At 52.5% G+C, this 69792-nt stretch overlaps 1 protein-coding gene and 1 non-coding gene across 2 annotated transcripts; one reads left to right on the top strand and one right to left on the bottom strand.

Moving 5' to 3' along the window:
- Positions 1-4535: 4535 nt before the first annotated feature.
- LOC132532932 (small nucleolar RNA U13) lies at positions 4536-4639 on the bottom strand. The gene has a single exon (XR_009544844.1). It is a non-coding gene; the product is annotated as a small nucleolar RNA U13 (small nucleolar RNA).
- A 28266-nt stretch (positions 4640-32905) lies between these two features.
- TFRC (transferrin receptor) lies at positions 32906-57636 on the top strand. The gene is made up of 19 exons (XM_060172200.1): positions 32906-32967; positions 37698-37756; positions 38791-39001; positions 39865-40072; positions 41912-42055; positions 42199-42301; positions 44179-44292; positions 44974-45072; positions 45442-45581; positions 46320-46477; positions 47591-47710; positions 48189-48271; positions 48415-48478; positions 49347-49414; positions 51218-51276; positions 52259-52340; positions 54089-54310; positions 54498-54638; positions 55275-57636. Exons 2-19 carry the CDS (start codon positions 37721-37723, stop codon positions 55515-55517), a joined length of 2295 nt encoding a protein of 764 aa, XP_060028183.1. The 5' UTR covers positions 32906-32967; positions 37698-37720; the 3' UTR covers positions 55518-57636.
- Positions 57637-69792: the final 12156 nt, after the last annotated feature.

Raw genomic sequence — 69792 nt, 5'->3', positions numbered from 1 at the left:
TCCCACCTCCAGGGCCGCAGCCTCTGGCTCTCCTCTCAAGGCCTGTGCTTACGCAAAGGTCTTGGCCAGACATTCTGGTTCCGCAGGTACGGCCTGCGAGTTAAAAATCACTGTAAAAGCACGGGGCTCTGCCTAAACACACAGCCCTGGAGGTGGGGCTGGTGCCCGGGCAGCAGCCTTGAGCCAGGGGAAGCAGCAGGCGGGGCTGAGGCCCAGGCTCGCTCCCCAGAACTCAGCCCTGTGGCTCACTGGCCTCTTGGCTGCTCTCTCTAGAGCTTCCTCTGCCTCCTTCTGTGGGAAAGTGTCCTGTCCTGTGTCCACCGGGAGAGCTGACTGTGTGAGTGTGTGTGTGAGTGTGTGTGAGTGTGACAGTGAGTGTGAGTGAGTGAGTGTCTGTGTGTGTGTGTGTGAGTGTGTGTGTGTGTGAGTGTGTGTGAGTGTGTGTGAGTGTGTGTGAGTGTGAGTGTGAGTGTGTGTGTGAGTGTGTGAGTGTGTGAGTGTGTGTGAGTGTGTGAGTGTGAGTGTGAGTGTGTGAGTGTGTGTGAGTGTGTGTGTGTGTGAGAGTGTGTGTGTGAGTGTGTGTGAGTGTGACAGTGAGTGTGAGTGAGTGAGTGTGTGTGTGTGAGTGAGTGTGTGTGAGTGTGAGTGAGTGAGTGTGTGAGTGTGTGAGTGTGTGAGTGTGTGTGTGTGAGTGTGTGTGAGTGTGTGTGAGTATGTGTGTGTGAGTGTGACAGTGAGTGTGAGTGAGTGTGAGTGAGTGTGTGTGTGAGTGTGACAGTGAGTGTGAGTGTGTGTGAGTGTGTGTGTGTGAGTGTGACAGTGAGTGTGAGTGTGTGTGAGTGTGTGTGTGTGTGTGTGAGTGTGTGTGTGAGTGTGTGTGTGAGTGTGAGTGTGTGTGAGTGTGTGTGTGAGTGTGTGTGAGTGAGTGTGTGTGTGAGAGTGAGTGTGTGAGTGTGTGTGTGTGAGTGAGTGTGAGTGTGTGAGTGTGAGTGTGTGAGTGAGTGTGTGTGAGAGTGAGTGTGTGTGTGTGTGAGAGTGAGTGTGTGAGTGTGTGTGAGAGTGAGTGTGTGTGTGTGTGAGAGTGAGTGTGTGAGTGTGTGTGTGAGTGAGTGTGTGAGTTAGTGTGTGTGTGTGAGAGTGAGTGTGTGAGTGTGTGTGAGTGTGTGAGTGTGTGTGTGAGTGTGTGAGTGTGTGTGTGTGAGAGTGTGTGAGTGAGTGTGTGAGTGTGTGTGAATGTGTGTGTGAGTGTGTGTGAGTGTGTGTGTGAGTGTGAGTGTGTGTGAGTGTGTGTGTGTGTGAGTGAGTGTGTGAGTGTGTGTGTGTGAGAGTGTGTGTGAGTGTGTGTGAGTGAGTGTGTGTGAGTGTGTGTGTGTGAGAGTGTGTGTGTGTGAGTGTGTGTGAGTGTGTGTGTCTGTGAGTGTGTGTGAGTGTGTGTGTGTGAGTGAGTGTGTGTGAGTGTGTGAGTGTGACAGTGAGTGTGAGTGTGTGAGTGTGAGTGTGTGTGTGTGAGTGAGTGTGTGTGAGTGTGTGTGTGTGTGTGTGTGAGTGTGACAGTGAGTGTGAGTGTGTGTGTGTGAGTGTGTGAGTGTGAGTGTGTGTGAGTGAGTGTGTGTGAGTGTGTGTGTGTATGAGTGTGACAGTGAGTGTGAGTGTGTGTGTGTGAGTGTGTGTGTGAGTGTGAGTGTGTGTGTGAGTGTGAGTGTGAGTGTGTGAGTGAGTGTGTGTGAGTGTGTGTGAGTGTGTGTGTGAGTGAGTGTGTGTGAGTGTGTGTGTGAGTGTGTGTGAGTGTGTGTGTGTGAGTGTGTGAGTGTGTGTGTGTGAGTGTGAGTGAGTGTGTTGTGTGCCTTGAGCAGCTTCTTCTGTAGTTTCTACCTGTAACCTTGCCCTCTCTTCTCTCCCTCCCTCCCATACCCACAGACAGGACAGGGCTCCCTTTCTCCTCCCCGTAAACTCTGCCTGAAGCAGAGAAGATTCATAAGCTCTCTCTCTGCTCCCCCATCTCTCTTCCTGTTTCTCATCGTTAATTAATCACCAATCAGTGAAAAAAAAAGACTTCAGGGGAGTGGTGGAGTCGCTGTGCAGGGTCTGAGCCCCAGCAATAACAATAACAATAGCATTTTACAATGTGTGCAAATGTCAGATCTCTATGCTGAACACCTGAAGATAATATAATGTAAGTTGAGCATAGCTTTCTATTGGTGCTTTGGTGTTTAAAAGCAGTAAGAAAGGGGCCAGGCAGTGGCCCACCTGGTTGAGCGCACATCACAGAGCTTGAGCACCCAGGTTCAAGCCCCTGGTCCCCACCCGCAGGGGGAAAGCTTCACGAGTGGTGAAGCAGGGCTGCAGGTGTCTGTCTCTCTCTCTTCCCCTTCCCTCTCTATTTCAGACAGTCTCTATCCAATAAATAAATTCAATTATTTAAAAGCAGCAAGAAAACAAAAACAAAAGACAAAACCCTAACGCTTCCAGTCGGAATGGCTGTCTCTTAAGGTGTTAAAGCATCTCTTGGGATCATGATCCGATGTTTGACAGACCCTTCGTGCTGTGATATCGTTTTTCCACCTTCTGCCGAAATTGAAACGAGTATCTGCAGTGTTTAAAGATTCTTTGTTTTGGGGCCGGGGGCCAGTGCACCTGGCTAAGCGCACACACTGCAGTGCACACAGAGCAAAGCGGCGCACTATTCCGGTGAGCTATTTCTCTGGCCCTTGCCAAGTAGTCTGGTCATGAGGACTAGGGCCTGGTGAGATGGGCGACTGGTGTGCGCTGAGCCCGAGAGGAAGAACTGGACTTAAAACTCAGAGATACTGAGGAGCCGGGCGTGGCGCCCCTGGTTGAGCGCATATGTTACAGCGCACAAGGACCCGGGTTCAAGCCCCCGGCCCCCACCTGCAGGGGGAGAGCTTCACGAGTGGTGAAGCAGGGCTGCAGGTGTCTCTCTGTCTCTGTCCCTCTCTATCTCCCCCTCAATTTCTCTGTCTCCATCCAATAGTAAAAATAGATAAAACCGTTTTAAAAAGGAAACATAGGCACTTTTAAATATGTATGTTGTGTGTATGTGTACATACATGAAATCACAAGGGGACACTTCAAAAGCGGTGAAGCAGGTCTGCAGGTGCCTCTCTTCCTCTCTATCTCCCCCTCCTCTCTCTGTTTCTCTCTATAATAATAATAATAATAATAATAATAATAATAATAGAATGCTGACATCAGAGGTGATTCCCCTCTAGCAACCCCCTCAGTATCTTCATACTTTCTAAAATAATAATGATGATAATGATTTCTTTGAAAGAAAACCAGGGTGTGGGTACAAACTAGCAGAGGGTGGAGACTGGACCGTCTCCTCAAGTCTCACCCGGGTGCCGCCCCGGCTCCACAGCTCCTGGGAAACTGCCCTCAGCTACTGGGTGCTGGTGCCCGGTCCCCAGAGGAGCCCAGCCGCGAGGTCCGCCGCCCAGCTCTCGCCCCTTTATCTCTGCGGATGTTCGGGGCTCAGCGAGGCAGGCATCCTTATCTCCGTCCTCAAGACCAAGTTCTGACTCCCAGATTGGATAAGTGGTCCCTGGTGGTGGCTGCAGAGGAGCACGGCACACCTGGCCCACCCTGGCCTGCCCAGGGGCCTCTCTGCTGCTGTGTGTGGCGGGCCATGTGCCCAGAGCCCCAGCTTCTGGGTCACTCTGAAGACACAGGGGACAGTGGTCAGGGAGGACACCACCCCTCGGATCTCCTCGGCCTCCACAAGGGTTTGAGCCACATGGGGAATCACCCTTTCCACTCACACACTCACCTTTTTTATTTTATTAATGATTTAAGATTGATTTACAAGATTACAAAATAACAGAGGACTAATCCCACTCCGTACCCACCACCAGAGTTCTGAATCCCTGTTCCCTCCGCTGGCAGGTCCAGCAGTTCTCCCAAGGCTGCAGATATGGCTGAACTATTCTTTCTACAATTGTTTGTCTTTATTTCTATAAATTTGCCCATTTTTTCCCCATGGTCCCATCTTCTCTTCCTTTCCAAGTCACACCTACACCTATTACTACATCCAAATCCCCCCCCCCCTTTTTCCTCTTGTCTCCCCGGGTCCTGGGGGAGTTGGGGCTCAGAGCCCTCTGGTCGTCTTCCCCTGACATTTCTCCCCCCCTGGGAGTGTGGACCAAAATTCTTTTTTTTTAAATTGTTGTTATTCGTGTTGTTGTTGTGGGGTAGGGCAGAGAGAAATGGAGAGAGGAGGGGAAGACAGAGAGGGGGAGAGAAAGACAGACACCTGCAGACCTGCTTCACCACCTGGGAAGCGACTCCCCTGCAGGTGGGGAGCCGGGGGCTCGAACCGGGATCCTTACAATGCCAGTCCTTGCGCTTTGCACCACGTGCGCTTAACCTACTGCGCTACTGCCCGACTCCCCCAAATTCTTTATTAGTTGCAGAAGGTGGAGTTCTGGCTTCTATGATCGCTTCTCCACTGGACAGGGATATAGGCAGGTGGATCCATATCTCCAACCTATTTCTTTTTTTTTTTTTCCAGTAGTTCATGTCAGACGGGTAATGTGCCAACGTCGTAACAAGGTTTATGGGTGGCACACCTCACGCAGTCGCATGACAACCCAATCATCACACTTATGAACTACAAAAGGATCCCTATTTCTTTTTCAATATTTAATTTAATTTAATTATTTATTTATTTTACCAGAGCACTGCTCAGCTGTGGCTTATGGTGGTGTGAGGGGGATTGAGCCTGGGACTTCAGAGACTTAGCCATGATAGTCTCTTTGCATAACCATTATGCTATCTACCCCTGCCCTCCCCCCAGCCTATTTCTTTCCCTAGTGTAGGAGGGCTCTGGAGAGCTGATAGTCAACATTACTGAGGTCGCCTGCTCAAGGAAGTCAGGATGGTGTCATGGTAGCATCTGCAACTTGGTGGCTGAATGGTAGTAAGATATAAAACAAGACAAAATGATTAATGAATAGGAACCAAAAAGTAGGAATAGAGCAGATGGGAATAGGAATCTTAGGGCGGGAAGAAGCTGGAAAGTCTATTTTAGGCATATTCCTTAGGACCTAGTTTTTGCTTAAGTTTGATAGCTAACATGCAAGTGGACTGAAAGTATTGTCTGGGAGTGCTGGGTGGTGACATACCTGGTTGAGTGCACATGTCACAATGCATAAGGACCTGGGTTCGAGCCCCTGGTCCCCACCTGCAGGGGGAAGGCTTCGTCTACAAGTGTCTCCTGCCTCTCTCCCTATCCTCCCCTTCCTCTCAATATCTGGCTGTCTCTATCCAATAAATAAATAAAGATAATAAAAAATTTTGAAAGTATTGTCTGGGAAGATGGTGTCAGAGTTGAGAACAGGGCTGGAAAGCTGCACCAGGGCAGAGAGCAGCTCCCAAACATGAGGAAAGTGCAGAAATACCACTGACTGTTAACCCCATGGATCTGACCCAGGGCCCGTGTCTGTTCACAGTCAGCACAGGAGCCTGTGTGCCCTCCGATCCCTGTCAGTCTGAGCTCACAGCCCACAGTCCCGGCTGGAACCTTCCAGGCTGCTCTCAAGTCAGGACCCGTCTTCTCCGAGGGGTAGAGCAGGCTGACCGGCCTCATTTACTCAATTCTCACTCTCATCTTCAGGGCTCTCATTCCATTGGTGTCTTTGGAGCACTGTGACTAGTCTGTGCTCCCTCTGGGATAGAAATGTGTCTCCAGATGCAATTCCTGTCCAACAGAGGGGTCTGCAGCTGTCCACACTTGTGGCATCCCCAGAGACGATGTCCTGGGCCAGGCCACTTCTGCCTGTGGCTTCCTGTGGTCATTCTCTCACCACTCTGCTGCTAGCTGAGACCTGTCTGGAATTCATGTGATATATATTCATTCCATGAGGGGGAGGGTTTCCTGTTTACTTCTGTATTTCCAGAGTTCACCTGGGCTGTCTATGGGCTTTGTGGATGTTGACACAGATCAAGAACTTGGGGCGAGACTGGCATAGAGGAGCGCCCTGTACAGTCACCTGGGAAAGCTGCTTCTCTGGAAGATGCCATGAACCCACAGCAGACTCCTCAGGAGTGGAGGAGGCAGCATAATGGGGCCGGGTGATGGTGCACCCTGTTCAGCACACACATTATCAAGCACAAGGACCTGGGTTCGGGCCCCCAGTCCCCACCTGCAGGGGGGAAGCTTCACAAGCGATGAAGCAGGGCTGCAGGTGTCTCTCTGCCTCTCTCCCTCTCTGTCTCCCCTTCCCTCTTGATTTCTGGCTGTCTCTATCCAACAGACAACTAAAGATAATAATTTTAAAAATTTAAATCTTTATTTATTTATTGGATAAATAAATCCAATAAATAAATCTAGAAGAAAGGGGGAGAGAGAGAGACACCTGCAGCCCTGCTTCACCACTTGCGAATCTCTCCCCCTGCAGGTGGGGACCGGGGGCTCGAACCTGGATCCTTGTGCACTGTAACATGTGCGCTCAACCAGGTGCGCCACCACCCAGCTTCCTTAATTTTTTTCTATAATAGGGATGAAAAGGGAACAAGGGTTAAGCTGCCTCTGGAGAGGGGCTGAGGCCAGGAAAAGTGTGTGAGACCCAGGAAGCCGTCCACCCTCTCCCTTGGAGGAAGCAGAACCCACCCAGCATGGAGGCATCAGCAGGCGCACTGGGTCCAGCTCAGAGCGTGCTCCTCCAGTGCTCACAAGGTTCAGCCGGCCAGGCGCAGGGATAACGGCATCAAAAACGCAAAATGGATTTCGGGCCATCTGGAGGGTGGGACCAAAGGGCAGAACTCATCCACCCCAGACCTCCAAGCAAGTGCCAACCCTGCTGCACACAGGAATGTGTGACACCCACAAGGACGGGAAAGGGGGGCACAGCCTGTTCCCTGGGGACCCTTCCTGCCTGTCCCCAGTCTGGTCTTTTTCTCACGTCCAACGTCACTTTCCGCGGCTCAAGATACAAGCACAGTGTTGTCTTGGTGTTAGCCTGAGTGCATGTACTTGAAACAGACACCGATGTGAATAGTTTTTTAAATTTATTTTCTTTTTTTTTTTGCCTCCGGGGTTATAACTGGGGCTCGGTGCCTGCAGGTGTCTCTCTCCCTCTCTGTCTCTCCCGCCCCTCTCAATTTCTCTGTCTCTATCCCATAATAAAGAAAGATAGGGAGTCGGGAGGTAGCACAGTGGGTTAAGTGCAGCTGGTGCAAGGGCCTGCTTAAGGATCCCGGTTTGAGCCCCCGGCTCCCCACCTGCAGGGGAGTCGCTTCACAGGAGGTGAAGCAGGTCTGCAGGTGTCTGTCTTTCTCTCCCCCTCTCTGTCTTCCCCTCCTCTCTCCATTTCTCTCTGTCCTATCCAACAACAACAACATCAGTAACAACAACAATAATAACTACAAAAACAATTTTTAAAAAACAAGGGCAACAAAAGGGAAAATAAATAGATAAATATAAAAAATAAAGAAAAAAATTAAGAAAGATCTTTTTTAAAAAAATGAAAGAAATATTTGAAAGAGAGAGGGAGAGAGAGAGAGAGAGAGACAGAGAGACACCTGCAGACCCGCTTTGCTGCTTTTGAAGCTTCCCTCTTGGGGCGTGACTCAGTGAGGCACAGGCAGGCCTGCTGGGCCAGAGGGAGGGTCCTCTGCGGCCTGAGGCTGTGGGCCGTCCTGCACTTGCTTCGGTCCCTTGGAAACCAGGAGCCTGTAGAGGGAAGAGAGGATAAACTCCACCAGCTGCTCAGTACGGAGGAGACTTCCCAGTCACTAGAGAGGAGGTGACTCCTGAGGTCTCTCTTTCTCTCTCTCTCTCTCTCTTTCTCCCTTCCTCTCTCTCTCCCTCTTTCTCTCTCTCTCTCTCTCCATGAGGGCACCATCACTCTGGCCTCGGGTGCTGGGCCCTCTGCAGCTAGGAGCACCCGCAGCCCAGCCTCTCCCTCTGCACGGTCCTCAGGGTGGGGCTAGGCTGGGAAGGAGGCCCTAGAATGAGCTGGAGCCTCGGGGATCCTGCTGCTCAGCCTCCAGCCAAACAGAGAAAGGCCTGAGGAGCAGAAACCCTAACCTCAGGTCTGGATCCACCTGCCAACCAACACCCAGGTGCAGCGGAGACGGGATGACAGAAGCCAGAACGCCCACCTTCTGCTCCCCAGAAAGAACTGTGGTCCATGCAGCTTTCTAGCCCTATTCTCAGCTCTGACACCATCTTCCCAGAATAGTTCTAGTCCACCTGCATGTTAGCTGTCAGGCTCCGGCAAGAATTATTAAAGCCATGGCCCCCTAGGAACATACCTAAAATAGACTCCTAGCATCTTTCTACATGAAGACCCCTAATCTCATCTTCTCTATCTCTACCTTTGGGTTCCTAGTCATTAAAATTTTTAAAAAACATTTATTTATTTATTTCCTTTTTGTTGCCCTTGTTGTTTTTATTGTTGTTGTAGTTATTATTGTTGATGTCATCATTGTTGTTGGATAGGACAGAGAGAAATGGAGAGAGGAGGGGAAGACAGAGAGGTGGAGAGAAAGACAGACACCTGCAGACCTGCTTTACCGCCTGTGAAGTGACTCCCCTGCAGGTGGGGAGCCGGGGGCTTGAACCGGGATCCTTATGCCGGTCCTTGTGCTTTGCACCACCTGTGCTTAACCCACTGTGCTACCGCCTGACTCCCTTATTAAACAATTTGTCCTGCTTTATATCTCACCACCTCTCAGCCACCAAATTGTAGGTGCTGCCATGATGCCACCCTGACCTCCCTGGGCAGACGCCGTCACCATGTGTCCTGGAGCCTCCCCTCCCCAGAGCCCTGCCCCACTAGGGACAGACAGACACAGGCTGGGGGTGTGGGTCCACCTGCCGACACCCATGTCCAGCGGAGAAGCAGTGACAGAAGCCAGAACTCCCACCTTCTGCTCTCCATGAAGAATGTGGGTCCAGACTCCCAGAGGGATAAAGAACAGGGAAGCTTCCAATGGAGGGGAGGGGACAGGGAGCTCTGGTGGTGGGAGCTGTGTGGAATTGTAGCCCTGTGATCTTATAGTCTTGTTCATCATTATGAAATCACAATCAAAAAGAAAAGAAAGAAGGAGCCCCAGCCTTCTCAGGACCTCGGGCAGGTGGGGGCCTTCTTTCTAGCTGTGCTGGGACAAGCAGCTGGAGGGGATGTGGCCAGGACCCCCACCGCTTGCCCATTCTGTCCCCCCACCACTCTGAGGGACAGTACCAACCTTTTTGAAGATTTTATTTATTTATTTATTTATTATTGGATAGAGACAGAGAGAAATTAAGAAGAGAGGGAGAAAGAGAGAGACACCTGCAGCCCTGCTTCATCACTTGTGAAGCTTTCCCTCTCCAAGGGCTTGAACCTGGGTCCCTGTGCACTGTAATGTGCCACTGCCTGGCCCCCGTTTCTCTCCCTCTCTATCTCCCGTATCCCTCTCAATTTCTGACTATGTCTGTGTAATAAACAGATAAGTAACATCAATAAAATAAGTAAGCTAAAATAAAAAGAAAGGGAGGTCCAGAGAAAAGGGCCCTTTGATCACCTGGGAGCAGCAAGGCTTCAAAGTGCGTCAAGCCCAGCCACACGCCGTGCTCCCAAGGCCCTGTCACCGGCAGCTCCTTGCTTTTTACATTTTTTTATTCTGGACAGAGGCCTGGTCACCCGTCTACTTGTAGCCAGAAGGCACCCACATAATCCCAAGATTCAATCCAAACAGCCACACTTCCAGATATTCATTCCTTTATTTATTATTTACACCACACCTACTTCGAAAAAATATTTGGGGTGGCTCACAATGAAAATCACTCAGCGACAGAACTCCTCAGATGTGAAGCTCCTCAGGCAGTCGGAGCCTTTCAAGACCTTCAGACTGCCGGGAGTGGTTTGTTTTTTTAAGGACAAAAGAGGTTTTGACCTCGGGGACTTGAGAGGGTCAGGGACTGAGCAGCTATTTAAAGATACCCAATCAGGCTGAGCAGTCAGAACTGGGGCATCTGATAAAGAGAGGACAGGCGGGCATTTCTCTCTGAGAGCTGACAGCCCAGATGACCAGGGATGGCCAGAACAAGCTCTGCCTTGAGAGAACAGGGAAGCGAGGGGGCTGTAGACAGCACTGCAGTTGCCAAGAATCCAGACATGGGCTGGGGAGATGGCTCTGTGGTTCTGCAAAATACTTACATACTTGAGGCTCTGAGGTCCCAGGTTCAGTCCCCAGCACCACCATCAGCCAAAGATCAGCAGGGCTCTGGTCTCTCTCCTTCTTTCTCTCTCTCAACTAAATAAGTCAAACTAATTAAAAACGTTTTTAAATAAAGAGGGGGGCTGTGTGGTGGTGCACCTGGTTTAGCGCACATGTCACAGGGCACAAGGACCCGGGTTTGAGCCCCCGGTCCCCACCTGCAGGGGGAAAGTTTCCTGAGTGGTGAAACAGGGCTGCAGGTGTCTCTGTGTCTCTCCCTCTCTATCTCCCACTCCCATCTTGCGCTCTGGCTGTCTCTATCCAGTAAATAAATAAAGATTTTTTTTTTTTTAGAGTATTAATAGGCCTATCCCCAGAATGAGGAAGTGGGAGAGAAAATCCCTTAAGCCTGTATGGATTACTTGTGGTGCCATTTTTAAATTCCTAAGAAACTGAAGTTGGCTGGTGAAAATACGAACAAGCTTTGAGGTTGATGTGAGATAAGATTCTCCTGCGGTGGTCTGGGAGGTGGCACAGTAGTAAAGCTTTGGACTCTCAAGCATGAGGTCCTGAGTTGGATCCCCGGCAGCACATGTGCCAGAGTGATGTCTGGCTCTTTCTCTCTCCTCCTATCTTTCTCATAAATAAATAAAATCTTTAAAAAAATAGAGAAGATTCTCGTGGGCAGCGCTGGTGGGGGCGGGACTGCAGGGCGTTTGGAAGCAGAGTGGGGAGCTTGTCACCATCTGAGAGGCCAGTGCTGCACCACACGCATGAGCTGACCCGCCCCACTCGCCCTCGGACAACACGCCTCAGACACGGTCTCTGGAGAGTGAGCACATGGCCCAGGGCGCCGGTGCAGAACGACCCAGCCTGCCTGGTTCCAGTCCCGATACCGTCACTTAGCAGGTGCAGACCTGTTTGTCCTCTGCCTTCCTGTCTGTCAACAGGGGCTCCATATGTCACTACCAGCTCCTAGACCTGCTACCAAGGCTGAAGGAGCTGACAAAATAGCTCACCGAAGCAGCACTCTGCTTTGCCGTGTGCATGGCCCAGGGCCAAGCCTGGCCCCCACAGCACTGAAGGAAGCTTTGGCACTGTGGTCTCTCTCTCTCTCTCCTCTCTCTTTCTCTCTCTCTCTTGCTCTCTTTCTTTCTCCTCTCTCTCTCTCTCTCCTCTGCCTCTATCTAAAAAAACAAGTGATGCTCTGGTCTCTCTCCTTTATCATAAACTAATCTTTAAAAAAATGACATATTGCACCAAAGTAAAGGACTCTGGGGTATGGCGGGCGGTGGAGGGAGGTTCAGGTCCTGGAACATGATGGCAGAGGGGGACCTAGGCGGGGAGTGAGAGTGTTAGGTGGAAAACTGAGAATTGTTACACACATACCGACTATTGTGTTTTATTGTCGACTGTAAACCGTTAATCCCCCAATAAAGTGGAAAAATAAAAACCGTTATGAAGATGAAGTGACTTAGTGTCAGGCCTGAGAGAGAGGTCACTGCAAACCCTGTGTGTGGGGGGGACAGCATAGCTGGGTCTGTCACCAGGCCTTCTGTCTCCGGCATGGGCCTGAGGACGCTGGGCTGGGCCTTCGCTCTTCAGCCTGACTCCGAGTCAGCAGTCTGCTCTCTCGGGAGGTGGTTAGGAGGGCCGGGTCAGGCACTCTCAACCTGCTGAGGCAGAATCTTGTTCTGTTTTCTTTTATGAGAACACTACTCAACTGTGGCTGGTGGTGTTGTGGGCGACAGAGTCCGAAAGTGTGGAACCTCAGGTATGAAAGTCTGATGCAGAAAGTCCTGTGAGACGTTTACCCAGAGTTCTTGGTCTTTGAAAACAAGTAGGATATGTGCTTGGCCAGCCCATGTCTGACTGTTAGCAAAGAAACCACAGTCGGAGAGCATCCTGTTGGGCTGACCGTGCAGAAGAATGAAACTGAGCCACTACATCGCACAACACAAAAGTCAACTCCAAGTGGATCAAGGGCTTGGATCTTAGACCAGAAATGGTCGAATACTTAGAGGGAAAATATTGGCAGAACTCTTGTCCATCTAAATTTTAAAGGCATCTTCAGTGAAACAAGTCCAATTACAAGGAAGACTAAATCATAACAACAAATATAAAACACCAAGGGCAACAAAAGGGAATAAATAAACAAACAAACAAATAAATAAAAAACAAGGAAGACTAAATAAAAAATAAACCAATGGGACTACATCAATTCATTGGGAAATTGTGAGGATGTGGTAGGGCTTGACCTGAGGAGTGTGTCTGTCCTGTCAGTCTCTCTCTCTACAGAAAGGCTGAGCAAGGATGGACAGGAGTAACCCCAAAAGTTTGCCTCGTCTTATCAGACTCCCTGCCTCACAAAGCACCCTGCACTCCTGATACTATGGCCTGCTCCCTTATAATCTGCATAATCATTGTTTTGCCTGAAAGATCCCCACCCACTCCATTCCTTTGATCTATCTTCTTTCTACCCTCAAGACCCTCCCTGCCTACAGGGTCTTATTATTATTAATCCTACCAGTTAAAACCCTCGCAACAGTTGCTAAGGGAGTTCCTACCTTTCCCAGCCCCTTTTGCCTTTCTCTGCCCCTTTCCAAACCATGTCAAGCCATTTCCATTTCCGACTTGCCACTTCCCGGGTCCAACCTTTAAAAGCTTGGGCTCCCTGATCGATAAAGAATCGAATTGCCTCGCCGCCACGAGCTCTGTTCCTGGGTCATCTCCCTCGTGTCGCTGAGTGAGTAGCAGCAGCCCAGGCTGGTTCTGGTCGCGTTGTCTCCAACCCAGAGAGTACGTGCCCGGGAAGAAGCACCCCAATGCTAGCCCGACAATCAGCTGAAGAGCTTCTGCACAGCAAAAGAAACCATCACCCAAACAGAGAGACTTCTCACAGAATGGGAGAAGATATTCACAGGCCATACATCAGACAAGAGGCTGATAACCAAAATATATAAAGAGCTCACCAAACTCAGCAACAAGAAAACAAATGACCCCATGAAAAAAATGAAAAGAATATTCACCATTGAAAAGATCCAAAAGGCCAATAAACATAAATGCTCCAAGTCTCTGATTGTCAGAGAAATGCAAATAAAGGCAACAATAAGATACACTTCACTCCTGTGAGAATGTCACACATCAGAAAAGGCAACAGTAGCAAATTCTGGAGACGGTGTGGGGAAAAGGACCCTCCTGCACTGCTGGTGGGAATGTCAATGGGTCCAGCCCCTGTGGAGAGCAGTCTAGAGACTCTCAGAAGGCTAGAAGTGGGAGTCAGGCAGTAGTGCAGCGGGTTAAGTGCAGGTGGCACAAAGCGTAAGGACCAGCGTAAGGATCCCGGTTCGAGCCCCCGGCTCTCCACCTGCAAGTGAGTCGCTTCACAGGCGGTGAAGCAGGTCTTCAGGTGTCTGTCTTTCTCTCCCCCTCTCTGTCTTCCCCTCCTCTCTCCCTTCTCTCTGTCATATTCAACAACAATGACATCAATAACAACAATAATAACTACAACAATAAAACAACAAGAGCAACAAAAGGGAATTAAAAAGAAAAAGGCTAGAAGTGGACCTGCCCTATGACCCTGCAATTCCTCTCCTGGGGTTGATCCTAAGGAACCCAACACACCGATCCAAAAAGATCTGTGTGCACCTGTGTTCACAGCAGCACAATTTGTAATAGCCAAAATCTGGAAGCAACCCAGGTGTCCAACAACAGATGAGCGGCTAAGCAAGTTGTGGTCTATATACACAGTGGAATACTACTCAGCTGTAAAAATGGTAAATTCATCTTCTTCACCTCATCTTGGTTGGAACTTAAAGGAATCACGTGAAGTGAGTGAGATCGGTCAGGAACAGAAGGATGAAGATGGGATGATCTCACTCATAGACAGAAGTTGAGAAATAAGAACAGAAGGGAAAACACAGAGCAGAACTTGGACTGGGGTTGGTGTGTTGCACCACAGTAATAGACTGGGGTGGCGCGGAGGGTACAAGTCCTGGAACAGGATGGTGGAGGAGGGCCTGGGGGAGGTTAGATTGTTATGTGGAAAACAGAAATGTGACACATGGACCAACTACTGTATTTTATGGTCGATTATAAAATATTAATCCCCCCCAAAAAGAAGAGAGAGAGAGAGAGAGCTCTGAACACCTTCCTTCCAAAACCTATTTCCCCGGGGTTGGGCAGGGGGCACTGCCTGCCATATGCTCCTGCCAGGCCTGGAAGTGCGGGTCCAGACGCCAGCTCTCAGGCCCTCAGGGCTGCTTCTGACCTTGCCAGCCACAGCCCAGACTCACCCCAGCTCCAAATCCACAGGTGGACTTCTGTTTACTGCAAATGCCTTCGTAGAATAGTGCACATTGACATCATGGGTTTCCCTAATTAGAACACAAACACAGTTTATATACTCTTTGTTGTTGATGCATTAGAAATATATCTGGGGGGAGTGGGGCGGTAGTGCAGCAGGTTAAGCATACATGGCGTAAAGCGCAAGGACCGGCATAAATATCCTGGTTTAAGACACCAGCTCCACACCTGCAGGGGAGTCGCTTCACAGGCGGTGAAGCAGGTCTGCAGGTGTCTGTCTTTCTCTCCCCCTCTCTGTCTTCCCCTCCTCTCTCCATTTCTCTCTTTCTTATGCAACAATGATAACATCAATAACAACAACAATAATAACTACAACAATAAAACAACAAGGGCAACAAAAAGGAATAAATAAATAAATAAATATTTTTTTAAAAAGAAATATATCTGGGACAGGGGTAGATACAATAATGGTTATGCAAATAGACTCTCATGCCTGAGGCTCCAAAGTCCTAGGTTCAGTTCCCTGCACCACCAGAAACCAGAGCTGAACAGTGCTCTGGTTAAAAGAAAGAAAGAAAGAAAAAGAAAAGAAATACATTTGTAGTGTGCTTCTTCCTTTATAATACGATTTCGGGATTGAATGGCATTGAGGTCATCAGTATTTTCCTATTTTATGGTTTGTACTTTCGTGTCTAAAAATTACTAATCCAAAGTCATAAACATGTCTGTTCATTTTTGTTAGTTTGTTCATATTTACCTGAGCTCAGTCCAGCCTGGTGTGGGGCCTCAAACTGGGCCTCCAGAGCCTAAGGCATAAGGGTTTGTTTGCTTGCTTGCTTGGCCAGAGCACTGCTCAGTCTGGCGTCTGGTGGTTATGCAGAGACTCAGGCCTGCTCAGTCTGAAGTCTGGTGGTTATGCAGAGACTCAGGCCTGCTCAGTCTGGCGTCTGGTGGTTATGCAGAGACTCAGGCCTGCTCAGTCTGGCGTCTGGTGGTTATGCAGAGACTCAGGCCTGCTCAGTCTGGCGTCTGGTGGTGTGCAGAGACTCAGGCCTGCTCAGTCTGACGTCTGGTGGTTATGCAGAGACTCAGGCCTGCTCAGTCTGACGTTGGTGGTTATGCAGAGACTCAGGCCTGCTCAGTCTGACGTTGGTGGTTATGCAGAGACTCAGGCCTGCTCAGTCTGGCGTCTGGTGGTTATGCAGAGACTCAGGCCTGCTCAGTCTGGCGTCTGGTGGTTATGCAGAGACTCAGGCCTGCTCAGTCTGACGTCTGGTGGTTATGCAGAGACTCAGGCCTGCTCAGTCTGGCGTCTGGTGGTTATGCAGAGACTCAGGCCTGCTCAGTCTGGCGTCTGGTGGTGTGCAGAGACTCAGGCCTGCTCAGTCTGAAGTCTGGTGGTTATGCAGAGACTCAGGCCTGCTCAGTCTGGCGTCTGGTGGTTATGCAGAGACTCAGGCCTGCTCAGTCTGAAGTCTGGTGGTTATGCAGAGACTCAGGCCTGCTCAGTCTGACGTCTGGTGGTTATGCAGAGACTCAGGCCTGCTCAGTCTGGCGTCTGGTGGTTATGCAGAGACTCAGGCCTGCTCAGTCTGGCGTCTGGTGGTGTGCAGAGACTCAGGCCTGCTCAGTCTGGCGTCTGGTGGTGTGCAGAGACTCAGGCCTGCTCAGTCTGGCGTCTGGTGGTTATGCAGAGACTCAGGCCTGCTCAGTCTGGCATCTGGTGGTTATGCAGAGACTCAGGCCTGCTCAGTCTGACGTCTGGTGGTTATGCAGAGACTCAGGCCTGCTCAGTCTGACGTCTGGTGGTTATGCAGAGACTCAGGCCTGCTCAGTCTGGCGTCTGGTGGTGTGCAGAGACTCAGGCCTGCTCAGTCTGGCGTCTGGTGGTTATGCAGAGACTCAGGCCTGCTCAGTCTGACGTCTGGTGGTTATGCAGAGACTCAGGCCTGCTCAGTCTGGCGTCTGGTGGTTATGCAGAGACTCAGGCCTGCTCAGTCTGGCGTCTGGTGGTGTGCAGAGACTCAGGCCTGCTCAGTCTGACGTCTGGTGGTTATGCAGAGACTCAGGCCTGCTCAGTCTGACGTTGGTGGTTATGCAGAGACTCAGGCCTGCTCAGTCTGACGTTGGTGGTTATGCAGAGACTCAGGCCTGCTCAGTCTGGCGTCTGGTGGTTATGCAGAGACTCAGGCCTGCTCAGTCTGGCGTCTGGTGGTTATGCAGAGACTCAGGCCTGCTCAGTCTGACGTCTGGTGGTTATGCAGAGACTCAGGCCTGCTCAGTCTGGCGTCTGGTGGTTATGCAGAGACTCAGGCCTGCTCAGTCTGGCGTCTGGTGGTGTGCAGAGACTCAGGCCTGCTCAGTCTGAAGTCTGGTGGTTATGCAGAGACTCAGGCCTGCTCAGTCTGACGTCTGGTGGTGTGCAGAGACTCAGGCCTGCTCAGTCTGAAGTCTGGTGGTTATGCAGAGACTCAGGCCTGCTCAGTCTGACGTCTGGTGGTTATGCAGAGACTCAGGCCTGCTCAGTCTGGCGTCTGGTGGTTATGCAGAGACTCAGGCCTGCTAGTCTGACGTCTGGTGGGTGTGCAGAGACTCAGGCCTGCTAGTCTGACGTCTGGTGGTTATGCAGAGACTCAGGCCTGCTCAGTCTGACGTCTGGTGGGTGTGCAGAGACTCAGGCCTGCTCAGTCTGGCGTCTGGTGGTTATGCAGAGACTCAGGCCTGCTTAGTCTGTTGTCTGGTGGTTATGCAGAGACTCAGGCCTGCTCAGTCTGGCGTCTGGTGGTTATGCAGAGACTCAGGCCTGCTCAGTCTGAAGTCTGGTGGTGTGCAGAGACTCAGGCCTGCTCAGTCTGGCGTCTGGTGGTGTGCAGAGACTCAGGCCTGCTAGTCTGAAGTCTGGTGGTTATGCAGAGACTCAGGCCTGCTCAGTCTGAAGTCTGGTGGTGTGCAGAGACTCAGGCCTGCTCAGTCTGACGTCTGGTGGTGTGCAGAGACTCAGGCCTGCTCAGTCTGACGTCTGGTGGTTGTGCAGAGACTCAGGCCTGCTCAGTCTGACGTCTGGTGGTTGTGCAGAGACTCAGGCCTGCTCAGTCTGGCGTCTGGTGGTTATGCAGAGACTCAGGCCTGCTCAGTCTGGCGTCTGGTGGTGTGCAGAGACTCAGGCCTGCTCAGTCTGAAGTCTGGTGGTTATGCAGAGACTCAGGCCTGCTCAGTCTGACGTCTGGTGGGTGTGCAGAGACTCAGGCCTGCTCAGTCTGGCGTCTGGTGGTTATGCAGAGACTCAGGCCTTCTCAGTCTGGTGTCTGTTGGTTGTGCAGAGACTCAGGCCTTCTCAGTCTGGTGTCTGGTGGTTATGCAGAGACTCAGGCCTGCTCAGTCTGGCGTCTGGTGGTTATGCAGAGACTCAGGCCTGCTCAGTCTGGCGTCTGGTGGTTATGCAGAGACTCAGGCCTGCTCAGTCTGGCGTCTGGTGGTTATGCAGAGACTCAGGCCTGCTCAGTCTGGCGTCTGGTGGTTATGCAGAGACTCAGGCCTGCTCAGTCTGGCGTCTGGTGGTTATGCAGAGACTCAGGCCTGCTCAGTCTGAAGTCTGGTGGTGTGCAGAGACTCAGGCCTGCTCAGTCTGACGTTGGTGGTTATGCAGAGACTCAGGCCTGCTCAGTCTGGCATCTGGTGGTGTGCAGAGACTCAGGCCTGCTCAGTCTGACGTCTGGTGGGTGTGCAGAGACTCAGGCCTGCTCAGTCTGGCGTCTGGTGGTTATGCAGAGACTCAGGCCTGCTCAGTCTGGCGTCTGGTGGTGTGCAGAGACTCAGGCCTGCTCAGTCTGGCGTCTGGTGGGTGTGCAGAGACTCAGGCCTGCTCAGTCTGACGTCTGGTGGTTATGCAGAGACTCAGGCCTGCTCAGTCTGACGTCTGGTGGTTATGCAGAGACTCAGGCCTGCTCAGTCTGGCGTCTGGTGGTTATGCAGAGACTCAGGCCTGGTAGTCTGGCGTCTGGTGGGTGTGCAGAGACTCAGGCCTGCTCAGTCTGGCGTCTGGTGGGTGTGCAGAGACTCAGGCCTGCTCAGTCTGGCGTCTGGTGGTTATGCAGAGACTCAGGCCTGCTCAGTCTGGCGTCTGGTGGTTATGCAGAGACTCAGGCCTGCTCAGTCTGGTGTCTGGTGGGTGTGCAGAGACTCAGGCCTTCTCTGTCTGGTGTCTGGTGGGTGTGCAGAGACTCAGGCCTTCTCTGTCTGGTGTCTGGTGGGTGTGCAGAGACTCAGGCCTGCTCAGTCTGGCGTCTGGTGGTGTGCAGAGACTCAGGCCTTCTCAGTCTGGTGTCTGGTGGGTGTGCAGAGACTCAGGCCTGCTCAGTCTGAAGTCTGGTGGTTATGCAGAGACTCAGGCCTGCTCAGTCTGGCGTCTGGTGGTGTGCAGAGACTCAGGCCTGCTCAGTCTGACGTCTGGTGGTTATGCAGAGACTCAGGCCTGCTCAGTCTGGCGTCTGGTGGTGTGCAGAGACTCAGGCCTGCTCAGTCTGGCGTCTGGTGGTTATGCAGAGACTCAGGCCTGCTCAGTCTTACGTCTGGTGGTTATGCAGAGACTCAGGCCTGCTCAGTCTGGCGTCTGGTGGTGTGCAGAGACTCAGGCCTGCTCAGTCTGGCGTCTGGTGGTTATGCAGAGACTCAGGCCTGCTCAGTCTGAAGTCTGGTGGTTATGCAGAGACTCAGGCCTGCTCAGTCTGGCGTCTGGTGGTGTGCAGAGACTCAGGCCTGCTCAGTCTGACGTCTGGTGGTTATGCAGAGACTCAGGCCTGCTCAGTCTGACGTCTGGTGGTTATGCAGAGACTCAGGCCTGCTAGTCTGACGTCTGGTGGGTGTGCAGAGACTCAGGCCTGCTCAGTCTGACGTCTGGTGGGTGTGCAGAGACTCAGGCCTGCTCAGCCCTGGTTGGTGGTTATGCAGAGACTCAGGTCCTCGGCCCCAAATGAAAAGTCCTCTGAGCCTCAGCCCGGAGACTCTGCATAACCAGGAATGCAGTCCGTTTGCACCAGCAGGATGCTGTGTCGTCTCTCATAAATAAATGGGTTTTTCTATATTTGTCTGACCTTTCACACTTCATCCTTTAAGTCACTCAGATATTTTTCCTTACCCAGAATCCTTTGTGCACATGAAGGCAAGCATAGTGCTAGCTTTCCCACTGTCTCTTAGATAATGTGTGTGTGCGGGTGGACAGCAGCATGCTTCTGCAAGGAGACCCTCAAGCCTACTACTACTACTGCTGCTGCTTACTACTGCTACTGCTACTACTGTTTACTACTACCTCTGCTAGTACTCTTTACTACTGCTACTACTGTTTACTACTACTACTGCTAGTACTCTTTACTACTGCTACTGCTACTACTGTTTACTACTACTACTACTGCTAGTACTCTTTACTACTGCTACTGCTACTACTGCTACTACTGTTTACTACTACTACTGCTACTGCTACTACTGTTTACTACTACTACTGCTACTACTGTTTACTGCTACTACTGCTACTACTATTACTGTTGCTACTACTGTTACTACTACTACTGATGCTACTACTATTACTACTGCTACTACTGTTACTACTACTACTACTGCTACTGCTACTACTGCTACTACTACTACTACTACTACTGCTACTACTGTTACTACTACTACTACTGCTACTGCTACTACTGCTACTACTACTACTGCTACTACTGCTACTACTTCTACTACTACTGCTGCTACTACTACTACTACTGCTACTACTGCTACTACTGCTACTACTACTACTGCTGCTACTACTACTACTGCTACTACTGCTACTACTGCTGCTACTGCTACTACTACTGCTAGTACTGCTACTACTGCTACTACTGCTGCTACTACTACTACTGCTGCTACTACTACTACTACTACTGCTACTACTGCTGCTACTACTACTACTACTGCTACTACAACTACTACTACTGCTGCTACTACTACTACTGCTACTACTACTACTACTGCTACTACTGCTACTACTACTACTGCTACTGCTGCTACTGCTGCTCCTCCTGCTTCCAACCCCCAGTTCCATCCCCTGCACCGCCCACCATAGCCAGAGCTGAGCAGGGCTCTGGTTAAGCAGAGGAGACCATGCGGTGACCTCTGCACTGCCCCATGCTGCACAGAGCAGCCTCCTCTTCCAGCTCAAAGGTTTTCTGTCGAATCATGTAGCCCGGCCAGGCAGTGGACTGTCTGTACAAGAGACGGGCGGGGAGGCAGAGAACGGATTTTACGGCTTGTCGGGCAGAGCATGCATCTTCTCCAGTTTCCTGATTCATGGTTTTTTACATACCAAGAAATGTTGGGGGTCAGGGGGTGGCGCACCTGGTTGAGCGCACACATTACAGTGCGCAGGGACCCGGTTTCAAGCCCCTGGCCCCCACCTGCAGGGGGAAAGCTTCATGAGCGGTGAAGCAGGGCTGCAGGTGTCTCTCTGTCTCTCTCCCTCTCTATCTCCCCCTCCCTCTCAATTTCTCTCTGTCTCCATCCAATAATAAAATAAATAAAAATTAAAATATAATTTTTTTAAAAGGCAGAGTAGGGGTAGACAGAATAATGGTTCTGCAAAAAGACTCTCATGCCTGAGGCTACGAAGTCCCAGGTTCAATCCCCTGCACCACCATACACTAGAGCTGAGCAGTGCTCTGGTAAAATAAATAAATAGATAGCTATTCCACACAGGTGCCTGAGAAACATTTCAACAACCTGAGTTTTATCTTTACCCTTGCTCATTACCGAAGCAAACAGCCCGACACATTTATGAGGCGGGGAGATAGTGTAATGACTGTGCAAAAAGATGTCCATGCCTGAGGTTTCAAAGTCCCAGGTTCAACCACCTCCACCATCACCACCATAAACCAGAGCTGAGCAGGGCTCTGGTAATAGATTACTTAATTACAAGTGCAGGCACACATGGGAGGTAGCAAAGAAAGTAAATGCAGTGCTTTAGTGACTATTAGCTACCATTTATTGAGCCGATTATCATCTGTTTGACTTAATGGTCTCACACAAATTACTTTATTAACCTCTAGAACAACCTTGGGAAGTAGATACTATTTATCTTATAGATAAGAGTAGAGAGGTTAAGGATCTTACCCAAGGTGGGGCTGACACCATGTCTTCTCTTACCCTTCTCACTGGTGGGGGTGTCAGGAAAACAAGACGGGAACAGACCCCAGTGCAGACACCAACCCTGGGCCAGCTTCCTGTGGCGGGTCCTGACCTGCTGGGCCTGCTGCAGGGAGGACATGTTCGGGCAGCAGATAAAGATAAAGAGCAGAGCTGCCATGGGGGTCAGGTGGTAGCGCGGCGGGTTAAGTGCAGGTGGCGCTAAGTGCATGGACTAAGCCCCCGGCTCCCCACCTGCAGGGGAGTCGCTTCACAGGCGGTGAAGCAGGTCTGCAGGTGTCTGTCTTTCTCTCCCCCTCTCTGTCTTCCCCTCCTCTCTCCATGTCTCTCTGTCCTATCCAACAACGACCTCATCAATAACAACAGCAATAACTACAACAATAATAAAAAAACGAGGGCAACAAGAAGGGAAATTTAAAAAAAAAGCAGGGCTCTGGATAAAAACAAAGGAGTGGGGGGAGGTTGCACATTAGATTATGAATGCTGTATTTAATTTATCATTATTATGTAATTTATTTAGTTTAAAATTCTATTTGTAGGACAAGCAGACTCCTGTGCCAGCAGCCATAGTGAGCCCTGGGGCAGGAGCACAGTTGACCTGGGGAGACAGAGCTCCGGGGCCCCCAACATCCTGCACTGTTGGTCTGGGAGGCAGAGGCACAGGGAAAAGCAGGTGTGAACTTCTGAAAGGCTGTGTACTTACAGATCGCATGTGGCAGACACAGACAGCATCCTGGCTCTGCAAAGACATCCTCCTGCCTGGGGCTCTGGGTTTCCAGGTTTGATCCCCAGCACCTCCATCAGCCAGAGTTAAGCAGAGCTCTGGTTAAAAACAAAGGGGTGGGGGGAGGTTGCACATTAGATTACAAATGCTATATTTAATTTATCATTATTATGTAGTTAATTTATTTTTAAATTTTATTTGTTTTATTTGCATGAAAGAGAGCTACACAGAGAGAGAGAGACATACCAAGGGGCCAGGGGATGGGGTTGAGCACACAGTCATTACTGTGCTCAGAGACCTGGGTTCAAGCACCTGGTCCCCAGTTGTTGCAGGAACACTTCACAAGTGGTGAAGCAGGGCTGCAGGTGTCTCTCTGTCTCTCTCCCTCTCTGTCTCCCCCTTCCTCTCAATTTCTGGCTGTCTCTATCCAATAAATAAAGATTAAAAAAAAAAAACAGAGAGAGAGAGAGAGACCAGAATCCTGTTCAGCTCTGGTTTATGGTGATGTTGGTGATTGAACCTGGGACTTTGGAGTCTCAGGCATGAAAGTCTTTGCACATAACCATTATGCTATGTTCAGGTCCTGGAACATGATGGCAGAAGAGAACCTGGGGGGAGAGGTTAGAGTGTTCTGTACATTATGCCAACTGCTATATTTTACTGTCGACTGTGATCCCCCAGTAAAGGAAAAGAAATTGTGCCCCACCCCAAAAAAAATCCAGTTGATCAGAAAGTCATTGTTTTCTGATTCTGGAACCCTAGAAAACTCCCCAGCATTTCTCAAGAAACATGTGGTGTGAGCCGTGGTGGCTGGAGCTGGGGCCAGGAACTCCCACGGAGAGCTCAGCTCTGTCCCATGTGACTTGCTGAGGCCTCATGGAGACCGTGCTGGGCCTGCAGGTGACTCCCTGTGGCCGCCCGGTGCTCAGTGCCGAGCCGCCCCTCAGCGCCAAGTGCAGCTCCGCTCAGGGCTCTCCTGAGGCAGCAGTGAGGCAGCGGGTGTGCGTGCACCCTGGGAGCTGTGGCTCAGACCCAGGGCAGAGGGGAGCTGTTGCTTCAGCCTCACACCGGGGGCAGGGGGTGACTCATGTTGGAAAACCCGGGCGTCACACTGAGTGATTTCACTGCTCATCCGTTCACCCCTTCCCACCACAAGCCCCCGACAAGTATTGTGTTTTTGTCTCGGTCATCTTGCCGCTTCCAGAACATCTATAAATGGAATTACTGGTGATGTGCTCTAGGCCCTGGAGCAGAGCAGGCTATGGTTTATCATATAACCAGGAAATAAGAAATTTAAATGAATCAATAAATATCTTTCACTAATACATGAGTTCTAATTTAAAATAAATTTTTATTAGTGATTTAATAATGATTTACAAGGTTGTAAGTTTACAGGGGTATAATTCCATACAGTTCCCATCACCAGAATAACGTGTCCCATCCTCTCCACTGGAAACTTCCCCATAAGTCAAGCATCCCAATAAACCAGAGCTGAGCAGGCTCTGGTAACAACAGCAACAACAACAACAAAAAAAAAAAAAAGCAAGAGAACAGACACTCCTCAGTGCCCTCCTGCAGACGAGGAGTGGGTCTCTGGAGATGGGACACTCCGCATGCAAGCTTCAGGGACCCACTCCATGTCTGGTGGTGCAGCAGGGCTGCAGGTGTCTGTCTGTCTGTCTGTCTCTCACCCTCTCTATCTCCCTCTTCCCTCTCAATCTGACTCTGTCCCGTTAAAATAAAATAACCAGTGGTAAGTGTTTGAATGCCAAATGGAGAGGGAGGAGGCAGATCTACATGCCGGCCTCCCTCAGGCCAACTGTCAGTCAGACTCCAAAATTAAGTTTCCAAGAGCAAACCAGGGTTCTCATGGCTTCTGGGTCTATGAGTGGTGTAGGGAGAGAGAAGTGGGACGTAGAATTTGTTTCTGTTTTCTTTCTGTATCTTTTTTTTTAATATTTCTTTCTATTTATTTATTTACTTACTTTCACCTCCAGGGTTATCCCTGGGGCTCAGTGCTGGTACTAAGAATCCACTGCTCCAGGATGTGAGGGTGATCTGGCTGCGACACCTGTCACCCCACTGATCGCCAGGGTTGATTCGGCTGATCTGGCTGACTAGGCGGGTGTCCCCTTCCTCCCTCACCGCTCCATGTGCGTCCCTCCCGAAGCTGCGCGCTCAGTCGAAGAGGACGGCCTTCCCCGAATAGAGACGGACCGGTCTTCGGCCGAGGGTGTACGAGTAGCTGCGCTCCCCTGCTAGAACCTCCAAACAAGCTCTCAAGAATCCACTGCTCCTGGCAGTCATTTCCCCATTTTATTGAATAGTGACACAGAAATTGAGAGGGGAGGGGGGGAGAGACACTTGCAGACCTGCTTCACTGCTTGTGAAGCTTCCCCCTTGCAGGTGGGGGGCAGGGGCTCGAATCCTGGATCCTTGCGTGGGTCCTTGTGCTTAGTACTGTGTGTGCCTAACCAGGTATACTCCACGGCCTGGCTCCCTTGTTTTCTTTACTTACTGGGTAGAGACAGCAAGTGAGAGGGTAAAGGGAGAGAGAGAGAGAGAGAGAGAGAGAGAGAGACCTGCAGCTTCGCCTCCCCACTCATGAAGCTTTCCCCTTCCAAATGTCCTTCCCCTTTTTCTCTCCTCTCTCGGGAGAAACAGTGCCTGACTCTCTGTGGTGTTTTCCAGATTCACTTCCCTTTTTAGTGATGGTATAAAAACAAAGATTCCTGGTGACAAATGTTTCTTTTAATTTCTTTTTATTATCTTTATTTATTGGATAGAAACAGCCAGAAATCAAGAGGGAGGGGAAAAATAGAGAGGGAGAGACGCCACTGCTGCATCGCCACTCACACAACTTTCCCCCTACAGGTGGGGGCCAGGGGCTTGAACCCAGGTCCTTGAACATTGAAACTTTTGAGTTCAACCAGGTGTGCCACTAGCTGGTCCCAACAAATGTTTCTGGTTCTAGTGGAATTGGGGTTCAGAGCCCTCTGGGCATCTTCCCTTATCTTCCCTGGGAGCCTGGACCCAAATTCTTTATGGGGAGCAGAAGGTGGGAGTTCTGGCTTCTGTCATTGCTTCTCCGCTGGACATGGGTGTCGGCAGGTGGATCCACACCCCAAGCCTGTGTCTGTCTGTCCCTAGTGGGGCAGGGATCTGGGGAGGGGAGGCTCCAGGACACACGGGTGAGGGCGTCTGCCCAGGGAGGGCAGGGTGGCGTCATGGCAGCATCTGCAGCTTGGTGGCTGACAAGCATTAAGCTATAAAGCAGGACAAATTGTTTAATGAATAGGAAACAAAAGGTAGGAACAGAGCCGGTGAGAATATGTGGGGAGCCACATGTGCCCTCAAGGTTGCTATTGGCATGATCACAGAGTCTTTGTTAAAAGATAAGTTTCTGCTTCTCTATTCCTCAGAGTCTTTGTTCACAGACAAGATAAGTTCCTGTCTCCCAACTCCACGTCCCCATGAATCACCCAGGACCTAACAGATAAAGGCTGATCACCATGACAACACACCACTTCAATCAACAGTCCCCAGCTGCGAACTCCCCCGTTGCCCCGGCCTTAAAAACAGCATCTTTGGTGCTAATAAACAGACTTGATCAGAATCTTGACTTGTCTCATTTCTCTCACGTGTCTTGTCCCCATTTTCCCTCCTGTCCTTGTCCTCACTCCCTCTCCTAGGTTAACCCACGTTGAAGGTCCCGTGGGACGGGACAGATGGTGCCGCAACGTGCCCCAAGGAACGAGGGACCCCCATGAAGGACTTCATTAGCGAACCACCGTGGAAATTGCTACCTAGCGAACTCAAAGAGACGGGCACTGAGGCAAGGTGAGAATAGGGACTTTAAGATGGAAAGAAGCTAGTCTATTTTAGGTCTGTCCCAAGGGGACCATGACTTCATTAATTTTTGCCTGAGCCTGACAGCTCACATGCAGGTGATCTAGAAATATTGCCTGAGAAGATGGTGTCAGGGCTGAGAATAGGCCTAGAAAGTTGAATTTGGGAGTCGGGAGGTAGCGCAGTGGGTTAAGCGCAGGTGGCGCAAAGTGCAAATTCTGTGTAAGGATCCCGGTTCGAGTCCCTGGCTCCCCACTCCCCTGCAGGTGGGGAGCCAGGGACTCGAACCGGGATCCTCTGCACTGCAACGTGTGCTCAACCAGGGGGCGCCACCACCTGGCCCCTCTCTCCATCTCTCTTTCCCTCTCCTTCTCTCTCTCACTCCCTCTCTCTGTTGGTCTGCTTCTAATTCTGCTTCTAAGCCCCCTTCTGTTTCATTGGTTTAATCCCCCCTGCTGAACACTTATTCTATTGACATAACCACTGTTAACTGAGCACCACCCTGCCTGCAGGGCACTGGTTTAATCCCCACTGGTTCACAACGTCTTTTTGCTCCGCCCCCTCTCCTTGTCACACCCTGATTTGCACCAGTCTCTTTTCGCTCCACCCTCTCTACATCACATCCTGTTTCCACCCTACTTGGCGAATATATATAAGGACAGGATCGTGATTAGAGATGGCTTAGATTGCGCTGCGTTCCACATGAATAAAGAGATACTGCGTACAGCTCAGCCACGAGTCCCTGGTCGTCTGTCTCCCGCCCGCGAAGCTAGCTAGCCCGGCAAATGGCGCCCTGAACAGGGACTGGCATCTCTCCACCTCTCTCTCTCATTCCCTCTTTCTCTTTCCATCTGCCTCTCTCCCTGTCCCTCTGTCTAAACAGAAAGGCAGCCTGGGCTATGAGATTGTACACACACATGGCCCCCTCTCTGAAGAAAACGCAGAAAGCTGTGCTGCGTGGGCTTGACGACCCTGTGGTCTCTGCCCTTGGACTTACTTTTCTATAACAACGGGTGTGGCGGGGGCTGACAACCTCATGGTTCTGGAAAGAGACTCTCATGCCTGAGGCTCAAAGTCCCAGGTTCAGTTTCCCGCACCAACATCAGCTGGAGCTGAGCAGGGTAAAAAAGAAAGGAAAAAGAAAGAAATGGCTCTGCAAGGAGACTCTCATGCTCAAGGCTCCAAAGTCTAGGTTCAGTCCCCTGCACCACCAAAAGCCAGAGCTGAGCAGTGCTGTGGTAAAGAGAGAGAGAGAGAGAGAGAGAGAGAGGGGAAGGAATGGGAGGAAGGAAACTATTCAAGAGATAACATTTCTTCAGTGAAAATGTTGGAAAATGGATAGGGTACAATTTCAGAGAACTTTTTGGAGATGAGTTAAATACAAGCCTCTTGCCTGATACGTGAGGAGCAGAGCAGGGGTTCAGCAAATGCCAGTGAACCCTACGGCCTTGAACCCCTGGTCACGGGGCCTCCGGGTGACTGAGCGGGCAGCCAGGCCACCCTCGGACAAACGGCACCGCCAGCCGACAAGCCCGGATTGCCAGTACGAGGCATGTGCTCTGGGCAGGAGCATTTTCCAAGCGTTTTCTGCTCCACACATTTTGAGTGAAGAAAGCAAAGGGGGAAAGCCAGCTTTCTGATGACCCGGCATTTTCTCCTGGACGTTGGTGGTGCTGACTGGGACTTGGGTTTGCTTAGCACACATGTTCTCCACCCCGTTTACCTCAGAAGCCCTCACAAGGTCCTTTCAGAGGCTGCTCTGTCAGTCCTTCTGTGTTTTCTTTAATCGTGTTCAGTTTAGGCAGCTTTATTTTTCCTTTTGCCATGTGGCACAGAGTAGTATTGCTTAAAATGCCTGATTTAGACCACAAGAGGAGTTTGCAAGAGCAGATGGCAAGAGGAGGAAGATGAGAATCTTTTTAAAAAATTTTTTTAAATATTTATTTATTTTCCCTTTTGTTGCCCTTGTTTTTTATTGTTGCTGTAGTTTTTATTGCTGTTGTTATTGATGCTGCCATTGTTAGATCGGACGGAGAGAAATGGAGAGAGGGGAAGAGAAAGACAGAGAGGGGGAGAGAAAGACAGACACCTGCAGACCTGCTTCACCGCCTGTGAAGCGACTCCCCTGCAGATGGGGAGCCGGGGTTCGAACCGGGATCCTTATGCCGGTCCTTGTGCTTCGCGCCACATGCGCTTAACCCACTGCGCTACCGCCCGACTCCCGGAAGATGAGAATCTAAGGAGAAAACTTAAAGGGACTGGGTGGTGTCACACCTGGTTGAGCACACATGTTGCAATATGCAAGGACCTGGGTTCAAGCCCCTGGTCCCCACCCACAGGAGAAAAGCTTCACGAGTGGTGAAGCAGGACTGCAAGCGTCTCTCTGTCTTCTTCCTTCTCTCCCCCCACCTCTCCCAATTTCTCTCTGTCTCTATCCAATAATAAATTAAAATATTAAATAAAAAAGACGATAGTCGTATCTATCTTGTTAAATTAACGATCCTGCCTCCCCACCCTGGGGAACCTTTGCCACTTGCCCTAAACAAGAGGACAGATTCCTCCACCTGAACCTGGGTGTTCTTCCAATCCATGTTCTCCTGAGCGAGATTCCTTTCAGCACAGGAGAAACCAAAAAGAACGTATTTAGTCAGCAGTATCAGGACAGGAAAGTGGGTTTCCAAATACATTTTTAAGGGAGAAAAAAGAGAAATGCCGAGTACAGGGGAAATAGCTGCCCACCTCGAGCTCCCGGGCTGACGGTGTGCTACCACTCCCAGAGTACATCCTACCCCTGCCCCGTGTGCAAACTCCACATTTTGATGGTTTATGACTCTGCTGCTAAAGTGGTTGGCTCGCCTTCTGCTGGGGACTTGGGGGGGGGAGACAAGATGCAGCTCACCAGTAAGAGCCACAGCCACAGAGGGGCAGAGTGAGCGGCTCCCACAGTGCTTGTTATGTGAGGGCTTGGTCGTCCCAGAGTGTCAGGAGCACTTAAAAGCAGGTAAGAGGCATCATCAACATGCCAGGGAGTGAGAGCCGGTAAAAGGCAGGATCCTTGTCAGCTGCCAGGTCCAGGAAGAAATCACTAAAGTCACGGACCCCTTGGAACACACCTAAGAGAGACGTCCCTCCTTCTTCCCACAAGAAGACCCCTACCTTCATCTGCTCTGTTCTGTCTACATTTGGGTTCCTGTCTGCTAAACAAGTTCCCCTGCTTCCTATCTCACCACCTTTCAGCCACCAAGCTGCAGATGCCACCATGATGCCAACCTGCCCTCCCTGGGCAGATGCCCTCACCCATGTGTCCTGGAGCCTCCCCTCCCCAGAGCCCTGCCCCACTAGGGACAGACAGACACAGGCTGGGGGTGTGGGTCCACCTGCCGACACCCATGTCCAGCGGAGAAGCAATGACAGAAGCCAGAACTCCCACCTTCTGCTCCCTGTAGAGAATTTGGGTCCATCCTCCCAGAGGGATAAAGAACAGGGAAGCTTCCAATGGAGGGGATGGGACAGGGAACTCTGGTGGTGGGAACTGTGTGGGATTGTACCCCCGTGATCTTACAACCTTGTTAGTCATTATTAAATCACTCATACATTTTTTTTTTTAAAGGCACAATCTCTATTCTGAGTCTGCCACCCAGATGATAAAACTTCAGCTGATGTTTGCTGAGGTAAAGGCAGGCAGAAAGTGGACTAGTGGAAGGGGTTGATATTTAACTCTCAGTAAATCATCAGCCCTGTCACTAAGTGCCACATGCTGGAGACAGGAGACAGAGGGTGGTCCAGGCCTGTGGCAGGTTGTAGCCCATTGAGAAATCTACCGAATGAGCTGGAGTCAGCATTTCAAAAGTTGAATAGAGAATTCCAGAACATTTTTGCACACAGCATGGTTATTACTTCATGGTCTCTGTTTCAGCTTCATGCAGATACACCCACATACAGATACACATTATTATTATTATCTTTATCTTTTCCTTTATTGGGGGAGTCATGGCTGATAGTCGACAGTAAAATACAGTAGTTGGCACACGTGTAAAATCTCTCAGCTTTCTGTATAAACTTTCACCCCGCCATCATCCAGGACCCTTGCCCCCACCCCAGACTCCTTGACTTTGGAGCAGTGCACCAGCTCCAGTCCAAGTTCTGCTCTGTGTTTCCCCTTCTGTTCTTACTTCTCAACTTCTGTCTACGAGTGGGATCACCCCATCTTCATCCTTCTCTTTCTGGCTGATCTCACTTCACAGGATTCCTTCAAGCTCCATCCAGGATGAGGTGAAGAAGGAACTCCAGACCTCATGCTTGCTCATACTCAATGGGGTTCGATCTCCGGCAGCACATGTACCAGAGTGATGTCTGGTTCTTTCTCCTCCTATATTTCTCATGAATAAATAAATAAAATCTTAAGAAAAAACAAAAAACCTGGGTCCGTGCACACTGTAATGTGTAACACTGTAACTTGTGTGCCACCCAGCCCCTATAGTAAGAATTTCCAGGAGGCTGCTACGCAGCTAATCCTCAATCATCACTTCTTCATTTTACCCTTTTATGGCGCAGATCCACTAAATCGATCTTCTTGCTTAAAATTTTTAAAACTGGGAGGGATAGATAGCATAATAGTTATGCAAAGACACTCTCCTGCCTGAGATTCCGAAGCCCCAGGTTCAATCCTCCCTGCATCATCATAAACCAAAACTGATCAGTGCTCTGATTTAAAAAAAAGTATATATATACATACATCTGTTTCTCACTAAGCAAAGATTTTAGGCAAAGAGTAAGCGGAGGTAGTGGACAGATGCCATGTTTTAACAGAAGTCAGGAAATATATTTGCATTTTAAAGAATAGTTTTGGGACAGGAGTAGACAGCTTAAACTTTATTTATGCAAAAAGACTCTCATGCCTGAGGCTCCAGAGTCCTTAAGTCGATTCCCCACATCACCTTAAACCAGAGTTGAGCAGGGCTCTGGTAAGGGGGGGGAGACTTATCTGAACCCTTTATTGGCCCGTCCCACTGTCTAGCTTTACAGCTACTAGTAAAAATTGGCTAATCTTACTCACTGGACTTTAGGTTATCAACCAGAGCTAGAAATGTTTGGAAAGCATGAATAACAACAACAACAACAACAACAACAACAACAACAGGGGAAAGAACTTGAAAAGTGACAAGGGTATATATTATAGTTTTTTTTTTTGTTTTGTTTTGGGTTTTTTTCAGAGCACTGCTCAGCCCTGGCTGACCGTGGGGGTGGGGCCTGACCCTGGGCCCTAAAGATTCAGGCAGGAAAGGCTTTTGCAGAACCACTATACTCCCTCCCCAAGCCTCTACTCATTCTTTTTTTTTTTTTATGGCCACTTGATTTTATTTATTTATCTATTTATTCCCTTTTGTTACCCTTGTTTTACTGTTGTTGTTGATGTCATTGTTGGATAGGACAGAGAGAAATGGAGAGAGGAGGGGAAGACAGAGAGGGGGAGAGAAAGACAGACACCTGCAGACCTGCTTCACCGCCTGTGAAGCGACTCCCCTGCAGGTGGGGAGCCGGGGGCTCGAACCGGGATCCTTACGCCGGTCCCTGCGCTTTGCGCCACCTGCGCCTAACCCGCTGCGCCACCGCCCGACTCCCTCATTCGTTTTTTAAACCAAGAGTGAAAGAAACCATAGCAGCAGAGCTTCCTTCAGCGGTGGCGGTCGTGCACGTGCGCTGTCCAAGTGACTTTAGTGCCACCAAGGTCAGACATCACGTGGACCTTTCCCCACGCTATTCGGAAGAAACGCGAGCACCCCCGGACCTCCTCTGCAGGGCGAGAAAACGGGGGTCAAGGTTGGGCAAGGAGAGCAGGGTGCAGCCCGCGCAAGCGGACGGAAGCCGCACCCCCCGACCCAAGAGCCACGGTGCACCTGCCGGTTGGCGCCTTTTTCTGCGGACTTGGCCCCGGGCCCCGCCCCGGCCTAGTCAATGGCCCAGTCTCTGGCCCCGCCCCCGCCCCCGGCCCCCGGCCTAGCCAATGGCCCAGTCTCTGGCCCCGCCCCCGCCCCCGCCCCCGGCCTAGCCAATGGCTTAGCCTCTGGCCCCGCCCCCGGCCCCCGGCCTAGCCAATGGCCCAGTCTCTGGCCCCGCCCCCGCCCCCGCCCCCGGCCTAGCCAATGGCTTAGCCTCTGGCCCCGCCCCCGGCCCCCGGCCTAGCCAATGGCCCAGTCTCTGGCCCCGCCCCCGGCCTAGCCAATGGCCCAGTCTCTGGCCCCGCCCCCGCACCCGGCCTAGCCAATGGCCCAGTCTCTGGCCCCGCCCCCGCCCCCGGCCTAGCCAATGGCTTAGCCTCTGGCCCCGCCCCCGCCCCCGCCCCCGGCCTAGCCAATGGCCCAGCCTCTGGCCCCGCCCCCGCCCCCGCCCCCGGCCTAGCCAATGGCCCAGCCTCTGGCCCCGCCCCCGCCCCGGCCTAGCCAATGGCTTAGCCTCTGGCCCCGCCCCCGCCCCCGCCCCCGCCCCGGCCTAGCCAATGGCCCAGCCTCTGGCCCCGCCCCCGCCCCCGGCCCCCGCCCCTCGCCCCTTTGGGAGAGCCGCGGCGGGTCTAGCCCCAGGCCTTCTCCCGCAGCCCTTCTCGGGGTGTACGTGAGGCAGGAAGTGACGTAGCTCGCGGGGCCGTTCGGGAAGGCGGGGCCAGGCTATAAAGCGCGGCCCCGGGCGGCCCTCCTCTCAGAGCGTCAGCTTCGGCCGGAGGCGGCGTGCGGGCGGCGGGCGGAGGAGGCGCGCGTGTGAGTCGCGCGGCGGTTGGGAGCGGCGGGCGCCGCTTGCAGGGGCGGCGGGCGGGACGGGGCCGCGGGGACCCTCGCGCGGCGGGGCCGCCTGTCGGCGGAGCCCCTTCCCGGCCTGGCGGCGCCGCGTCCCCGTCGTGGGCGCCGTGTCGACGCGCGGGCGAGCACGTGGCCGCGCCGGGAAGCGATGGCGGCGGGGCGGGCGGCCCGGCGTGCGGGTGACCTTGAGCGCGGGGCTGCCGGGGTCGCGGCCGTGGTCCGCCTCTGCCCGCCCGGTAGCGGCGGCGGCAGCCCGGGCGCCGCGTGCCAGCCGGAGGCTCCGCCCTTTGCGGGTGGCGGCGTGACCTTGGCGCGGTCGCCACCTGCCGCCGCCGGAGCCCCGGGAGCCCCGCGCTTCTGGGCCGATCGCGGCTCCCGTGTCGGTCGGTTCTCTGTCGGGCGGCGGCGGCGGCGGGAGTTGGGCTGCGGGATGCGGGGCGGGGGGCCGACAGCCGCAGCCCTGCGGGGCCGGGGGCTTGAATCCGGGTCCGCCAGACACCCCGAGCCGCGGCCTCAGCCGTTTGTGCTGTGAGCTCGGGGCCCGTCCACGTGCAGCTGATGTGGCTGCCGGCGGCGGGCAGTGGAGGGGCACGAGGGGCGCCGGGGTCGCAGGTTCGGGCCCCGCCCCGCCGCGAGTTGGACCTGCCCGGCCTCCCCCACGCCCGTCCGGGCTGATAACGAACCAGCACGTCCAGCGAGCCCCGGCCCGGCCCGGACTGGCGGTGCAGGGGTCGAACCCGCGGCCCGGGCTGCGGTGCGGCCGGTGACAACGGCCTCCGTGGCCCTGCCAGGCGCAGAGGCAGAAAGGACCGGGGCCGCCTCTTCTTCCTTTTTTTAGTTTTAATATTTATTTAGTGTTGCCCTTGTTGTTTTTTATTGTTGTTGTTCTTGACGTCGTCGTTGTTGGACAGGACAGAGAGACATGGAGAGAGGAGGGGAGGACAGAGAGGGGGAGAGACAGACAGACACCTGCAGACCTGCTTCACCGCCCGGGAAGCGACTCCCCTGCAGGTGGGGAGCCGGGGGCTCGAACCGGGATCCTCACGCCGGTCCCTGCGCTTTGCGCCACGTGCGCTTAACCCGCTGCGCCACCCAACCGACTGCAGGAAAACTCTTTACTGCTTTAAGACCTTGAATCTATAAAGAAGGGAGGAAGAATAAGTTTTTTCTTTATTTCCTTTTGTTGCCCTTGTTGTTTTTTATTGTAGTTATTACTGTTGTCGTCGTTGTTGGATAGGACAGAGAGAAATGCAGGGAGGAGGGGAAGACAGACGGGGGGAGAGAAAGACAGACACCTGCAGACCTGCTTCACCGCCTGGGAAGCGACGCCCCTGCAGGTGGGGAGCCGGGGGCTCGAACCGGGGTCCTCCCGCCGGTCCCTGCGCTTCGCGCCACGTGCGCTTCACCCGCCGCGCCCCCGCCCGGCCCCCTGGGCCTCCGTTCTAAGTCGCTCTGGGCAGGCGGGGCGGGGGACGGACGGACGGACGGACGTTGGGACAGATGCAGGTGTGTCGGTGAGCTGTTCTCGTCCTCTGGTGCAGAGACTTAGTTCTCAGAGTGGGTGTCTGTGACTGAGGGGCTCAGCCATTTGCCAAGGCCCCCGCCAGCTAAACTTTGAAGATTTTCTGCGTTTAGAAATCTTGTTGCAACCCGGGCTTTGCCTAGTGACGTCCGTGACAGGCCAGAGCGGAGCCCCGGCGATGTTTATAAGTCCTGCGGTGAATCCCGCCCGCAGGCCTCCGCTGTTTGGGAGTAAGAGGCTCTGTACGGCTACGCATCACGCCCAGGCGGAGGGGGCCTTGCACTGAGGGCAGGGGAAGAGGCTGGAGGCACGAGCTGGGTCCTGCCTTGTTTTGAGGACAAGAAGAAAGTCGCAGGTCGCAGCGACAAGGACGAGGACGAGGACAAGGACGGGCGGCGGTGGCCGGTTTCTGTTTCTGGGCTGAAGTCGGCTTGTCAGTGGCTGACAGCTGGCTGGTCTGCGGACAGCAGGGAGTAGGGGCTTGGGCGTGTTGGACAGACAGACGCGGCTGAACGTGCATTTGGTACTCGGCCCCATGGACTAGTTCCAGACCCCTCGTCCTGAGCACCCACTTTGCTTAACACACGAGAGCAGAAAAGAGTTGAATAGAGATCAGCGTCACCGTGCGGAAAAGTAGGGGCAGGCCGGTCTGGCCGCAGCCCTGCGTGTGCCTTCAGTGTCCATTTCTTGCCGCCGGCGTGGGGCCTGCGTGCTTTCTGTCCGTCTCCCCGAGAGCACCGCTCAGCTCTGGCTTGCGGGGATTGGACCTGGGGCCCTTGGTGCCTCGGGCATGAAGGCTCTTGCGTAATCGTGCCTAAGTGTTCATTTTTAATAAGACATTGGATGGTTTTCCTAGTATCATGGAGAATATAAAAACAGGCAGGGTGAAATCTTGACACCACCCAGATAGAATCCCGGACTTTGGGCTGTGGCCGTTTAGTGCAGTTGCCTGTTGGTTAATTAGAGTGCTGGCATTACAGCTGACAGGAAGAAAGGTCGCTTGCCCTGCTTTCAGATCACACAGCGTCAGAACGGCTTTGGTGGGAAGAGACCCACAGTGAGCAGTCTCTTACACAGATCAGCTCATTGGCCACCTGAGGAATAATTGTCGCTGTAACAGAGTATTTCCTTCCTAGTGAAGAGGTCAGAGCAGGAGTTCCCTAAGTTACAGCCCTGTTTCCTCTCGCTTCCCACTACAGCGAGCCCTGTTCAGCTGGCAATGCTGGCGATGACGGTGCCGGTGTTGAACGTGGGGCTTTGGAGCTCCAGGCATGAGTCTCTTTGTCTACTTTTTTTACTCTCTACTTGACTTTTTTTTTTTTTGCACCTCCAGGGTTATTGCTGGGGCTCACGAATCCACTGCTCCTGGAGGCCATTTTTCCCCTTTTTTGTTGTTGCCATTGATGTTGTTGGGTGGGACAGAGAGGAATCTAGAGAGAGGAGAGAAAGACAGACACCTGCAGACCTGCTTCACCACCTGTGAAGCGACTCCCCTGCGGGTGGGGCGCCGGGGGCTCGAGCCGGGATCCTTATCTTGCAGAGAGACAGGAGTTGAGAGGAGACGGGGGTGGAGAGACACCTGCAGCCCTGCTTCAGCACCGGTGAAGCCGCAGAGGCGAGCAGGCTCTGGCTCACGCAGCAGGTGCTTAGACCGCCCGGCGGCCTCTGCCTCCACACGTCCACGCTGACCGAGTCTCCCTTTGTTGTGAGCATGCGTTCAAGTGTAGAGGAGCTCTGAGCGGCTTTTTCCTAGAAAAGGTGATTAAGACCCGTTCGGGCGGGGCCTTCCCGCTCTGGGCCTCGAGATGAGGCTTCCGCGGCTCTGGTGCTGGTCTGGTGATAAGCTCTGGGCCCCAGAAGGGGCAGATTATGCTTCTGAGAACATGATCTGTGCTGCCTGCCCATCGGCTCTGAGCTTCCAAGTTTAGGGATTACCAAAAAGCGCTGGTGGCCACGCAGGGCCTTCCTGAGGCCAGCTGAGATGGCTCGTCTTATCACTCGCGCACACGCGCACCTCGCACCTCGCTTTGGGCCGGGTGAGTGACTCGTGCTTAGTGTCCCTGTGGTGTAGGAGGCGCCTGGCAGTAGCTGACTGGTACAGTCAGCTGCCACTTTGGCTGCCATTAGCAAACGGGTTTTCGCTCAGCAGAAGGCTCCTACAGAGGTGGTGTTTAGCTTTTAAAAAAAGGTGAGAAATTAGGGGGGCCGGGCAGTATGTGACTAAGCTCACGTTTCCATGCTGGAGGACCTGGGTTCAAGTCCTCACTGCCCACCTGCAAGGAGAAGCTTCATGACTGGTGAAGTCGGCCTGCAGGTGTCTGTCCTCTACTTTCCTCACCCCCTCATTTTCTATCTATTCTACCAAATAAAATGTTAAAAATTATTTTTGAGATGTTATTCATTAGAAAGATAGGAAGAACCAGACACCATTGTGGTATTTAAATCTTTATTTACTGGATAGAGACAGGCACCCGCAGCCTGTTTCAGTACTTGCAAAGCTTTTCCCCTGCAGGTGGGGACCGGGGGCTCAAACCTGGGTCCTAACGTGTGCACTCAAACGGGTGTGCCACCACCTGGCTCCAAAAATGCACATATTATAAAAAGTTGAGAATTTCTTAAATTTCCAGAAATAACAGTTTCTGTAGTTGAGTAATCCATTGGATTTCATGTTTAGAATATCAGGGTTTGGTTTTGAACCAACCGTGAAACAGTTAGCCTTTTAATCTAAAATAGCTCTCTTTTCTTTTCTCTTGTTTCTTTGTCAGGCCCATGAGACCCAGGAGCTGTTGGTCTAGTCGGGGGGGGGGGGGTGTCACATCTTCTCTCTCTCTCTGTCATTAGTCACTTACTGGTCTCTGTAGCAGGCCGGCCCAGTCTTGTTCTGTTCCACTCAGTTGCTTGAACTTCCTCAAACTCACCCCCTGTGAATTCTGACTAGTTTTCTCCATGTTTCTAAGTAAACAAGAGAAGTCTCATGCCTACAGAAAAGTGAATAGTATGGTAATATATGGAATGATATGGTACATGTCCATGTGCCCTGTCCCTAGATGGACCAGTGTCTGGTGGTTGGGGTGGGGGTGAACCTGGGACTTTGGAACCTCGGGTGTAAGTCTCTTTCTAAGTGAAACGCTGTCTGGAAATGTGACCTCACGTTGATTCTGATTCCTAGGCTCTTCTGTGCGGTGACTGAGAATGATGGATCAAGCCCGCTCAGCCATCTCTAACTTGGTAAGATGCTGAAGTCGCCTTCTCCGTCACCAGTTCTCAGCGGTCTCTGTCTGCTACTCATTCACATTTGAAATGGTCGTCTCTGGCGCATAAGACTGACTTCCTTCCTTCCTTAATTTTTTCCCGGGCGCTGCTCAGCTCTGGCTCATGGTGGTGCAGGAGATTGAACCTGGGACTTTGAGTCCCTTCGCATAACCACTAAAGCCCCAAGACTGTCTTTAATAGAGTTAATTACGGAAAGTCTTGCAAGGAGTTGTGGGATATTTTTGACATGGGGACAGCCAAGTAGATAAGATGAACTAGAGAGAGAAACTTAGCGCCGGTGAAGATGAACACCAGTAGACGGTCGCAGAAACCCTGTGAAATAAAGACGCGTCTGCTCACACTCAGCCGCCATTGGCTCGAATGGGCGTAGGAGGAAAGTCGGGGTGGGGGCACGCCTGGCTGTGGGAACTCACGACTGTGGGCCAGGCCCGTCTTCATCCGCAGGGAAGCTTGTTCCTGAGAGGTGAAGCAGTGCTTCAGGTGTGCTGTCTGTCTTTACCTCTCCTTTCCCAAGTCCCCCAGCCCTCTCACTTTCTTTGCTCTATCAGATCAGTGAATCAGAGTGTGCGGTGGACTGGGGAGAGGGCTCAGTCTGTTAGAGCACAGGGCTTGTGAGCCCAGCGAGCGTAGCTCCGGTTCCTCGGCACCGCCTTAGGCTGGAGATGTGCAGCTAGCGGGGGGCAGCCGGCCCCACCCGTGGCCAGGGCCGAGTCATGCCCTGGCCGGCAGCAGGCAGCTCGCTCCTGGTGGTCACCCCCCCTTCTTTGCTAGAACTGAAAGACTGAGAGGGGAGAGAGACAGACACCTGTAGACTGCTTCACTGCTCATGAAGTATCTCCCCTGCAGGTGGAGAGTGGGGGCTCGAACCCTGGTCCTTGTGCACTCAGTCGGCTGTGCCGCCCGCCTCGCACCCATGCCCAAACTTCTTGTAGTGTTTCTGTTCCCTGTTCTCTTTCATGAACGTTTTCTTTCCTTTTGGAAACTTGCAGTTTGGCGGAGAACCATTGTCATACACCCGCTTCAGTCTGACTCGGCAAGCGGACGGCGATCACAGTCATGTGGAGATGAAGTTATCTGCCGACGAGGAGGAAGTCACGGAGAATCACACCCAGGGTCATCATGCCACTGTCGCAAAACCAAAACGATGGAACGGCTATATCTGCTATGGGACCATCGCTGTCATCATCTTTTTCTTGACTGGTGAGTAGCTGTTCAGAACTTGACTGTTGCAACCAGGCAGACGTTTTACAACATTTCTGTAGGCCTTTGAACTAGCCTCTTGGGAACAAAGAAACTTAAATGATTTCCGATCACTGTACGGATAGTTGACTGGGAATTGCACGTTTGTAAGAGGTAGTTTGTTATTGAGAGGGAGGGAGACATCTGCAGGTGGGTCTTTGCTCATTGTGCTGTGTGTGCTTAGCCAGGTGCGCCACCACCAGGCCCCAAAGTAGGACTGGTCTAAAATGGGGTTATTGCATAACTCAGCGGGTTGCAAAATGGATAAGGGCATGAGGTCCAGGTTTGGCCCCCAGCATCACGTGTATCAGTGATGTTCTGACTCTCTCCTCATCCATTAATAAGTAAATAAAACTTTAAAACTGAGAGTACTTGAGTGATTTTTAAATTTTTTTAATATTTATTTACTCGCTTTTGTTGCCCGTGTTTATTGTTGTAGTTATTATTGTTGTTATTGATGTCGTCGTTGTTGGATAGGACAGAGAGAAATGGAGAGAGGAGGGGAAGACAGAGAGGGGGAGAGAAAGACAGACACCTGCAGACCTGCTTCACCGCCTGTGAAGTGACTCCCCTGCAGGTGGGGAGCCGGGGGCTCGAACCAGGATCCTTATGCTGGTCCTTGTGCTTTGATGCTGCCTGCGCTTAACCCGCTGCGCTACCGCCCGACCCCCTGAATGATTTAAAGTACACATCACATTAAACTGATGTCCATTACTTGCTTTCCAACTGAAGATTTGATTGAAACCAGTGCTACAACAGTTACTTAGGGAGTCGATTTTAATGAGATCATCCTGTGAGTTCAGCTTTGGCCTTTTCCCCCGCAGGCTTTATGGTCGGCTATCTGGGCTACTGTAAACGTGCCGAGACGAAGGCTTCATGTGAGCCGCAGGTGGCAGCAACCACTCCAGACCCCAGCATCTCAGACTCGGATGACCTCTTGGAACCGCGAGCACCCTCGCGCCTGTTTTGGGGAGACCTCAGAGCAATGCTGTCGGATAAGCTGACAAAGACAGATTTTATCAAAGCGATCAAGTAAGCTTCTGGACCTCCCGTCTAAACAAGTATGGCTACTAGGCCCGGGAAACAGAAACGACGCAGTCTGGGGGAGAGGAGTTTCCCATAGTTATTAGCTAGAAAGTAAGGAGTGGGGCCAGGGGCGGCGCACCTTTCTGCACACACTTGTTACAGTGTGCAAGGACCCAGGTTCAAGCCCCAGTCCACCTGCAGGGGGAAAGCTTTGCAGGTGGTAAAAGCAGGGTTGCCCGTGTCTCTATCTCTCCACTACCCTCTCAGTTTCTTTCTATTTATTGGTTATCCAATAAATACACTAAAAGTAAAAAAAAGAAGGGTTGTGTGAGGACTCAACCAGGGAACTGTGAGATTTCCTAAGAAAAAGAGCCGCTTGGTTGTGTCCTCACTCCCCAGACCTTGTCTTGCAGCTTGTTTCTTGCTTCCTGTCTGGTTTTCCTGTCCCCCGACTCCATCTGGACCTTTGTTCTCTGGAGTGGGCTCGTGTCCCCAGCTTGTCTCCAGTACTGCTTGTTTCGGCTTCTCTTAGTGTAGCCTTAGCATTCTTGTTTTTCCCCCTTTCTTTCTCTCTCTCTCTCTCTTTTTTAATCAGAGCCCTGCTCAGCTCTGCTGACGGTGACGCAGGGGATTGGACCTGGGACTGTCTACCCCGCCCACCATAAGAATTCTTTTCTGGGGGCTGGGTGGTGGCTCACCTGGTTGAGTGCACATGTTACAATGCGCAAGGACCCAGGTTCAAGCCCCTGGTCCCCACCTGCAGGGGGAAAGCTTTGCAACTGGTGAAGCTGTGCTGCAGCTGTCTCTCTGTCTCTCTCCCTCTCTATCACCCCCCTCCCTCTCGATTTCTGGCTGTCTCTATCCAATAAATAAAGCTAATAAAAATAAAAAAAGAATTCTTTTCTGGGGGTCAGTGAATTAAAGCGCACATGGTGCAAAGTGCAAGGACTGCCGTGAGGATCCCAGTTCAAGCCCCCAGATCCCCACCTGTAGGGGAGTTGCTTCACAAGCACTGAAGCAGGTGTGCAGGTGTGTTGTCTGTCTTTCTTTCTCCGTCTCTGTCTTACCCTCCTCTCCATTTCTCTCTGTTCTATCCAACAGTGATGACATCCATAACAACAATAATAACCACAACAATGATAAAACAATAAGGGCAACAAAAGGGAAAAAAATAGCCTCCAGGAGCAGTGGATTCACCTAGCCCCAGCAATAACCCTGGAGGCAAAAAAAATTTTTTCTAGATTTTTTTTTTTATTTATTTATTAATGAGAAAGATAGGAGAGAAGGAACCAGACATCGCTGGCACATGTGCTGCCGGGGATTGAACTCAGGGCCTCAGGCCTGAAAGTCCAGTGCTTTATTTACTGCGCCACCTCCTGGACCACAGATTTTGACACTTTGACAGTTCTTAGGTATTTTTGTGTATACTGTAAGCCAGACACTATAAAGTACAAATATAACTACCACCACCCCCACTCCAAATAATTAGCACGTGTAGATTGCAGAGAGCCAGGGACCATGGGAGGTCAGAAAAAAGGACCAATTTTTCTTTCAGGGGGTTCAGAATGCTTCAGAGCAGATAAGGATTAAAGCTTCCTGTGTGTAGCCCACCAGAAGTGATGCCTCAGGGTCTTTGGAGCTGCTGTGAGGAGGGTGTTTCGTCGGGGCTGTGATAGCAGCCTGAGTTTTACACCTCGCTGAAGCCAAACTTCTGAGTTTGACTCTTTGCTCAGTCTAGAAGTTTGGGTTCCTAGTTCAGTGTTCAGCTATGAGGAATAGTGTAAACTGCATATTCAGTGTCTCAGAGTAAACTTGAGTTCATTTAACAGCTGCTTTCCCCCCCAGGGAGATGAATACACATGTTCCTGGGTTGGCTGGGTCTCAGAAGGATGAAGAACTTGCCGTTCTCCTCAGAGATCGCTTCCATACGTACAAACTCAGCGACGTCTGGCTCGATGAGCATTTTGTTAAGCTTCAGGTCAAAGGCAGGTATGTGGAAAGATGCTCAGCTTTTTGGTAGGAGAAATTATGTTCACGTGTGCTAACTATAGCAGAGTTAACAAGAAATAAGAACCAGATAGTAAGCATTACCAACACACTTCTAATCCTCATTGTAACTCGCTTTTCTGCAGCTCTCGGAACTCGGTGACCATACTGAATGCAGACAGTGACATGTCCCTTCTAGTCATGAACCCCGAGGGCTACGTGGCCTACAGTAAAGCTACGACAGTGACTGTAAGTGAAACAGACCTTCCCCTTCCCGAGGCCCTTCTCAGAAGGCGGGGCCTGGGGCCTGGCACCTAGTGGAGGACACGCTGCCCGTGTGTAGGGATCTGGGTTCGTGCCCTGGTCCCTGCAGTGTGAGTGTTGGGGTGCTGCTGCAGGGTATATTCTCTCTCTCTCCCTCCCTCCCTCCCTCCCTCTCAATTTCTGTTTCTAACACTAAAATGTCACATATGAACTGGCTCACGAAATGTAACTGCTGGTGAGATTTACGCGTTCTTTGTCCCCTCCCTCTCCACACCCCCATCCCCGCCCCCTGGCGTGAGGGCTGCTTTGTATTTGCACAATTTTCACTCCCTCAGACAGTGAGGGGAGACAGCATATAAAGGGAGATGTCTTGGTGCTGCCCGGCGGTGCTGGGCTGACTCCCAGGCCTTGCGCACAGTAAGACACTTGCCCCTTGGGTCCTACCACTGGGGCTTGCTGCCTGAACTGAGGCCACTGCTCCTGGGGCCGTCCCCTCCCCCCTTCTCTTCCTATTTGATTTGATAGGACAGAGAGAAATTGAGAGGAGAGGGTGAGAGACAGAAACCTACAGACCTGGTTCACCACTCCTGAAGGGATGTGGAGCCAGGGACTCCAGCCCAGGCCCCTGCATATGCTAACGTGTGCCTAACCGTATGCACTGCCACCCCGGCACGCCCCCACGCCCAGTCTTTGTTAAATTTATGATTAATAATGGAATATAAGATTATAATATTTCAGGGGTCGGCCGGTAGCGCAGCGGGTGAAGTGCACATGGCGCAAAGCACAAGGATCCCACTTCAAGCACCTGGCTCCCTACCTGCAGGGGAGTCACTTCACAAGCGGTGAAGCAGGTCTGCAGGTGTCTCTCTCCTCTGTCTTCCCCTCTTCTCCATTTCTCTCTGTCCTATCCAACAACGACAGCAATAACAATAATAATACACAACAATAAAACGGGCAACAAAAGGGAAAATAAACAAAATTTTAAAAAAAGAAACTATATTTAAAAGATCATATTTTTACCACACCAGAGTTCCATGTCCCTACCCTTCTGCCTCCCAGAGAGAACCACCAGAGTTCTCACAGTCTGTTTGCTGGCTTCTGTGTCGTTTACACACACACACACACACACACACACACACACACACACACACACACACACACACACACACACACACACACACACAGAGGTTCACGTGTATCTGCTTTTATCATCATCGCCTCCAGCTCCATTTTGTCCCAGAGGACACGGTATCATCTTGGTTACAGAGCTGTATCCCACGGAATATGCATCCCATAACTTCATCCAGTCATCTGCGGGTGGGCATGTAGGCTGCGTCCGCTCGCTGACTGTTGCAGACAGTTCAGCTGTGAACACAGGGTGCATGTGTTCCTTGCGGTTACGTAACTGTCCCGGGGGGCCTTAGTCTGTGAGTGTGTTGGGGGCTGGGGACAGAAGCCAGCGAACTTACGTCTTTACCCACCTGTCAGCTGATGGGCACAGGTCGCTTCCATCTCTGGTCATTATAGTGGTCACTAGTGAACGGGGGTGTGCGGGTATCTTTGAAGTTGTGTTTCTGTGGGCTCGTTAGATACCCAGAGGCAGGGTCTTCTAACCAGCTCTGACTCTCAAACCCTGACTTCTTTCTAGGACTTAGGTTCCTTTCTTCCTCTTCAGTTTTCATTCTTAGAAACAGAAAACCATTCTGTTACGGACTGGGGAGACGAAGACCCCTGCCTGAGGCTTGGAGGTCCCGATCCAACTCCCAGCACCACTGTCACCCAAAGCCGCTGGGGGCTCTGGGTTTCTGTTACAGACTGTTTCAGTACCATCGTGCCGACCACACCTTGCTTCTTTCTTCCAGGGTACACTGGTCCATGCTAACTTTGGCACTGAAAAAGACTTTGAGGATTTAGACACTTCTGTGAATGGATCTATAGTAATTGTTAGAGCAGGAAAAATCCCATTTGCTGAAAAGGTGAGTTATTAGACATCCTTACCAAGCCATTCTTTGGTCAACTGTCATTGCGAATTAGTTTACAGTCTGAACATTGAGTCTCGCCCTCACACCTGACAAAGTGATTTATTCCGATGCCCCACAAACCAAGGAAGGCCAGTCTTGCCCTCATACCTGACAGTGATTTATTCCGATGCCCCACAAACCAAGGAAGGCCCAGCCGTCTAGATTTACTGGCTGCTTCAGCCTCAGGCCTGCCATGAAAATGCAGTAAGAATTGTTACAGGAGTCCAGCTTTAAATGCGAAGAGATCAGCTACAGATGTTGATAAAACAGAACAGAGTCAAGTCTGAAGGACCAGAATGGGACATGTCAGAAGACTGGTTGTTTATTTACTTTACACATTGATTTTTTTCTTTACTTCATTTTATTATTGGATAGACGAAAAATTAAGAGGGAAAGGAGAGAAAGAGAGACAACTGCAGCCCTGCTTCACCACTCGTGAAGCTTCCCCCCTGCAGATGGGGACCGGGGGCTTGAACCTGGGTCCCCATGCATAGTAATGTGTGCACTCAACCAGGTGTGCCACCGCCTGGCCTGGGGGAGTAGTTCTTTTTCCACTGGCATGAGATCCAGAATGTTTCTTCGAGCGTTGTAGGCCTCCTCCGTCTTCCTTTGTGATGTTGCTGCGTGTTTCTTCAGGTCGCGAACGCTGGGAAGCTGGATGCGGCCGGTGTTTTGATCTACATGGACCATAGCAGGTTCCCCGTTGTCAATGCGGACCTCGCGCTCTTTGGACATGTAAGATCTGGTTCTGAGTAGTCGTTGCTGGATTCCACCTACATCAGCAACAGAACTGTCTTCCTAGTGCTAGAGGTAGACAGCATAATGGTTCTGCGAAGTGCCAGGTTCGGTCCACTGCACCACCATCAGCCAGAGCTGAGCAGGGGCTCTGGGAGAAAAGCAGAAGTCTGGGGTAGACTGAGTCTGCAGTCAGCAGGGTAATGACCAGTCGCTCCAGGATGCGGCTGTGAGTCGCTGCAGACGGGCTCTGACAGTCAGCGCCAGTTCTGAGGAACTGCTTGGGGTTTCGCAGTGCTGAGGAGAAGCCTGGGTCTTAGAGGAGATGCTCTAGCGAGTCCTCAGACCTGACTGCTTCTGCTCTGCTAGGCGCACCTGGGCACAGGGGACCCCTACACGCCTGGATTCCCTTCCTTCAATCACACTCAGTTCCCGCCCTCGCCGTCGTCGGGGTTGCCTGATCTTCCTGTGCAGACCATCTCCAGGTCCGACGCAGAAAAGCTCTTTGAGTAAGTTCTTTGAAAGCTGTTTTGCCAGGTTAGGCTTTGAGTTGAGCAGGACAGTCTTACAACAGCTGCCTCTTCACGTAGGGTGGGTGCATTTTAGGAAGAGACAGATAGGCTGGGTGGCTGCGCCCTGGCAGGGAGCCCGTGACCATGCACGGTGCTCAGTCCCTAGCTGGAGAGGCTTCACAGGTGGTAAAGCAGCCCTGCGGGCCTGCCTGTGTCCCTCCTTCCTGTGTCTGTGTTTCTGCCATGGAACAGGGAGACGGGTACATCGCGCAGGGACTGGGCCCCAGTGATAATAACCTTGGTGGCAATTTTTAAAAATAGTCAAAATTTTTCCTCCACAAAGTCTTTTTGTTTTGGTTTGGTTTTTTGTTTTTAACGTTTTAATGAGGGGAGAGCAGAGCCCACTAGTCTCTTCAGTGAGTCACTGAGACACTGTTTCTTGCTCGTTTCTTTGTCTCCTTTGTTTCGTATTGCCCTGGGGTTGGGCCCAGAGGCAAGTGCTTCCATCACTGAGGCCTAGCCTGGCGTGCACCTGCTGACTACCCAGAATCCGCAGCTCCGACTGGTCTGGAGGTGTGCGCCAGACAGGCAGTAAACTGGGAAGGAGCTCCTGGCTTTCCCCGAGGCCTGCACCGAAACACACGTGGTCACAGCTAGGGGTGGGTTTCACGTGCTCCCTTCACCTGGGTCTTCACGAGGCGCTGAGGAAACTGCGTGGCTGTCTCCTGCTCGTAGGCACATGGAAAGACAGTGTCCTTCGGCCTGGGGGACTGACGGCACGTGCAGGCTGCATTCTTCGCAGAGTAAGAAGGCAAAGCTCACCGTGAGCAACGTGCTGAAAGAGACGAGGATCTTTAACGTCTTTGGGGCCATCCGAGGCTTCGAGGAGCCAGGTAAAAGGCCTGTATTCCGTCTGTCTTGCTTCTGTCCGTGGCTTCCTGACCTCATGTGAACTGTCGAGGTGTCAGAAGACAGGAAGTGAAGCGCGGGGCAAGCGTCCAGACTGCCTCCAGTGACTCCGGGCCTGGGCCTGGGTGGCACACGGGGCAAAGCCGCTCACTCTCCAGCAGGCTGGGCCCCCGGCTCCCCGCCTGCAGGGGAGTCGCTGCACAGGTGATGAAGCAGGTCTGCAGGTGTCTGTCTTTCCCTCCTCTCTCAAGTTCTCTCCTATCCAACAACAGCAGCAATAACAGTGACAGACAAGGACAACAAAGTGGGAAAATGGCTTCGAGCAGGTGCCATAACGGGTGCCATAACCCTGGAGGCAAAAAAAGCAATGAGCTGTTTGTCCGCCCACGTTGGGGCCTGCGGAGCACATGCAGTCACCTCTCTGCTGAGCAGCCTGTCCTTCCTGAGCCAGGGTGGGGGTGGGGTACGCAGGAGAGGGCGGTCCCACAGCACTGCTGTTTGCACCCGGGACTCATGCTGACTGAGCTGTCTCTTAGTCCCTGGGTGTCAGTGTTCTCAGAAGGCGGAAAGATCCTAGAAAGTTAACTTGTCAGAGGTCACCATTGAGAAAGGCCAGAAGAGACAGCGTAATGGTTCTGCAAAAAAACAAAAACAAAAAACACTTTATGTGAGGCTCTGAAGTCCAGGCTCACTCGAGAACCACCATAAGCCAGGGCTGAGCAAGGCTCTGGTGTGCCTGTCTGTCTCTCCTAGTGCCAAGCAGCTTTCTGTTTAAGGGCCAGGTGATAAACACTGGCAACTCCTCGACTCTCATTGTAGTCCAGAAATAGCCACAGTGATAAGTGGTGGCGAGTGTTGTGGTTCTTATTCAGCTCCCCCAAGTTGTCGCTAGGTTTCATTGGTGATACAGAAAAATGTCGCAGTTCTTCTAACGAGATAGTGTTAGTCTGTCAATGTTTTATTCCTATAGTCCTGGCCAGACGGGAAGTAAAGCTTGTTCCGTTAGATACATTTACTTTCTACCCTGTTGTCAAGGTGCTTGCTAGGTGGTGTTTCTAGCAGCTTGGACTGCTTATCCGTCTTTTCTTTCTTTGAAGATCGCTACGTGGTGCTAGGAGCGCAGCGGGACTCCTTGGGCCTGGGAGCCGCAAAGGCCAGTGTGGGAACGGCTCTCCTGTCGGAACTTGCTCGGGTGTTCTCCCAGATGGTCTCCCAAGGTAGAGCACACCTTGCACCTTGTCACCCTGCACCTCACATGCTGAGCTCATGTTGCCTGTCAGCTCACAGCTCATGACAGACCCGGAAGAAGCCGTTGACCGGTCTCTGGAAATGGTCTTCAGAGGGGTTGGGTGTTTGAAGTGCTGGACTCTGAGCAGACCAGTTTTCGAAGCTTGTATTCTTGCTGTGTTTCCAAACGTCTGGTCTCAAGTAGTTGTAACACAGCAGGTGTGCAAGAGGCTACAGGCTCGTCAGGACCACGTGAGCCGGCCGGGCTGGGCAGTGCTCAGGCAGACACCGGACCACAGAGCCGCAGCGGGTGGCTTATCGCCTCTCTGCCCTTTGTTGAGACCTTTGCGGGTTTATTCCTGCCCCCTTGTTGGTTCTGTCATGGTGGTAATGAGAGACATTTGGAACCCACGATCTGAGTGAGGTCCTGACGATTAATTCTGAGTCAGTTGGCGTCTTGTCTTCCAGGGTTTAGGCCCAGCAGAAGCATCGTCTTTGCCAGCTGGAGTGCCGGTGACTTTGGAGCCGTTGGTGCGACCGAGTGGCTCGAGGTAACATCTGCATGTCATGCCCAGAATGCCGGCATGAGCCGCTGTCCTGACAGGCTTCTGTCCCTCCTGCTTCTATACACTTAGTCCTAATAGGACTTTGTGCGGCACATAGACCGGTACATTCTCTTGTTTCCCATTTCTAGGGATACCTTTCATCCTTGCATCTGAAGACCTTTACTTACATTAACCTGGATAAAGCTGTCCTCGGTGAGTAGCGGACGGTTTCTCCAGCGGTGCCCGCTCTGCAGAGCAGGTGTGGCGGCCTGAGAGCAGTAGCTCGCAGTGTGGTCTCTGACCAGTCTGGAAACACTGGCCCACCTGAGTGCTGGCCAACGTCCAGGTGACCATGAGCATCAAGGACTTAAGTTAGCTCAGGAGGAACAAAGCCACACCACGAAGAAGGGTGTTTCTTTTTATTTTTTTTAATATGTATTTATTATTGGATAGAGGCAAAGAGAAATTGAGGAGAGGGGGAGGGTGGAGAGATAGCATAATGGTTATGCAAAGAGACTCTCATGCCTGAGGCTCCAAAGTCCCAGGTTCAGTCCCCAGCACCACCATGAGCCAGAGCTGGGCAGTGCTGTGGTATGAGGAGAAGAAGAAAAATAAAAAGACAGCTGCAGCTGTGCTTCACCACTTGTGAAGCTTTCCCCCCATAGGTGGGGACCAAGGGCTTGAACCTGGGTCCTTGTACTTTGTGGTGTGTGCTCAACCAGGTGCATCACCACCCCTGAAGGGGTATTTCTAGAAGCACGTTCTGCTAGATTCCTCCACACGTCAGATTTCGGGTGCATCTGAAGACTCAGCCAGTTGCTGCAGGGAGATATGGCTGGGGGGGTGGTTAGACTCATGCGAAGCCTTTATCTGCTGCCACTTGTGCACTGTAACTAACACATTCCTCGCAGGGGCTAACCAGAAAGATGCAGACAAGAAAATCGAGAGGGCTAAAGGCTGCATATCTGAGAAGTGGAAGCTATGAGTCAGGTCAGGGCTGGCTCTCAGTGAAAGCGGCTTGCCAGCCACATGTCCCTCCGTTGTGCCGGAAAGGGACAACATCAAAGTGATCTCTTTGCAGGTACCAAGAACTTCAAGGTCTCTGCCAGCCCACTGCTGTACTCGCTTATTGAGAAGACTATGCAGAGTGTGAGTGCAACCGAGGGGAGGCGGGCGCTAGCGCAGCGGGTTAAGTGCAGGTGGTGCAAGGACTGGCGGAAAGATCCCGGTTTGAGCCCCCAGCTCCCCACCTGCAGGGGAGTCGCTTCACAAGTGAAGCATGTCTGCAGGTGTCTGTCTTTCTCCCCCTCTGTCTTCCCCTCCTCTCTCCATTTCTCTCTGTCCTATCCAACGGTATCAATAACAACAATAATAACTATAACAATAGAACAAGGGCAACAAAAGGAAATAAATTTTTAAAAAAATGAAGCCAAGACTTAGCCTAGATATATGTTTGCATAGAGACAGAAATAGAGTGGGGGGGAGTTGGGCGTTAGCGCAGCGGGTTAAGCGCAGGTGGCGCAAAGCGCAAGGATCAACATAAGGATCCCAGTTCGAGCCCCCAGCTCCCCACCTGCAGGGGAGTCGCTTCACAGGCGGTGAAGCAGGTCTGCAGGTGTCTGTCTTTCTCTCCCCCTCTCTGTCTTCCCCTCCTCTCTCCATTTCTCTCTGTCCTATCCAACAACAACGTCGTCAATAATAACTACAACAATAAAACGAGGACAACAAAAGGGAATAAATAAATATAAAAAAATAAAATAAATAAAAAAAAATAGAGTGGGAAGGGGAGAAACAGAAGGAGAAGCATGTACACGCGCACACACACACTCTCTCTCTCTCTCTATCTCTCTCTCTCTCACACACTGCTTCACTGAAGGCTGTTCTGCCTGGGCGGTGAGGTTTCAGGTTCAGTCCCCAGCAAACTAAGCTACACTTCGACCACCGAGGGATGTATGTGTCTGTCACAAAGTCTGTTGGTATTCACTGAATAGATAGGTTTGTGAATGAACATGGCTTTGAATGGGGGCGGGCTAGATTTCCCTAATGGGATTAAAGGACTTAGATTCGGGGTCAAAATTGGGGAAACAAGGGTAAGAGAAGTTGCTCTTTTCCTAAAGGAAATTACGGGTTGCTGTTGGCTTTGGAACAAGACTGCAGTGTATTGGCAGATCAGGCTATCAGTAATACAAAGTGTCCTTGTTGGGACAGGAAGCAGGGGCCCCGCGGTGGTGAGCCTGGTTAAGCACAGTGCTCAGTGCTAGGACCCGGGTTCGAGCCCCCAGCCCCCTACCTGCAGGGAGGAAGCTTAAGTTTCACAAGTGGTGGGACAAGTCTATAGGTATCTCTCTCTCCCTTTCTATCTCCCTTCCTCAATTTCTCTCTGTCCTGTCCAATAAAATGGGAGCAGTGGATTCACTCCAGTGACAACCCTGGAGGCAAAAAAGAAACAAGAAGCAGTGAGGTACAGCATGAAAGCTTTCAAGCTGTGCCCAGTCGCCTTTGACTTGTCCAAGGGAAGCTGGCTGGCCTCCTGCTCTGGGGAGGTCTCAGTGCTGCGCTGTCTTCTGTACTTTTCCTCCTTACGTCTGTCTAAAAACAGCATCGACCTGGAGTGACGAAGCCGGGGGGGGGGGGAGGGGGGTGACCAGGAAGAAACAGCCTTTTCCCCTCCTCGTAATTAAAAGGGCTAGTGAGACAAGAAGACAGTTGTAGTTGGAAAGACATAATACAGGACTGACTCATTTTTAAGACTTAATTTCTGGTGAGAAAAAAGTCCGGTCCTGATTGCAGGACCTCACACAGGCTGGTCTTAGTCTGAATGGCTCTTCCTCACACAGGCCAGCCTTACAGTCTGAACGGCTCTTCCTCACACAGGCCGGCCTTACAGTCTGAACGGCTCATCCTCACACAGGCCGGCCTTACAGTCTAAATGGCTCGTTTCTGACTTTGTAGGTGAAACACCCACGTTCAAGACTTCCGCTGTATCGGGACAGCAACTGGGTCAGCAAAGTGTAAGTTGGGGGATGAAGCCATGAGCCGGTAGGAAGGCAGAGCCTTAGGGTAACACGCAGGTGGGAAGGTGGCTGAACCCAGCATGAGGTCACAGTCAGACTCTGCACAGGGACAGGCTTGCTTGCTTTAATTACTGGGGGATTAATGGTTTCCATTCCACGGTGAATACAGTAGTTTGTACATGCATAACATTTCTCAGTTTTCCATATAACAATACAACCCCGACTAGGTCCTCTGTCATCCTTCTTGGACCTGTATTCTCCCCACCCACCCACTCCCACCCCAGAGTCTTTTACTTTGGTGCAATACGCCAATTCCAGTTCAGGTACTACTTGTGTTTTCCTTTCTGATCTTGTTTTTCAACTTCTGCCTGAGAGTGAGATCATCCCATATTCATCCTTCTGTTTCTGACTTATTTCACTTACAGTGATTTCTTCAAGCTCCATCTAAGATGGGCTGAAAACAGTGAAGTCACCATTTTTAGTAGCTGCGTAGTATTCCACTGTGTATATAGGCCACAACTTGCTCAGCCACTCATCTGTTGTTGGACACCTGGGTTGCTTCCAGGTTTTGGCTATTACACATTGTGCTGCCAAGAACATATGTGTACACAGATCTTTTTGGATGGATGTGTTGGCTTCCTTAGGATATATCCCCAGCAGGGGAATTGCAGGGTCATAGGGTAGGTCCATTTCTAGCCTTCTGAGAGTTCTCCAGACTGTTCTCCACCGAGGTTGGACCCATTGACATTCCCTCCAGCAGTGCAGGAGGGTTCCTTTGACCCCACACCCTCTCCAGCATTTGCTGCTGTTCCCTTTTCTGATGTGTGACATTCTCACAGGAGTGAAGTGGCGTCTCACTGTTGTCTCTATTTGCCTTTCTCTGACAGAGACTTGAGCATTTTCCATGTGTTTCTCGGCCTTTTGGGTCTCTGCTGTGAGGAACAGGCTTTCTGAAGACAGGTTCTTGCTTTCTTTGCAGAGAGAAACTTTCAATTGATAATGCCGCCTACCCTTTCCTGGCATATTCTGGGATCCCAGCAGTTTCTTTCAGTTTTTGTGAGGTAAGTCTGAAGAACTTTGAAAGTATTGCATTTCAGATCTTCTGAGTATTGAGATAGTTTCTTGAGTGTTGAATTGAAGAATCCACACATGTACTTGTGGGGGGGTTACCACTTTATAGCGCGGCCTTGACATTGCAGACAGTCCATGATGTACTAACACTTGGAAATGTTAATTTCTTTGTTGGGGAATTAATGTTTTACATTTGACAGTAAATACAATAGTTTATAGATGCATAATATTTCCCAGTTTTCCATATACTTTTCCCCCCCTTCCTGATTTTTATCTATATTTGAATAGAGACAAATTGAGAGAGGGAGACAGCCCTGCTTCACTGCAGCTGTGGTCCTTACTACGGGGGGTGGAGGTGTTAGCCTCGGGCTTGCTTTTTAAAAAATATTTATTTATTCCCTTTTGCACTTGTTTTATTGTTGTAGTTACTATTGTTGTTAATTGATGTCGTTGTTGTTAGATAGGACAGAGAGAAATGGAGAGAGGATGTCGTTGTTAGATAGGACAGAGAGAAATGGAGAGAGGAGGGGAAGACAGGGGGAGAGAAAGACAGACACCTGCAGACCTGCTTCACCACTTGTGAAATGACTCCCCTGCAGGTGGGGAGCCGGGAGCTCGAACCAGGATCCTCATGCTGGTCCCTGCACTTTGCGCCACCTGCGCTGAACCCGCTGTGCTACGGCCCGACTCCCGCTATTTTGGGCTGTATTTACCAGAGCCCTACTCAGCTCTGATTTGTGGTGGTGCCAGGGATTAAACCTGGGATCCTGAAGCCTCAGGTGTGAGAGGTTTTTTTTTTTTTTTACATAGCTACTATGATATCTCCCTTGCTCACTAGTCCCATTTTCTGTCAGAAGCACACTTCCTGTACACTCTCCCTTCCCTTGATTGATTGCTGTCTATCCTAGAGAAGACAGTGAAATGTGACCTTGAGGGCTTTGGCTGCACTTGGGGCGTAGTATTGTAGGGATACCAGAGGGTCTGGAGAAGATTAGTCATTCTGGGAGTGAGGAAGGATCAAAGAAGCTGCAAAGGCGGGGGTGTGTGGTGTGTGTGATGAGAGTCCAGAGCCCTGCTCAGCTCTGGCTGACTGTGGGGTTGAACATGGGGCCTCAGATTCAGGCAGGAGAGTCTGCAGAACCATTGTGCTGTCACTGCAGCCTAGAAGTGGTATCTTATTACAGCCAAAGATAGGAGATGGGAATTACTGTTACGTTGCTGAAACTTAAATGTGAGGCTTGCTCTTGTAAGCCACCTGGCCACGTTAACTCTCAGTACCCTACCTAGACACCTCATGGACTCTTGTAAGCCACCTGGCCACATTAACTCTCAGTACCCTGCCTAGACACCTCCATGGACTCTTGTAAGCCACCTGGCCACGTTAACTCTCAGTGCCCTACCTAGACACCTCCATGGACTCTTGTAAGCCACCTGGCCACGTTAACTCTCAGCGCCCTACCTAGACACCTCCATGGACTCTTGTAAGCCACCTGGCCATGTTAACTCTCAGTGCCCTACCTAGACACCTCCATGGACTCTTGTAAGCCACCTGGCCACATTAACTCTCAGCGCCCTACCTAGACACCTTCATGGACTCTGGTAAGCCACCTGGCCACATTAACTCTCAGTACCCTACCTAGACACCCCCATGGACTCTTGTAAGCCACCTGGCCACGTTAACTCTCAGTACCCTACCTAGACACCCCCATGGACTCTTGACCCTGACTTTATCTTCCAGGACACAGAGTACCCCTACCTAGACACCCCCATGGACAGCTTTGACCTGCTGATACAGCAGGTGCCTCTGCTGGACAACGTGACGCGGGCAGCAGCGGAAGTGGCCGGACAGCTTGTGGTCAAGCTTACTCACGATGTGGAACTGAGCCTGGATTATGAAGCCTATAATGGCAAGATCCTGGAGTTTGTGAGGGACATGAGCCAGTTCAGAGCAGACGTAAAGGTGAGCGTCAGCCTGTGACTGACTTTATAGGCCAGAAAGCCAGGACCCCGTTGTGCAGAGACAGCTGATCTGACAGCCACAGGGCTGCTCACAGCCAGTGCCTGGTGCCTGGTGCTGCCCTTAGAGCGAGCACCTGGAGACACCCTCAGAACTCGGCGTTGACAGTGGGCTCGCGTCTCTCCCTCAGGGTATGGGTCTCAGTCTGCAGTGGCTGTACTCTGCTCGAGGAGACTTCTTCCGGGCTACGTCCAAGCTAACCACAGACTACAAGAATGCTGAGCTGACGAACAGATTTGTCATGAGGGCCATCAATGACCGCATCATGAAGGTGAGTCGGGCTAGAGCAGGGCTCTGAAGCTGGCCGCCTTGCGTCTTTGCTGTTTCCTTAGAATCCACACAGATCTGGACTCTTCTTGGTAAGCTCCAAAGCCAGCAAGAAACAACTTGGTGGTGGTGTGAATATTTTTGGCTTTGAACAAGAGGCCAGCAGTGACTCGCAGCTGATCTTTTCCCAGTCCAACTCAGCTGCTTTTGCAGTCGAAATTTAAATCCATCTATGTGCTCTAATCAAAACCACAATGGGGATAGGGGAGTGGACAGGCCGGGCAGTGGCACTCCCGGCTGAGCGCACATGTCAACATAAGGACCCGGGCTGTGTGTGGCAGGGGAATCTTCATAAATGTTGAAGCAGGTCTCTCCCTCTCAGTGTCTCTGTCCTACCAGATCAAACAAGTAAATAGAGGGGCCGACAGGTCCTTTTATTCATTTTAACAAATGAAAGATAGCAGGAGAGGGAGAACCAGACGTCCCTCTGGCACACGTGGCTGCCGGGGACTGAACCTGGGACCTCGTGCCTGAGAGTCCTTCGCTTTACCCATTGTGTGAGCTCTCTTTAGTCTAACGCTCTCCCAGCTGAGCTGTGTCGGCAATTGTGTGAGCCCTCTTAAGCGCTTTGTTTTCCTAGGTGGAGTACAGCTTCCTCTCACCCTACGCATCTCCGCGAGAGTCGCCTTTCCGACACATCTTCTGGGGCTCTGGCTCCCACACTCTGGCGGCCTTGTTGGAGAACTTCAAGCTGCGTCAGAAGAACAGCAGCACTGTGGATGACACCATGCTAAAAGACCAGCTGGCACTGGCCACCTGGACGATTCAGGGGGCCGCCAACTCTCTGTCTGGTGACATCTGGGACATTGACAATGAGCTGTAGACGGGGAGCCCTTAGTTCCCACCAGGACCGCGGGGTGCTGTGGTGTTTAGACTGGTCTTGCTCCATTTTCTGTAGGGCTACAAAATTTGATGTCGTTAAGATTCTACCCAGTCATCTCTTGGTACTTCTAGATACAGCAGCAACTTTACTCCAGGGTAGTGCCTGCACTTTACGTTAAAGTTAACAACCACTTATGATTGCTTGTGATAGAAAGTCTCCTAAGTTCCGTAATATAACTGCCTCTTTCCTGTTTGTCATGAGAAGTCAGGCTAGTATTCACATCCTGAAGGCATGAATTGATATACTTGAGTAGGGTAAGGTGGTGGATTCTGGAGAAGGTCACAGAGCACCACAGTGTGATCCTCCACCTTCGTTAGATGGGAGGTCGAGATGCCAGGTTGTGGTGCTCTGTCCTCCTAGGGGGTGTCCTTCCTTCAGGATGTAGCTGGTGTCCACGTCCTTGAGGGACAGTGCTGATGAGAAGAGAGAGTTGGCATCACTTCCTTGCCGATGAGGGAGGGCCTTCAGTGGGAGAGGGAGACCAGAAGCCAAAGACTTAGGCTTGTTTTCTCCCCTTTGTCCCTTGATACACAGGATTTTGTTCAGTTTTTGTTGTTTCCAAAGTACTTTGAGAGTCAGTTACAAATGTTTAATTTCAGATTCAGTTTGTCAGACTTAACACACTGCCAAATTTTGGCCAAAGTGTTTTTTTTTTTTTTAAGCTTTCTATCATTTTGGCACTGAAATATTTATTGTTTATTTATCAGTGACAGAGTTCACTATAAATGGTGTTTTTTTTATAGAAGATAATTATCGGAAGCAGTGACTTCCATAATTATGACAGTTATACTGTCGTCTTTTTTTTAAATAAAAGCAGCATCTGCTAATAACCCAACAGATACTGGAAGTTTTGCATCAATGGCAGCGCCCTGAGGGTTCCAGAAAACAACCGCGAGCCAAGTGAGGTGAAACAGTTGAACTATCGGAGAACTGCATGTTGGGGTGTTAGCCCACCAAGTCAGACCTCTGTCCAGCCAGCTGGACGGAAGTGCAGTTCTGGGGGTAACGGAGAACCTGCGGTCCCTTTTACCAAGGGCGACTGGGTTCTGACTGCAAGGTTTCCAGTACTTTGTGACCAGCCTAACTCACATTATCGGGAGCAGCGCCTTCCATAGTGTCTAAGAACATGGTAGCTTTTGCCTACCACAGCGTCTGTATCGGAGACAGTGGTCTCCACGTCACACGAGGTGTACATGATTATCGGGGGCAGTGTCTCCCATAATCCTCTTCACGCCACGACATCTGCGCCTGAAGATCGTTAGTATCTAACACGTATTCTCAGCTCCTGGAGTGCTGGAGCTGTCTTTTTAGTTGCAGGAGCATTTTTGTGGTGATGACAGCATTAGGCAGGTTCAGCCGTTGTGAAGCAGGCGGCTTGCTTTCTTGGAGAATGCTTTGTCGCGTAGTTGCGTTCAGTCTGTTAGTAGGATAGTAGCACGCATACACTTGCTGTGGGCAGATGACTTGAACTCCTCCCCTTATCTGCATGTTTTCTCCTATAAACTTAAAGTTTTTACAAGCTGGAATCAGAACAGACCTTTGACTTAAAGCAGGGAAACGGCTGGGGGGCCGGGCCGTGGGGAGACATCTTGGCCTGTGCGTATGCAGGGTGGCCTGTGCTGCCAGCTGGGGCGGTGGCCACACGGGGCTGGGGGGCTTAGTGCCACTCAGCTCGGCTAAAGTGGGTCCAGAGTTCCCTCCTCACCGTGCGCTGACGTCACCGTCCCCCAGTTCACTCACAGGTGTGATGACCCTGTTGGCAAGTCCTACTCCAGATCCACTGCCCTGAAGACCCGTTGTCCTCTGTCTTAGCCCCTCAGGCCCTGCCTGCAGCTCCCTGCCGCATGTTCCCCTTCCCAGGTACCAGCTAGTTTGGGTCAGAGGGGCCCCACTTCCAGTTGACATTTGACCGCTTCTTTGTGTCTCTCCTGCTTTGGTAGCTCTTTATAATGCTGAGTGCTAGGCCCTTGGCTGGATGTGGCCTGTCGTCCATTTCCCTTCGGGGGTCCTGGCTGCATCCAGGCTCTGGTGATCGTGAATAAAGCCGAGTTAAACAATGTGTCTGTCTTCTCATCAGTCCTTTGGCAAGTACGGGTGCGCCTGCTGGTCTCTGTCCCCACCAACACCTGGTGGTGCTGTCCTTAGGGCTTCTGACTACTCTACCCCCCAGAAAATGTCACGAGAGAGGGAGAGACCAGAGTGCCCTGGGAGCCGAGTTCAGGCCTGGGCCGTCTGTCGCCTGCTCACTCCTCTCCCTGCACGGCACTTCACGTGAAGTCACAATTCCCAGGGACATGCTGATGTGTATCTGCCTGCCCAACGATCCAGTTCTTCAGTATCTGTTTACCTCCCCTTTGAAGAGAAAAAACCGGGTCGTTGGCACCAGGGATGGAACTCTTGGTTGCCCTGAGTTACAGTCAGTGCACAAGCCCGTTTTGAGCAAATGGCTTGCAGGTGTCTCTGTCTCCCTCTCTACTTCCCCCTTCCTCAACTTCTGTCTCTATCCAACAAAGATGAAAAAATCTGGTTAGGGGCCAGGTGGTGGCGCACCTGGCTAAGCACACACAGTCCAGTGCCCAAAGACCCAGGTTCAAGCTCCTGGTCTCCACCTACAGGGGAGAAGCTTCACAAGTGGTGAAGCAGGTATCTGTGTCTGTATACCCCACTCTGCTCAATTTCTCTGTCTATCCAATAATAAAAACAAGATTTAAATGAAGAGAGTGTCTTTAAAATTAAGGGGCTTGGGGGGAGCTGGGCAGTAGTGCAGCAGGTTAAGCACACATGGTGCAAAGCACAAGGACAGACGTAATCACAGGTGGTGAAGCAGGTCTGCAGGTATCTGTGTCTGTATACCCCACTCTGCTCAATTTCTCTGTCTATCCAATAATAAAAACAAGGTTTAAATGGAGAGAGTGTCTTTAAAATTAAGGGGCTTGGGGGGAGCTGGGCAGTAGTGCAGCAGGTTAAGCACACATGGTGCAAAGCACAAGGACAGACGTAATCACAGGCGGTGAAGCAGGTCTGCAGGCGTCTTCTCTTTCCCCCTCTGTCTCCCCCTTCTCCATTTCTCTGTCCTATCCAACAAGGAACAACAGCAACAATAATGACCACAACAAGGGCAACAAAAGGGAAAAAATGGCTTCCAGGAGCAGTGGACTCATGGTGCAGGCACTGAGCCCCAGCAATAACCCTGGAGGCAAAAAAATTTAAGGGACCTGGTGGTAGTGCAGCAGGTGTAAGTGCATGTTGCGCAGAGCACAGGGACCACTCTAAGGATCTTGGTTGAACCCCCGGCTCCCCACCTGTAGATGGGGTGCTTCACAAGTGGTGAGGCAGGTCTGCAGGTGTCCAACAACAGCAATAATGATGAATAAGGGCAACAAAACGGGGAAAAAGTAGCCTCCAGGAGCCGTGTATTCGACCAAGCTCCAGCAATAGATAGCCCTAGAGGCAGAATTAAAAAAAAAAAAAAATCAGGTTAATTTTTCCTTCAAACTTCGACTTAGAGCCATTATTTCATGAATTACAGCTCCTATGTATATACTTTTAAAATTGGCATCAATGGTTTCAGTCGACTGTAAAATCCAGTAGTTTGTACATGTGTTTTAACGTATGTACTTAATAGCCTTGCAGCATACAGTTTACAGAATTGAAGGGAAAACAGTTCTTAGCCATCAGTAAAATTAGGTAAACCAAGGTGAAGGAAATGAAACTGGATCCTTGTCTAATACCACACACATGAACTGTCTCAGTGTATTAAATCTTTGTATGAGGGCCGGGTGGGGGTGCACCCAGTTAAGGGCAAGGGACCCCGGGTTCCAGCCCCCACTCCACACCTGCAGGGTGTCTGCTGTACAAGCAAGTCTGCAGGTGTCTGTTTCTCCCTCTATGTCCTTGTCCTCTTTCAGTGTCTTAGCCAATAGGAATGGGGGGGGGGGGAGAGAACGGCCTGCTGGCAGTGGTGGGTTCAAGCCCCAGCAATGATCCTGGTGTCAATAAAAATGAAGGTTTTCTGGGGTGGGTGGGTGGGTGGGGAGAATACAGGTCCATGAAGGATGATAAATGACATAGTGGGGGTTGTATTGTTAAATGGGAAACTGGGGAATGTTATGCATGTACAAACTATTGTATTTACTATTGAAAGCAAAACATTAATTCCCCAATAAAGAAATAAGTTTTAAAAAATAAATAAAAATAAAGTCCGCCAAACATCAGAACATGCACCTATATATATGTGTGTGTGTGTGTGTGTATGTGTATATATATCCATATATGTATTTATAGAAGGAAGGGGGACCTGTGGGGAGCCACATGTGCCCTCCAGGTTGCTATTGGCATGACCAGAGTCTCTGTTCACAGACGGCCTTGCTGAAAAGTGAAGTTCCTGCTTCTTTACACCTTAGAGTCTTTGTTCACAGACAAGATAAGTTCCTGTCTCCCAACTCCACGTCCCCATGAATCACCCAGGACCTTCCAGATAACAGCTGGTCACCATGACAACACACCAATCAACAGTCCCCAGCTGCGAACTCCCCTCTTGCCCTGGCCTTAAAAACAGCGCCTTTGGTGCTAATAAACAGACTTGATCAGAAAAATAAATAAATAAAAATAAAAAATAAAAATGAAGGTTTGCAACAATGATAAACAACAAGGGCAACAAAAGCGGGGGGGGGGTGGCCTCCAGGAGCAGTGGATTCATGCTGAGCCCCAGCAATAACTCTGGAGGCAAAAAAAAAAAAAAGTTTGCCTGTATGACCTGTAATTAAAAAGAAAACCTAGGTAAAAGCTTGTTAGCATTGGTCTTAATTTTGTTTTAAAAGATTTTATTTATTAATGAGAAAGATAGGGGAGAGAGAACCAGACGTCACTCTGGTACATGTGCTGCCAGGGATTGAACTCGGGACCTCATGCTTGAGAGTCTGGTGCTTCATCCACTGCGCCACCTCCTGGACCATGTGATGGTGTGTTTTGTCTGATCAAAACCAAAAGCGAACAGGCAGGACTCTGTCAAACCGCAGTTGGGCCGCGAGCCCTGATGGGCCAATACCCAGCACGCTTGACGACCTGCAGCTCGAAGGCTGCTGATTGGATGCCAAACTGGACAGAGATCTCGATGTCTCTGACTCTAGCCAATAAGAAACGAACGTTAAGGCGAGTGAAACCCTGGCCCTTCCCTGTCTCCGTGACACGGGTCTGCTGGTTCTGAACGTCAGCTCTGGGAATCCAGCAGGGGGCACTGGAAGCCCACATTCATGCTATTTTTTTTTTTTAAATCTAATTATTGGACAGAGATAGAAACTGAGAGGGGAATGGGAGACAGGAAGACTAACACCTGCAGCCTCATGAAGCCTCCCCCTGCAGGTGGAGACCAGGGGCTTGAACTCGGGTCTTTGCACATTAGAACATGGGCACAAACAGGTGCGCCACCGCCTGTCGCCTGCATTCTTTATCTGCCGCGGGCCACAGTGACCCCGGGTGGCCAGCTTGGCCCTGTCCCCGGCAGGGTAGAGGTGGCAGGTGCCTGTGAGCTGCTGGCAGTGCCCTGCCGAGGCCTGGAGCCACCACCCGGACCCGTCACCTCCACTTTTTTTTTTAAATTTATTTCTTTATTGGGGAATTAATGTTTTACATTCAACAGTAAATACAATAGTTTGTACATGCATAACATTCCCCAGTTTCCCATTTAACAATACAACCCCCACTATGTCATTCATCATCTTTCATGGACCTGCATTCTCCCCATCCACCCACCCACCCACCCACCCCAGAGTCTTTTACTTGGGTGAAATACGCCAATTCCAGTTCAGGTTCTACTTGTGTTTTCTTTTCTGATCTTGTTTTTCAACTTCGGCCTGAGAGTGAGATCATCCCATATTCATCCTTCTGTTTCTGATTTATTTCACTCAACATGAATTTCTCAAGGTCCATCCAAGATGAGCTGAAAACGGTGAAGTCACCATTTTTACAGCTGAGTAGTATTCCATTGTGTATCTAGACCACAACTTGCTCAGCCACTCATCTGTGGTTGGACACCTGGGTTGCTTCCAGGTTTTGGCCATTACAAATTGTGCTGCCAAGAACATGTGTGTACACTCACATCCACTTTGTAAACTGGACACATCCTTGCACTTCTCTGGGTGTTTGCTAAAATCACATTAGGATGTTTCCCACTCCATGCTCCTCTTTCATGAACAAACCCAGTCAAACCATTAAGCTGCTTCACCTGGCAATGAATGGGGTGCCCTCCAGCCCCGTTCCTGACAGCACCTGCCTGCAGGCCTGATGTGAGCTGTCTGCCGCCCTGCTGCAGTGCGCTCGCCTGAGACCCTGCCTGTCTCCACCCAAGACCGGAGGCCACAAGCCCTGCTCTGCACGGCACTCCATGGGCAGCTAGCCAGGCTTTCCAGCTCTGGGAGGGGGCTGGCTCAGGCGTCTTCGATGGTTGGGCATGATTCCCGTAGACACCTCCTACATGCCTCTCGTCTTTACTGTTTACAAATGAGATACAGTTTCACAGGAGACAGAAAGAAGAGAGGAAAAGGCCTGGGCATCCCTCTGGTACATGTGGACTGAGGATGAGTCCAGAGCTTGGCCAGTGAGGCCATTCCTCCAGCTGCTCAGCTGACAGCCGTCTCCTGAACGAATCATCTCCTGAGCGTGAGTGCCACTTCCGTCCCCAGAGCCTGGGTCACCCAGCAGGAAGCAAACACCTACCATGGCTCCGACAGGACCCCCACCCCACCTTAGGGCCGTTAGTATCAGGAGAGGCGCAGGGTCAGGGAGGGTCCTCTGCCCCGCCCCCCTCTGGGGCCTCACTAGTGACAAGTGTGGAGACTTCTGGGGAGGCGTTCGTCTCACCAACCCCACAACCACCCAGTCTGTCTGTCAGTATCTGTCTGTCTATCATCTTTTTTGCCTCCAGGGTTATCTCTGGGGCTCAGTGCCAGCACTCCAAATCCACCGCTCCTCGGCCATTTTCCATCTTATTGGGTAGGACAGAGAGAAATTGAAAGAGGAGGGGAAGATAGAGAGGGAAAGAGGTAGAGATGCCAACAGACCTGCTTCACCGCTTGTGAAGCTTACCCCCTGCAGGTGGGGAGCCGGGGCTCGAACCTGGATCTTTGCACAAAGTACTATGTGCACCTAACTGGATGCACCACTGCCTGCCACCTCCCCTCCCCTCCCCTCCCCACACACACACTGGTGTCTTCCTTTCAGTGAGACCACAAGACACCAGCTCAGAGTCGCCAAACCGGCAGCCAGGCTGCCTGGACTCAAGTCCACCTGCGGCCCTCAGGGTGCCCTCAGGCATGGCTGCAGCCCCAGCCCAGGAAGTCCTTGTAGGAAGTCCTACCTCAGGTCTGACTGACCAGATGGGGGGGGGGGGTCTGGCGGTCTCCTTCTTCACCTCCTTCTCCCCCTCCTCCTTTTAGGATATAAACAGAGCAAAGAGAGAGAAGGGGACCCAGCACCAGAGCCTCCTTCAATGCAGGGCTGCCAGACTTGAGCCTTGAGCAAGCAAGACACCAACCAGGTGAGCCATTTCCCCATCCCCCTCACTGCCTGCTGCCTCTGGTCGGGGCCTCGGGCTCCTGGGGGCCATTTCCCACCCCTCACTGCCTGCTGCCCTCTCGTCGTGGCCTCGGGCTCCGTGTTGGGCACTGGCAGTACAGGCTGAGTTGGCCTTACACACAGTTGCTGTTGTCTGTTCCTCAGAGCCGTGTCACTGTGACAGCCCTTTTCCCCACAGGCAGTCAGCTTTCTGAGGAGGGCCACAGGCCCTGATCCTCTCAGCTCTGGGCACCTCCAGCCTGCTGGGCAGCCCCCTCTGAACTGCCCCCTTTTCAGGATGCACAGGGACAGGCACAGGAGGGCAGAGCAGGAGGGAGGGAGTCCCAGGCCATTCTCCCGGGCATCCTGGCATGGGCGACACAGCCTGGGGCCAGCTCTGCCTCTCCTACACCCTCCCGTCTTTCACTTGGGCGGTCCCTGGAAAGGTTTGGGGTTCCTGGGCCTCCCGGCCGCAGGAGAGAGGTTCGGATTAGGGTCCTCCTGCAGTCAACACACGCTGACGGTGGCCTTGGAAACAGCCTCCTCGGTGCAGAAACGGCAGCCAGCACAGCTCAAAGGGCAGGAAGCTGAACTGCACCTCCACCTCTCTGGCTTGTCACTACATGGGGATGGAACCTGGGACCTCTGATGCCTCAGGCAGGACAACCTTTTTGCACAACCACTATGCTGCCCAGCCCTGTGTCCGAGACCCAGCACTCCTAGTCCAGCGCTTCCCGCTTCCTGCTGGATATGGTGGGTGACAGACAGGGCTCCACTGAGAACTCTCCATTTTCTGCTTCAGCTCAGAGGAAACCAGAAGAAAGAAACGGGGAAGGGGTACGGCTGGGGGGCGACAGCACAATGGTTCTGCAAAGAGACTCTCATGCCGGAGGCTCTGAGGTCCCAGGTCCAGCACCCCGCACCGCCATGGAGCTCAGTAGGGCTCCAGAGAAAATAGTCATAGTGATAGTGATACTAATAATAGTAACATATGAAACACAGCATAGTCATTCTGCAAGCAGACGGTCCTGCCGGAGGCTCTGAGGTCCCAGGTCCAGGGCCCCGCACCGCCATCAGCCGGAGCTCAGTAGGGCTCCGGAGAAAATAGTAATAGTGCTAGTGATAGTAATATGATAGTGATAGTGATTGATAGTGATAGTAATAACAGTCACAGTCACAGTCACAGTCACAGTCACAGTAATAATAGTAACATAAGAAACACAGCATAGTAATTCTGCAAGCAGACGGTCCTGCCGGAGGCTCTGAGGTCCCAGGCCCCCCCCCCCCCCAGCCTGAGCTCTGCAGGGGCCGCGCGAGGACGGGGCCCTTTAAGGGGCGGGGCATCGCCTCTAGGCCCCGCCCCGGCGGCGCGGCGCATGCGCAGAGGGCTCGGCCCAGGCGGCGGGGCCGCTGCACCTGCGGGGCGGGCGCGGAGCGCTGCGCCCGGCGGGTCGGGGCCGGGGCGGGGGCGGCGGCACCATCTGGAGGGGCGGGAGCGCGCGGCCGCGGGGGTGCGGGCCTCGGGGGGCCCCCGGGAGGGGCGTGGAGGAGCGGGGGCTGCCGGCGGGGGTGCAGGAGCGGGGCGGGGTGTGCGCGGGGGTGCAGGAGCGCGGCGAGGGCTGCGGGCGCGCGGCGGGCGGGCGGGGGCTGCGGGGCGGGCGCGGGGTGCAGGAGCGCGGCGAGGCGGGCGCGGCCGTGCAGGAGCGGGGGCGGGAGCGGGGGCGGGAGCGGGAGCGCGGCGAGGGGGCGACCTGGGGCGCGGGGGGCGCGCGGCTCGTGGGGCCGCGGGGGCCGGAGGGGCCGGGGCGGCGCGCGGTGCAGGAGGCCGACTGGCGGCCAGGGGTGCAGGAGGGGCAGGGGGTGCGCGCGGTGCAGGAGACCCGGCCCGGGAGCCCGGGGTGCGGGGGAGCCCCGGCGGGGGTGCGGGAGGGGCAGGGGGTGCGCGCGGTGCAGGAGACCCGGCCCGGGAGCCCGGGGTGCGGGGGAGCCCCGGCGGGGAAGGCGGCTCCCGGGAGGCGGCAGGTGCCCCGGCGGCGGCGCAGGTGGTAGCCCGGCGGGTGGGGTCGCTGCTGAGTCTTGGGGCCTGCCGGCAGCCGGACCGACCGGACAGACGGACGCCGCCGCGACGCGGGGACGCTGCCGGAGGCGCCAGGTCGCAGGTAAGGAGGCGGGGGTGGGGTGGGGGGTGCGGGCTGCCCAGAGGCGGGTGCGGGGGTATTGCGGGGCAGCCCCAGAGGCAGGGGGTGTGGGGGTATTGCGGGGCAGCCCCAGAGGCAGGGGGGGTGCGGGGGTATTGCGGGCTGCCCAGAGGCGGGTGCGGGGGTATTGCGGGGCAGCCCCAGAGGCAGGGGGGGTGCGGGGGTATTGCGGGCTGCCCCAGAGACTGGGGGTGCGGGGGTATTGCGGGGCAGCCCCAGAGGCGGGTGCGGGGGTATTGCGGGGCAGCCCCAGAGACTGGGGGTGCGGGGGTATTGCGGGGCTGCCCCAGAGGCAGGGGGGGTGCGGGGGTATTGCGGGGCTGCCCCAGAGGCAGGGGGGGTGCGGGGGTATTGCGGGGCTGCCCCAGAGGCAGGGGGGGTGCGGGGGTATTGCGGGGCAGCCCCAGAGACTGGGGGTGCGGGGGTATTGCGGGCTGCCCCAGAGGCAGGGGGGGTGCGGGGGTATTGCGGGGCAGCCCCAGAGACTGGGGGTGCGGGGGTATTGCGGGCTGCCCAGAGGCGGGTGCGGGGGTATTGCGGGCTGCCCAGAGGCCGCTCTCCTCGGCTGGGCTCTCCCAACCTGCTGAAGACGACCTAGCGACCATAGTGCGGTTTCCTCCTCTCGAATGCCGTCAAAGTCACGCTTTAAAGATGTATGGATTGTCGCCAGTTAATGGGCAGAGACAGCCAGAAATCCAGAGGAAGGGGAGAGGAACGGAAAGCTGCCACCACTCACAGCTCCCCCCCCCCCCCCCGCAGGTGGGGAGTGGGGGCTTGAACCCGGGTCCCTGTGCCCTGTGACATGTCTGCGCTCGGCAGGAGCGCCACCACCGGCCCCTTGTCACCTGTAGTCACTGGCTGGAGACAGCGGAGAAGGAGAAGGGGAGTCAGAGAAAAACAGACACGGCCTGGGGAGGCAGCACAGCGGCGCTGCAGAAGACTCCTGTCGGGGCTCCGAGGTCCCAGGTTCAGTCCCCAGCACCTCATCAGCCAGAGCTGAGCAGGGCTCTGGTCCCTCTCTGTGTCTTTCTCTCTCTGTCTCTCTTAATTAAGAAAAGCAGAGAGAGACAGAGAGACACCCTGCGTCACCACTCGTGCAGCTTCCCCTGCAGGTGGGGACCAGGGGCTTGAACCCGGGTCCTTGTGCGCTCTGCCGGGTGCGCCACCGCCGGCCGCAGTGCGGTTTTCAAGGGCAGCAGGACCCGTCGCCCGGCCCTGTCTGTGCCGAGGCGCGATGGAGCGCCTCCTCTGAGCGGACCTGTTGTGCGCGCCGGGCTGAGGCTGCAGAGGCCGCCGCCTCTCCCACCTGTGCCCCGTGTGCCCCGGCCTCCCATGGCGGGTGGTGTCGTCTGTGGGCATCAGGACACATTCCACAGGGGAGGGCAGCAGGCGCCCACACTGTCTCGTCACCCTGCCGGCCGGCCGTCTGGGGCCCTGACCTGCTCCCGCCCGCCGACACACCGCGTGCGGTGGATGGATGTCAGGGCCCTGCGCCAAGGTGAGCCGTGGGCAGAGGGGCAGGGAGCTGCGGGCCGGGGCCTTCTCCGTCTGCTCTGCGGGACTTGCCGGCCCCGGGGCCCCGGCCGGCCGCTTGGGTCTTGGAGCAGCTGCTGCAGCGCTGGTGGGCTGCCCTCCGCTCCTCTGGCCCGGTGACCACGGTGGCCGCGGGCCGTGGCTGGGCACCTGTGTCCTGGGGACCTGCGTCCTCAGCCTGGGGGGGAGCAGGTGCTGCTGGTCCTCACCCTGCCTGGCACACGCGGCTGAGTCATGGGCCCCGGGACCCTGGCAGCACCCGGGCCAGCAGGGTCGTCGCCTCCCGTGGTGGGGACCAGGCCTGCCTCCGCCCACACCTCCCTCCCGGTCACGCCGCCATCCGTCGCTCGTCCGGCCGCCGGCCGCCAGCCGCCAGCCGCCGGAGGCCAGACTGTGGTAGCCAGGCTGGTTCTGGCTCTCTCGCTGCCGTGGAGAGAGGTGTCTGTTCCTTTCTTAGGTATTTTATTTCAGTGAGAGGGAGAGATACACATTCTTCATCCCTCTGGGAGCAGGGACCCAGGATCACTATGGGGAGCAGAAGGTGGGACTTCTGGCTTCTGTCGTTGCTTCTCCGCTGGACATGGGTGTTGGCAGGTGGACCCACACCCCCAGCCTGTGTCTGTCTGTCCCTAGTGAGGCAGGGCTCTGGGGAGGGGAGGCTCCCGGACACATGGGGGAGGGCGTCTGTCCAGGGAGGGCAGGTTGGCGTCATGGCGGCATCTGGAACCTGGGGCCAGAGTGATGAAGCTGGAGGGTTCACATTCCACACCTGATGTCTCTGGATGCAGTCCGAAGTGAAACATGCCGAGATGGTACTGGTTGCATTGACTACATTGGGATCAGCAGGCGCATTCGTTTTTTTTTTTTTTCTTAATATATTTTATTCACTTTGATGAGGGAGATACAGAAAGAGAGCAGAGCACTGCGCAGCTCTGGCTTCTGGTGGTGTTGGGGACTGAGCCTGGGACCTCAGAGCCTCGGGACTGAATGTCTTGCAGAATCATTGTGTTATCTCCCCAGTGCTTTTGTTTTTTAATAATATGTTTTTTTTTTAAAATATTTTATTTTATTTATTTTTTCCCTTTTGTTGCCCTTGTTTTTTTTTATTGTTGTAGTTATTGTTGTCGTCGTTGTTGGATAGGACAGAGAGAAATGGAGAGAGGAGGGGAAGACAGAGAGGGGGAGAGAAAGACAGACACCTGCAGACCTGCTTCACCGCCTGAGAAGCGACTCCCCTGCAGGTGGGGAGCCGGGGTTCGAACCGGGATCCTTATGCCGGTCCTCGTGCTTTGCGCCAACTGCGCTTAACCCGCTGCGCTACAGCCCGACTCCCTTAATAATATGTTTTATTATTGGATAGAGACAGAGAAAGTGAGATGGGAGGGGGAGACAGAAACACCTGCAGCCCTGCTTCACCACTCGTGAAGCTTCCCCCTGCAGGTGGGGACCAGGGGCTTGAACCCGGGTCCTTGTGCCCTGTGATGTGAGGGGTTTAACCAAGTGCATCGCCACTGGCCCTAGCATGAGAGTCTGCAGAGCCACAATCTGTCTTCCCCGCCCGAGGCGTCTGTCCTGTGTCCACGTAGATTCACGCCCTCCAGGTCGCCTTTTGGAATCTGTGACCCTTGAAGGGCTTTGAGAGATCTGGGCTTGTAGAAGAGTGAACTGGGGGTGGGGTGGGGGGAACCTCTGCATCTGTGCTGGTCTGTGGACGGCGGCCGTCTTGCCGGGTCCTGAGTGTGGGGCTCCACTTTCCTGGAACCCACATGCTGTACAGAGGGGCCGGTGCTGCCAGGCCTTAGCTCCGTCTTTAAGCCGCTGACTACCTCCTGCCAGGGCGTCACTGTGGAGAATGAAGTGCTTTCTTTACACTAGCAACCTTAGGAAGCATATCAACATGACGATGGAACACATTTAAAACTAATACTTTAGGGGGCCAGGTGGTGGCGCACCTGGTTGAGCAAACATGTTACAGTGAGCAAGGACCCGGGTTCAAGCCCCTGGTCCCCACCTGCAGGGCTGAAGCTTCAGAAGTGATGAAGCAGGGCTGCAGATGTCTCTGTGTCTCTCCTCTGTCTCCCACTCCCCCCCTTGATTTCTGTCTAATGAATAATAAAGTAAATAAAAGTATTTAAGCACACAGTCGAATAACTAACGCACGAAACCATTATTCATCACTTGCACACCCCCATCAGCAGTTCTCTGTCCACTCAGTTCACCTTCTCCCCCAGGCTTTCTGGCACTGTACTTGTTTGTTTGTTTTCTGCAGAGTTATCTCTGGGGCTCAGTGCTAGCACTGTGAATCCACTGCTCCTGGAGGACACTATTAACCATTTTATTGGCTAGGACAGAGAGAAATGGAGAGAGGAGGGGGAGATAGAGAGGGAGAGAGAAAGACACCTGCAGACCTGCTTCACCGCCTGGGGAGATTCCCCCTTGAGCAGGGTCTCGAACCCAGATCCTTGCTCAGGTCCTTGTGCTTAGTGCTATCTGCACTGATTCAGGAGCACTGACACCAGCCCTGTGCTCTGGCCCTCGGTGCCCGGAGCTCTCTGAGTGGAGCCACACAGCGTGCGGTGCGTTGTCCCTTAGCCTGTGTGTTCTTTCTCTCACTTAGTATGAACACTTTGAGGCTCATCCAGGCTGCTGGATCTGTCAGTAGCTTATACCTTTCATTGCTGAGTGGTATAGATATGTGTGTGTGTATATGCAGGTGTGTATATGTGCATAATATATTATAATTGAATAGATACATATGTGTTCAGTTTCTTTATTGGGGCATTAATGGTTTACAGTCAGCAGTAAATACAGTGGTCTGTACATGCACAACATTTCCCAGCTTTCCACATAACAGCTCACCCCCACCGGGCCCTCCTCCACCATCATGCTCCAGGACTCGAACCCTCCCCCACCCCAGTCTTTGGCTTTGGTGC

This window comes from Erinaceus europaeus, chromosome 14, assembly GCF_950295315.1.
Source record: "Erinaceus europaeus chromosome 14, mEriEur2.1, whole genome shotgun sequence".
Classification (NCBI taxonomy): Eukaryota; Metazoa; Chordata; class Mammalia; order Eulipotyphla; family Erinaceidae; genus Erinaceus; species Erinaceus europaeus.
This window is presented reverse-complemented; position numbering and strand designations above follow the sequence as displayed.

Excerpts from the sequence above, each read along its gene's own strand:
- TFRC (XM_060172200.1), top strand. The coding sequence starts at position 37,721 with ATGATGGATCAAGCCCGCTCAGCCATCTCTAACTTG. Across the intron at positions 45,582-46,319 it reads GACGCAGAAAAGCTCTTTGA|GCACATGGAAAGACAGTGTC; the intron begins GTAAGTTCTTTG and ends TCCTGCTCGTAG. Across the intron at positions 46,478-47,590 it reads CCGAGGCTTCGAGGAGCCAG|ATCGCTACGTGGTGCTAGGA; the intron begins GTAAAAGGCCTG and ends CTTTCTTTGAAG.